Source organism: Pseudoliparis swirei, chromosome 1 (genome assembly GCF_029220125.1).
Source record: "Pseudoliparis swirei isolate HS2019 ecotype Mariana Trench chromosome 1, NWPU_hadal_v1, whole genome shotgun sequence".
Taxonomy (NCBI): Eukaryota; Metazoa; Chordata; class Actinopteri; order Perciformes; family Liparidae; genus Pseudoliparis; species Pseudoliparis swirei.
In genome coordinates, this window is record NC_079388.1 from 20,073,467 (window position 1) to 20,145,555 (window position 72,089).

General features: G+C 45.0%; 6 protein-coding genes across 7 annotated transcripts in view; 2 read left to right on the plus strand and 4 right to left on the minus strand.

Moving 5' to 3' along the window:
* Nucleotides 1–1,171: 1,171 nt before the first annotated feature.
* On the minus strand, nt 1,172–10,886 carry epn1b (epsin 1b). The gene is made up of 10 exons (XM_056421454.1): nt 10,159–10,886; nt 9,935–10,071; nt 9,771–9,844; nt 6,083–6,238; nt 5,084–5,212; nt 4,724–4,844; nt 4,449–4,624; nt 2,636–3,764; nt 2,391–2,525; nt 1,172–1,975 (listed from the first exon to the last, which is right to left on the minus strand). Exons 3-10 carry the CDS (start codon nt 9,837–9,839, stop codon nt 1,698–1,700), a joined length of 2,193 nt encoding a protein of 730 aa, XP_056277429.1. The 5' UTR covers nt 9,840–9,844; nt 9,935–10,071; nt 10,159–10,886; the 3' UTR covers nt 1,172–1,697.
* Nucleotides 10,887–11,007: 121 nt separating this feature from the next.
* On the plus strand, nt 11,008–17,204 carry necap1 (NECAP endocytosis associated 1). Of its 2 annotated transcripts, XR_008833512.1 has the most exons (9): nt 11,008–11,153; nt 13,079–13,179; nt 13,772–13,876; nt 13,951–14,032; nt 14,172–14,280; nt 14,619–14,766; nt 14,876–14,987; nt 15,422–15,819; nt 16,022–17,204. XR_008833512.1 is itself a non-coding variant. In XM_056429824.1 (8 exons), the coding sequence occupies exons 1-8, from the start codon at nt 11,014–11,016 to the stop codon at nt 15,465–15,467; spliced, it is 843 nt and encodes a 280-aa protein (XP_056285799.1). In that variant the 5' UTR covers nt 11,008–11,013; the 3' UTR covers nt 15,468–17,204. The 2 variants fall into 2 exon arrangements, 1 of the variants encoding a protein (XP_056285799.1); XM_056429824.1 differs by having other exon boundaries at nt 15,422–17,204.
* Nucleotides 17,205–21,581: 4,377 nt separating this feature from the next.
* On the minus strand, nt 21,582–28,714 carry LOC130198318 (serine/threonine-protein kinase SBK1-like). Its single transcript, XM_056421467.1, has 5 exons — nt 28,646–28,714; nt 28,195–28,339; nt 27,538–27,740; nt 23,596–23,757; nt 21,582–22,406 (listed from the first exon to the last, which is right to left on the minus strand). The coding sequence occupies exons 1-5, from the start codon at nt 28,712–28,714 to the stop codon at nt 21,783–21,785; spliced, it is 1,203 nt and encodes a 400-aa protein (XP_056277442.1). The 3' UTR covers nt 21,582–21,782.
* Nucleotides 28,715–31,025: 2,311 nt separating this feature from the next.
* LOC130203700 (uncharacterized) lies at nt 31,026–35,594 on the minus strand. Its single transcript, XM_056430104.1, has 4 exons — nt 34,600–35,594; nt 34,275–34,511; nt 31,504–31,685; nt 31,026–31,138 (listed from the first exon to the last, which is right to left on the minus strand). The coding sequence occupies exons 1-4, from the start codon at nt 34,766–34,768 to the stop codon at nt 31,049–31,051; spliced, it is 678 nt and encodes a 225-aa protein (XP_056286079.1). The 5' UTR covers nt 34,769–35,594; the 3' UTR covers nt 31,026–31,048.
* A 9,553-nt stretch (nt 35,595–45,147) lies between these two features.
* On the minus strand, nt 45,148–52,853 carry LOC130203138 (tyrosine-protein kinase STYK1-like). The gene is made up of 7 exons (XM_056429066.1): nt 52,637–52,853; nt 49,868–50,049; nt 49,424–49,504; nt 48,215–48,429; nt 47,555–47,595; nt 47,275–47,371; nt 45,148–46,153 (listed from the first exon to the last, which is right to left on the minus strand). Exons 1-7 carry the CDS (start codon nt 52,830–52,832, stop codon nt 45,958–45,960), a joined length of 1,008 nt encoding a protein of 335 aa, XP_056285041.1. The 5' UTR covers nt 52,833–52,853; the 3' UTR covers nt 45,148–45,957.
* A 13,351-nt stretch (nt 52,854–66,204) lies between these two features.
* The window catches only part of LOC130198333 (chloride channel protein 1-like), a 26,851-nt gene continuing 20,966 nt past the window's right edge, over nt 66,205–72,089 (plus strand). The window contains exon 1 of the mRNA XM_056421488.1: nt 66,205–66,255. Coding sequence (XP_056277463.1) covers nt 66,205–66,255 — 51 coding nt within the window. The remainder of the gene's footprint in view (nt 66,256–72,089) is intronic.

The following is a 72,089-nucleotide window of genomic DNA, read 5'->3' on the forward strand; positions in this document are numbered from 1 at the left end:
TACCAGTTTCACACACACACTAAACAGGTCGCTGTGTTCACACACACACAACAACACACTCCAGGAGACGTTCGACTACACAATGAATCCAGAACGACTACAAATATAAACAAGGAACATAAAATAAATAAATAAAAAGCCACCGTTGGTTACCGAGTCGATTGATGATAAATCCTGAAAAGAAAACCTGAACCGTCGTCTTTGTTGCTGCATCCAGAAACAATTAAGCAATAAAATCAATCAATAAATAGATCAATAGTCATGATTGTAACACTCCAATATATACTGTATAGTTCAAGGTTTATCTGTGATTACTTCCACTATTTACATCAGCACAATATACAGTGAACACACACACACACACACACACACAGCGTGCATGAAGGTCTCACACACACACACACACACACATTGTGTGTATGTTAATATATTACATTTTATTTGGGCGTGTGCATCTCAAGGGGAGGACGGTTTTAATTTAAGGGTCAGACGTGATTTTGCGTGTTTTAAACGTTGCTACTGTTCCAAAAGTCTTCCATATAAAGGACTGAACCATTTCATACCTCACAGTCTGCATGTAATGTTACACCACCCACGAGTACATGAGGGTGCAGAGGAGCAGGGACTCTCACCACTAAGGAAGTCTTATTAGTAGTCTTCTTTCGCGGTGCGTTCAAGGACATATTCTGACAGAATAATAGTCTAATATCTTTGGGCCACAGAAGTTTAGCGTGGGGTCATTCTCTAGGTTATATGTCGCCGTCAGAACAGGAATGGGTTGTTGTTGTTTTTGTTGTCAGGGAGCAACAGCGGGTCGAGGGGGACTCCCCCCACGGCCCGTGGAGTGGATCCTCCCAAAGGAGCCACGCCTGCAAAGAAACCGGACTGACCCATTCCCATGAGGAGGGGGTCCGTCAGAGGAATCCCCACCGGAGAGCCGGACTGACCCATTCCCCATCCTCCAAAGGAGGGGTTCATGCTCAGTCCCATTTGTGGACTCCCTCCCATAGGAACCAATCGCGCCATTCCAGTTCCTGAACTCGGGGGAGCCGCCTGAAGCTCGTTTAAGCCGAACCGAGAAGCCCCCGAAGGCGGAAATAATGGAGGTTCACTCCCAAAAGACGGAGGCGGAGCCCCGGCGGAGGGCGCGAGGGTGGAACCAAACGGAGGTCGACACGGGGCCGACGTTTCGGGAAGGGCTTGCCCCGAGACGGACGATCTGACCACGGGGCCAGATGTCATGCCCCGGGATTTGAAAGCGCCTGGGAAAATTTAGGAGGAGTAACAGGAGAGTGAAGGGGGGAGGGGGGAGGTTAAAGTATTCCAGCAAAGAGAAAATGCACCACAGCAGAGAGAGAGAGAGAGAGAGAGAGAGAGAGAGAGGGGTGAGAAGAGGTCAATATCTGCTGGTTAATATACACTAGCTTCTATACTAGCGACTATAATAGGTCCCTAATGCTCACACACACACACACACACACACATCTATACAGCGAGAACACCGGGGTGGGGTGAATAGGATAAACACAGGATCACAGTTAGCCTTTCCATACAAACCTATTGATAAATAAGTCTCCGCCCCCTCTCCCTCTGGACCAATCTTCAGTGAATTACAGATATTGTTTTAGTATCTCGGTGATTCTTCAATCTTTTGAAGATGATCATCCATCCCTCCATCCATCCCTCCATCCATCCATTCATCCATCCATTCGACTCGAGCGCACCACCACACACACAAAAATCCCCCCACGGAGCCTTTGGGAAAAGAAAAAAAACGCGTTCGTCACCCAGAGCGAAGAAGCGACTTCCTCTCCGTCCTTACCGATGGCTCGCGTCTGGGCGACGAGCGCGGCGGCGGGGGAGGGGCGGCGTTTGGGTTTGGAAGAAAACAGATCGTCCAAGTCAACGAGCGACGCCCCGGCCGAGCCCAGAAACGAAGCGGTCTTTGCGTACGCCTCCTGCGCGGTTTGCTTTCCTGCAATACAATAAAAGGTCCAGTTCTGCTCTAAAAGGTGTTTTCTTTAGGGAGCAGGTCAGGGAGGAAGAGAGAGAGAGGGAGCAAAGCGGAAGAGAAGTTTAATTGATTAGGATCGTTAGCCAGCTGCTGACCGATGGATGGGGGGGTGAAATGGAAAAGATGGAAGAGTAACGGAAACATGAGAAAGAGGAACCCGGCACACAAAGAGTTAAGTTGTTAGAGTTGCCATTCAATGTCTTCTATGGATTAAAAACAAGCATTTTTGCAAACTATCCAGAGGAAGAAATTAGTCGATATAATCAGAGTGGGTCATTTTATTGCCGAGTACCAAGCAAGACAATGATGTTTTTTTAAATGTGCCATGTGAAATGTGATGGATCACCGAGAACGAGCCTTTAGAAGTGCGACTTACCCGTCCCCTGGCTCGGCGCACCCCAAGGATCACTTTTTTTAGATGCTCCGTCTCCAAAGGGGTCACGAGATGGGGTGGAGTCTAACGGTGGAGCAGGGGAACCCCACGCATCATCTGTGCCAGCTGGAGCTGCAGCTTGACAGGGAAATAGAGCAGAAATGTTTTTTAAAAAAGAACAAATCTCTAACATACAGATATGATCGTGAACCTCAAGGTTAAGAAGCATCTATTCATTGGTTTCTGACCTGGAGCTCCCCACGCGTCATCGTCCAGTTTGGATGCATCTCCAAATGTCCCCCCGTCCCCCCAGAGGTCTCCGCCCTTGGTTTCCCCTTGAGCAGACGGCGCCCCCCAGAGGTCGGACGCGTCAGTGCGTGTAGAGCCAGCAGGGGCTCCCCACGCATCTGCACTGCCTTGAGGCGAGCTCACCGGAGGGGCATTGAAGGGGTCGGAGGCATCATCTTTTGGTGGACTGGACGGCGCCGTGAATGGATCCTCTTTAGGGGGTGTCGTTGGTGCAGCAAATGGGTCCTCTTTTGTGGGTTTGGATGGTGCCGAGAAAGGATCCTCCTTGGGTGGTGTTGATGCAGCAGGGAAGGGATCATCTTTAGGTGACACTAGTGCTGCGAATGAGTCTTCTTTTGGGGGTGTTGATGCTGGTGCAGTAAAGGGATCATCTTTTGGGCTACCGAATGGATCACCCTTTGGGGTATTGAAGGAATCATCCTTGGGGGCATTGAAGGGATCACCTTTCTGGGCGTTGAAGGGATCATCTTTGGGGGCATTGAAGGGATCATTCTTGGGGGCATTGAAGGGATCATCTTTGGGGGCATTGAAGGGATAATTCTTGGGGGCATTGAAGGGCTCATTCTTGGGGGCATTGAACGGATCATTCTTGGGGGCATTGAAGGGATCATTTGTCTGGGCGTTGAAGGGATCCCCTTTCTGGGCATTGAAGGAGTCATCCTTTGGGTCGTTGAAGGGATCTGGTTTAACTATTGGAGCAGCAAATGGATCTTCCTTGTCTTTGGGTGCATTGAAGGGGTCTGAACTGTCTTTCGGGGCGTTGAAGGGGTTGTCTTTTGCAGTAAATGGATCTTCTCCCTTCTTTGGTGCAGCAAATGAATCTTCGTCAGTAGTTGGAGCCCCCCAAGAATCACCACTGGCTGCTGCATCAGTTGCGTCAGGCTTTGTGGGTATGCCCCATGGATCTGGGGCTTCTTTAGGTTCTTGCGGGGCTCCCCATGCATGCGATTTCTCCTTCTCTTCCTTCTCCTCTTCCTCCTTTGCTTTCGCCCCTCCCCAAGCACCTCCTTTACCGTCATTGTCTTTGCCGGCATCCTCCCATTGCAGCTCGTCGTCACTCATCTTGGCCTAGGATATTACAATTAGAGAGATGAACTCTTAAAAGTGGCTTCAGGAGAGGCGTTACTCAACCGGTCCTGTTGACACATGAGATCTAACCGATTCGTTCAAGCCGAGTATTCGATTGCAATTGGTATTGGCTAAACGGTCGGTAATCTAATTTCAGAAGGATCCATTCTTTGACTGAAATGTGTCGTAGGAAAAATGTTAACAGATGTTTCTCCTATTTCTGAAATGCTTAGAAGATTAACCTGACTCTGTGGGGTCATGGGAAGAGGTCACGGACAATGACCTAGAGTCTTATTCCTGGACAGGTCAAACACAATCAATTACGCAGGGGTTTGGACTGGAAGTAGCCTTTGGAGGTCTCCGACTTCCCCCGGAGAGGAAACAGATGGATTTTGGGAATGCAGGTGTCTCTGAAATCGTATAAAGGATGGGGTCTTGCACTGAGTAGGCAGCAGTTATTTCTGACGGTCTTGAGAGAAGGCTCAGGGATTCTGACCATGGCATGGCAACCATGCTTAAACTACTTTTGATTTCTCACAAGGTAAAGGAACACTAATTTCCACCACAAAATGTATCCTTCACAACCCGTATTATAGACCGTTTGGTTTGGTGAGACTTTAGAAACCACGTTGATATAACTACTATGTTTTGAGGCCTGTCCACCTGTCCACCTGCTCCACACACCTCCTCCTCTCCGCCTTTCTTCTCAGCTTCAGCTCTGCTTCTTCCTCTTTGCGGCGAAGCGAATGCTGAGGCCAAGTCGGCCACCGACGGTATGTTGTCCAATGACGGAAGCCCTCCGGCCCCGACGACGTAGCAGGGCTTGTAGTTGGGATCCTTGATGGCGTCGGCGGATGAGACTTGTTGGAAGGAATGGAAATAGATTTTAAATGTGAGACACAGAAATTAAGTGAATTATACTCCAACTGGTGTTTAGCAGTGGTAGTTGAACGGCTCACCGGCAGAACCTTTCGAAGTCTTCTCTCGGGTCATGATGGCAAAGTCTCTCTCCTCCTTTAGTTTATCATCGTCCTCCATGAGAATGAGGACAACTTTGGCCTTCTCTCTCACATTTACACCCTGAAGACAGATAAGCTTAAATTAGACTTTGATTGATGATCTAAGCCTTAAAAACAAACCCCAAAAGTTACACGTTGTGTACGCCTGAAAGTGTCGAGCACTGTCTTCTGGATGACCTTGAATTAAAATATTTGACACTAAATATTTTATTCTTTAATAGTGAACTTGGCCTATAGGTTTTAAAGGAGTGTGATGGTATGGATAGCATTACACCTTTAAGTAGAGACTAAAGAGATCACCTGGTCTTTGCCCTCCTTCTCTACAAAGCGATACTCCGCGAGGGCTTTGACGATGTAGGTGTTGTCCTTCATCTTCAGGAGCACGCGGTCGTCACCGGTCTTCAACAGGTACTCCAGCAGCGTCAGGGACTGCCGGGGAAAAAAGCATGACAATAAACACGAGAAATAAAAACGCATACGACTGAAACCAAAATAGACTGTCAATCTGTACAGTTTCAAATTTGAAAATTTAAAAAAACACACACAAATTGTAAAATCACAGATTTTGTCAGAAAGTATAAACAACATTCAATCAATCAAACTTTTATTTCAGACTCAAGGTCCAGAGAGTACAACACATTAAAATAGAATAAAATACATACAAAATATTTTATAAATAGACAGCTGTACCAACGTCTCCGAACCCGGGACGACTGGGAGCGTGTAGAACTAAACTTGATGTGATGATTTCATTTTCTGAGTCAACAACCAGGCAGATACATTTGTACATAAGATTTCTTAAAATAAAAACATGCAATGCCTATAATGGCCACTAGTGCAACTGTCGATCACAAGATGGTCTGTCATGTTACAGAGTTGGTGATGGCAGTAACTTAAAAGCAGATCTATGGTGCAGTACACCATCATACACCTTTACTAAAGACTAGATTCATAAATCATGTCATGTGATGAAACCCAGAGGGTTTTAACTAGCATTTTAGAGAACAGTAAAAAATATATATATTTAAAACTGAAACTAAACTGAATTGACTGTCCGAGACCGTAGAAATGTTGATCATGTGACCTAATTTACCTCAATTAATTGTTGTCATCTCCTCCTCCTGAGCCACTGCACAGGGTTCTGCTGCTGCAGGTCCCAAGAGCCTTTTTCAAATAAGGACTGTATTCGTATTTTGATTATGTCCAATGTCTAGGATTAGACTGACGTCTTAAAACACCTCCAATAACGGCGGTTCAGAATAGAGTTACAAACCACACGGGTTCCATCGCCATCGTCACCTTGTAGATGTGCCTCCAGTTCTTGTCGTCGTTCAGGCGCCTCCAGAGCATCGTCATGATCTCGTTGCAGGCCACCACGTTGTAGGTCAGGTCGGAGAGGTCGGCCATCTGAGTGCTGGAGGGGCCCCACGGGTCGTTGGACGTCGCCTCCCTCACCTGCAAGAGAAGCCACGCCAGAAAATGTCAGGAAATATAAAAACAGGCAGAGTCAGAGACAAGAAAAGCTCACGGTCACCCAAATTATTGAATACAAAGACGAATGAAAAGTAATCTGTTCTGTTATGACGGATCGTGTTTCATCAGCTCAGCATAATGACAGAAAGGATGTCCCCTGACTCCTAAACCCTGAAGGTTAGGATAGAAGAGAATGACTCGCTGTGATTCAAGAGAACTCTCAGAGTTTTACTGCTGTGGAAGGTTTCAATGTATGACTTGTTTTATGGATCTCTCTCCTCTAACTTTGAACTGATCTCCCTCTTTGGCTGGCGCATCCTTTCAACCTCATGTTGTACAGTTAAGAGATTTAAATGGATTCAAGATTCAAGATTCAAGATGTTTTATTTGTCACATACACACACAGGGTGTGCAGTGAAATGAAAGTGGCAAAGCTCAGCAGGAATGTGCAAGGGCAACAAGTACACACTATTTACAATAAAAAAACCACAATATTTACAGTGTGTGTGTGTGTGTGTGTGTGTGTGTGTGTGTGTGCCTAAGAGGGGCAGTTGTGTGGGTCTATGTGGGGGTCCTGGTGAGGTCGGAGTTCACAATCCTGATGGCCTGAGGAAAGAAACTCCGTCTCAGTCTCTCTGTTCTTGCAGCGTGACTACGGAGGCGCCTGCCTGACCGCAGCAGCTGAAACAGTCTGTTGTTGGGGTGGTGAGGATCCTTCATGATCCTGCCGGCTCTGGTTCTGCACCTCCTGGTGTACAAGTCCTGCAGGGTGGGAAGTGTAGTTCAATAGTGCTCTGCAGAGCCTTCCTGTCCTGAGCGGAGCAGTTGCCAAACCAGGCTGTGATGCTACCCGTCAGGACGCCCTCTACAGCTCCAGAGTAGAAGGACTGAAGGATCCTCTGGGAAACTTTAAATTTCCTCAGCTGCCTGAGGTGGTAGAGGCGCTGCCTTGCCTTTCTCACCAGAGTGTCTGTGTTTGTTGACCATGTCAGATCCTCGGTGATGTGGACTCCCAGGTATTTATACCCGCTCACCCTCTCCACAGTAGTCCCGCTAATCCCCAGTGGTGAGTACGTCCTCTGTTGTTGTGCCCTCCTAAAGTCCACAATCAGCTCCTTGGTTTTGGTGACATTCATGATGAGGCTGTTGTCCTGGCACCAGAGTGACAGATCAGCAACTTCCTCCAGGTAGTCCTTCTCGCGTTGTCGGAGATCAGGCCCACCACCACTGTGTCATCCGCAAACTTGATGATGGTGTTGAGCTGAACCTGGCCACACAGTCATGTGTGTACAGGAGTACAGTAGGGGGCTGAGGACGCAACCCTGGGGATCCTGTGTTCAGGGTGAGGGGTTTGAGGTGTGTCTGCCCACCCTGACCACCTGTGGCCTGGCGGTCAGGAAGTCCAGGATCCAAGCACACAGGGGTGTTCAGTCCCAGCTCAATCAGCTTGCCAGCCAGTCTGGAGGACTATGGTGTTGAAAGCTGAACTATAATCAATGAACAGCAGTCTCACATAGCCCCCCCTCTGGCTGTCCAGATGAGAGAGTGTGGTGTGCAGTACCTGGGAGACAGCATCATCTGTAGATCTGTTTGGGCGATAAGCAAACTGCAGCGGGTCCATGGAGGAAGGGAGGAAGGCGCAGATGTAGTCCTTTATCAGCCTCTCAGCATTTCATGACCACCGAGGTGAGGGCCACGGTCGGTAGTCATTCATACATGCCGGAGAAGCATTCTTGGGCACAGGGACAATAGTGGATCTCTTGAAGCAGGCGGGGACCACGGACTCAGCCAGGAGAGGTTGAATATTGTGGTGAACACTGGAGCTAGCTGGTTAGCACAGGTCTTCAGTACTCGCCCAGATATGCCATCTGGACCTGCAGCTTTCCTGGTGTTCACCCTCAGCAGAGCCCTCCTCACACTGTGCTCGGTCACAGAGAGTGTTCATCCCCAGCGGTAGAACTCACCTCCGCTTAACGGTGTTGTTGTTAGCTAGCGCTGTTGTTGCTAGCCTCAAACCGCATAAAATGTGTTCAGGTCGTCCGCTAGGGATGCGCTGCACTCACCATTGGGTCTGCTCTGGTAGTTCGTGATAGTCCGTAGCCCCTGCCATAGGCGCCTGGTGTCGCGCTGCTCCATCTGTGTTTCCACTCTGTCTCGGTACCTCCTCTTGGCCTCCTTCACCGCCCTCCTCAGTCCATAGACCGCTGCCTTGTACTGCCCATGTTGCCGGATACAAGACCGGAGTTATAGGCAGCAGTACGGGCGCTCACAGCTTCACGGATGGATCTATCAACCCACGGCTTTTGATTAGAAAGACCCTAACTTTTACCGTGGGGACGATGGTGTCCGTTGCTATGAGGCTCATAGCCACTTCAGAATCTGACGCCACTGGAACTGGATTGGATCATGTCCCAGTCGAAAGAGCGCCCTGTAGCTCAGCCTCTGATTGGTCAGTCCACCGCTTCGCCCTCGTCACTACCGCTTCCGCGATCCTTTGTTTATACTCTGGAAGCAGAAAATGGCGGCATGGTCTGAGGAGAGAGACAGCCTTGTAGCCTCTCTTGAATGGCGATAGCAGTGGTCCAACGTTCTTTCCTCTGGTAGCACACGAATGTGCTGGTGAAAGTTCGCATGACTTTTTAGGTTTGCCCTATTAAAGTCCCCAGCCACCACCACAGGATACTTGTTCTGATGCCGACATAACACATCATGTAGCTCCGATAGTGCTACGCCGGTGTCCGCTTGTGGTGGAATGTAGACGGCTGTGGTGATGACCGAGCTGAACTCCCGGGAAGGTAGAATGGACGGCATGAGATCGCCAGATGTTCCAGGTTCGGCGCAGGAACGAGAAAGAGTCTTAATGTTCTTGGGGTCACACCACATGTTGTTTGTCATGAAGCAAACCCTCCACCCATAGATTTACTAGAATCATCCGATCTGTATGCACGGAAAAGAGAGAAGGACTCGGTTAGGCAGATGAGTCGATCCGCACCAGCGGGTCAGCCATGTTTCCGTAGACAAAAGATGTTACAATCATGTCCCGTTGGAATCTGATCCAAATCATCCATCTTATTTTCCAGAGACTGGACGTTAGCAAGAAGGATGCTGGGCAGAGGTGGACGGTGGGCTTGAACTCTCAGTCTGTTCCTCGATGTTTTCGCTGCCTCCCGTAGTAGCGGCTCCACTGTTGTTGTTGTGGTTCGCTCGTACGATCTCTGCCGGCCACGCTGGTTCGATGGAAAAAGTGGACAAAAACCCTTGTTCTTTCCCCTCTGGTAGCACACGTAATGTGCTACCAGCAACAGTGCGTCTCAATGTCATCTTGTAGGTGTGCGTGTGTCCTACAGACTTAAGGAGCATCTCATCCTCATCTCTCTTCCCATGGCTACTGCCCCAACTATCTCATTAAAGCAAAGATAATCCAAAATACATCTCGAACTTAAAAAAACACATTTTATTTCCTGCTCCATGTCGGGGGTCACTGAGGCCCTCTGAGTTCTCCAGTTTCTGTTACCTTGACCTCAGCCTCAGAGTAGTTCTGGACCAGGTTCTTCAGCTGGCGGCGGAGCATAGAGGACGTCATGGCGCCTAAAAGGGGGGGGGGGGGGGGTCACTTGTGAACAACGAGATGAAATTTCCTCACACACACACACACACACACATCATTACAAATCATACCTTTTTTGTAAAGCTTGTACTGTCAAATATATATATAGAGATGTTGCTTTAGTGCTGTGTCAGCGTGTGCATCCTGCTCTATCTTCCCCCTGGATGCACTGGCTTCTCTCGGGATGTTTGGAAACCAGATCCTACAGCTGCAGGGAGGAAGACAACATGTTTTAAAAAAAGAAAAAAAGAGCAGATGCATTGGGTTGGCAGTGAGTCACAATGGGCACGCTCACATTTATGAATGCATGGCTGCACAGCTGGCCTACAAGGACGAGCTACTCGTGTCAGTGTGTCACGATCACTGCGACAAACCACAGATCCTCAGATAGCTTAGCTTCGCTGGAGAAGCTACAACCCGGAGGCATCAGCCAGCATCCGAGTCGTAAACTACACTCGCAGGGCACCTGGATGATCAACCTGATCCCGGACAGGCTGGAAGTCGACGGTGCATCCGTGAGGGATGCGTTTCAGAACCTCGGAGAGCGACTGACGACGGCCAGCAGCCGTCAATATGGCGAACGCAGTGATCAATGCAGCTTAAATATCAGGCGTTAGCGATGGAGTTAAAGGGGTCGCGTCTCGAGAAACGGTCGCCGTTGTCGGATAAAAAGATAACACCCGTTAGTCGCGCGTCGTCTCGTGTTTTTAATGTGTATATTTGCTGTAAGAAATAAGAGACTAACCACTCTGTGTGTAAGATCTGCAGGATCCTTCGAGGAGAACGACGCGACGACCACTTCCGCTTCCGGTCGTTTTCAGCACCACCTGCAAGTCCACGCCCCCCTCCCCCTTCGCGATATCTTTTTATCTATTGTATATTTATTATTCTCAATTAAACATATATTTCTGTTGTTCACCAGTTTTACGTCTTTTGTAATGAAATATATATTTGTAAAAATTCAGCAGGAAATTATTTGTTGTCTTTCTAGTATCGAACCGTTATTTTGCGTTTTAGTTTAGCGGGTACGCTTTCACTGACCCTTAGGACGCAGACCACACACACACACACGCACGCACGCACACACACACACACACGCACACACACGCAGAGACCCCCCCCCCTCTCCCCCCAGGAAAGAAGCAAATAAATGAGTCACAACCACGACTCCCACATCAATAACAGTCGAATCAAGATGGCGGCCGAGGGCGAGTACGAGTCGATCCTGTGCGTGAAGCCCGATGTCAACGTCTACCGCATCCCGCCGCGCGCTTCAAACCGCGCGTACAGGTAAATGAAACACCTCGGAAGGGGTCGTCGACGGCGTATTGTGAAAATACTGCGTTTCGACCGACATTTTACTTTCACTGAGGGGCACGCTTACAAATCACGAAAGGGACAGGATGGAGAGGGGGGGGGCGTTATGTTTATTTTATGCAAGGAGTGGAGATAAAATTACGTGTTTCCAGTTGTAAATAAATATATTTAATCAACGATAACAAACCTGGGTTTTCTGTGTCGATAGTTATTATGGATTCAAACTTTATGTCTTTAATCTGTGATGCGCATGCGCAGACCGCCTTGACTGCACGGAGAGATAATAGAATCAACGCATGGCTCCATATGTTCACCAGAGGCGTTACATGAGAGAGGTAGAATTAAAAGAGAGGTACAGTGTAAGTATGAATGCTCAACCCCCTTTTTATATTCATATACCAATGCCTATATATTAATAAATCATGAGTTCTATATATAGACCTAGTTATTTATTAATGACAGTGGCGTGGGCCTGGGCCTTCAGTGAGGTCCTACACAGTCCCACCCGAATTAATCCACCTCTTATTACTCTCATTATGACGCCGTGGCTCTAGACACTATACAGTTAGACAGAGACGCAGGAGAACCAGGCGTTGCGTCACCTTGAAATTGACATTTTTATTCAGAGAATTGCAGGGGAAGAGTACAATACAGTTCAACTAATAGGCAAGAACACAGTCGAGTGCAACAGAGTTATAATAATATTCGTCTTATATGCATTTCTGGTCCACAAACTTTAAACTTTAAGTCCAACTTTTTTTTAGTGTGTTCACTAAAAAGCGCATTGTCACCAGAGCAGTTTCACCGTGATGATGAAGATGAAAGTTCCTGTTTACCCAAACACACATGACACAATTAATGAGTCTTTTCAATATGTCCCTCTTGTTCTTCACCTGTTCATTGTGCAGCTCCGTTGCCACTTGTTCGTTGATCTGTAGATCCGCTCCGTGTCCCCAAACATTTTCAAAGCACCGATGCTTGTAGGTGCCGAGCCGTACTCTAGTGTCTCGTTGCTGCCTCGGTTAGACAACTCAAGTTTGCAAAGCCAGTGTGGCTCCCAACACCAAATCGATCACTTGCAACAGGCATCCCCAGCAGTCTGGTGTGCAGAGCTTCTCGGAGCCTGTGAGCCATCGGTAGCGCTCGTAGTTGGAACTTTTAAAGTGGCGAGCGAGCCCCTGTCCCGCCTGTGACGGGCTTTGTAGCGTCGCGTCGGTCTTAAAGTTCGTTGAGAATGGCGTTATAATTATATCCTCGACCAAATCGATATCTTCTCCTCCTTCCGCCATTGTGGGTTGAACAAACAGCTTAGTAGTACGCAAATTAATTCGTTTATCAAATTCAGTTTCCTAGTTCTGAGGTTCTGCATCTACCTGCCCATAGACCCCGCCTCTCAATATTGGTAATCCAATCAAAAGACGTGCAGCACTCGGCCTGCTCGCTGCTCCTGTGCCGGTTCCGGGGCCTTCGAGAAGGCCTAGAGGAGCCAACTCTAAAGCTGATTGGTTGACACAAAATATTCATTTCCATTCACTTTAAGCTACTAGCGCCCGCAATGTTGATTCTGAAGGCCTAAGGGCAGATTTTAGCCCCCTGGCAACACACGATGGCTGAATATGATTGGATAAAAGATCTAACATAAAGATCAGCCCTCCAAATCTCAACCTGGCGCTGGCAGCAGCGCAACCAAGAGGAACGCTATGAAATTAAGAGAATAACTCTTACTCTGGGAAATAATTGAATACATATTTGTGGGAACATTTATTTAAAAAAAAAATTATATTCTGATGATGTTTAGGCCAGCAGAGAAGGCCTTGCTGGCCCTGACGGCCCGCCACTGATTAATGATAATATAATGTAGTGTTAAATTCTCCCTCAAACATGTTGTTGGTCCACAGGGCAGCAGACTGGAAGCTGGATTCTCCAGACTGGACCGGACGCATGAGGATCACCGCCAAGGGCCACGTGGCCTTCGTCAAGCTGGAGGACAAGGTCTCAGGTGGGACTGCAGTGTTCAGGCCACCAGGGGGAGACTCCTCTGGTTGTATAGAAGTCTATGCTTCATGTGTTACAGCTGCATTCTCTGTCCTGACCACCAGGGGGCGACTCCTCTGGTTGTATAGAAGTCTATGCTTCATGTGTTAAAGCTGCATTCTCTGTCCTGACCACCAGGGGGCGACTCCTCTGGTTGTATAGAAGTCTATGCTTCATGTGTTAAAGCTGCATTCTCTCTCCTGACCACCAGGGGGCGACTCCTCTGGTTGTATAGAAGTCTATGCTTCATGTGTTAAAGCTGCATTCTCTCTCCTGACCACCAGGGGACGACTCCTCTGGTTGTGTAGAAGTCTATGCTTCATGTGTTAAAGCTGCATTCTCTCTCCTGACCACCAGGGGGCGACTCCTCTGGTTGTATAGAAGTCTATATAGTGACTCTACTTCTCTTGATGTATTCCCTCAGTAAACATTGTAAACATGAGTTTTTGTCTCAGTCTCTAGTTTCAAGTCTTCTTTATTACAGTGTGATGCTTTAGGGGCGGGGCTACAAGTTGATTGACAGGTCTCTACCCCGCCCTCCCTCTTGTGACCACCAGGGGAGCTGTTCGCCCAGGCGCCCATCAATGAGTATCCTGGCGGCGACATGGAGACGGTCAGCGACTCCAGCCGCTACTTCGTGCTGCGGATACAGGATGACAACGGTGAGCGTGGTTTGTGAGGACTTCCTGTTGGACTTCACACGCCACTTTACTGGAACGCCATCTCTCGCCCGCAGGTCGGAGCGCCTTCATCGGAGTCGGCTTCGGGGACCGAGGGGACGCCTTCGATTTCAACGTGTCTCTGCAGGACCACTTCAAGTAAGAGGAAAACACGGCGAGCCGCGTCGTCGCCGTCTGGCTTTGGGGCGTCCTCGCCGATGGTTCTTGCGTCACCTGCCTCTCTCTCTCTGTCTCTCTGTCTCTCGCTCGCTCGCTCGCTCGCTCTCTCTCTCTGCAGGTGGGTGAAGCAGCAGCACGAGTTCAGTAAAAATGCCGAGCTCGGGGAAACGGGACCGAAGCTGGATTTGGGCTTTAAAGACGGACAGACCATCACGCTGAACATCGGGGTGAGGGACTCGACATGGATACGTGTAGAAAGACTTTGGAGCCTCGAAGAAGTCCAAATAAATCAGATTTTTTTTTTTTACTTGTAATTACTTCGTACTGCCGATAAACGAAAAACTGGAGCTCAGGTGTAACTTTGTGGACCGTCTGTAATTCACAAATTGGTCAAATCATAATTTCATATTACAAAAAAGAAACTATTTTTCACCTTTCTTCAAAGTTCAGGTGTATGTGTGTGTGTATATTATTTATTTTTATATAATTTATTTGTATATATATATATATACATGCGCTCATGAAACATCTGAGATGTGATTTTTATTATTTTCTCCACCTCTAGCAAGGTAAAAAGAGGGATAAACCCCGCCCACTCAGCTCAGGTGGGTTTGGACTCCTCCCACCACCGCCTGGAGGCAAGGTGGCCCCACCCCCTCTGTCGGGCTCATCCAATCACAACACGGTCCCCCAGACGGGGGACATGGCGACAGGTAGAGTTATGGGGGGTCGACTCGTATTCTCACCTTTCTGGAGGTGCAGAAACACGACGTTTAAACCAGGTGTTATTAATAAAGTTTGAATGTCTCCTGTATCGGTCAGGATGCCTGTTGGAGCTGGACAGCAGCAACTCCAACACGGTGGTTCAGTCCAACACGGGGGTTCAGTCCAACGCCGACTCAGATCTTTGGGGGGACTTCTCCGCTCCTGCGAGGTAAAGTCATGTGACGTTGTTGTTAAGTTTCTATGTGTGACCTGTTGGGTGATGAGACCTTCGTCTTAAAGCATTTGTTTGAGGTCTGGAGGTGTGCCTGTATATTTATTTTTATTTTATACATCTATTTTATTAATATATTAACTTTTTTATTTAAATACTTTAATATATTTTTTATATTTTGTTATCTTTATACACATTTATTTATTTATATATTTTTATTTATATAGATATTTTGTAATATATATATATGTCATATACTTTTAATTTAATTTATTGATTCATATGCAAATGACATGTTAGTTTTGTTTATGGCGCAGTATTATAATTTTCATGACATGCAAATCTGCTACTGTCCTTTTTAATAAGTAATTTTATTATTATTATTATATAGAATAACATGAATAAACTAACATGAGTTCCTGTGTCTGCAGCTCCGTTCCAGCGACGTCACAACTGCAGAACTGGATGCAGTTCTGAGTCTGTTGTGATCTCCACACACACACACACACACACACACAGATCCCGAGTGAAACTCCACAGAGCTTTAGCAACAACATTTTCATCCAGAAAGAATCACGTTTTTCTCTCGAATATCAAATATTGTTGAAAGGAACTGAGGCGTTAATCCGTTTTTAAGAAGCCATTATATGATGTAAACCACCCCCCCCCCCCCCCCCCCTGAAAACAGCAGATATTAAGGGCTATGCTGTCGTCCTGATGGCAGCGTTTCCTCCTCTGGCTGCAGCTCTGCTCAGAGCTTCATGTTGTCCACGGCGCCCCCTGCAGGAACTGCAGAGTACTGCAGCTCCAGAAGTGGAGGCGACTAACTGTAAGACGGTTTCCTTATCGCTCTCAAACTGGCACTTAATTCATGCATTTGTATTATTATTTATTTAATTAGATTATTTCTAATGAATCACAACTTTCCCTGAATAGTTTGTCTAACTTTATTTAAAATATAAAGATTTAAGAAGGAACTCTTGGATACATTTGTAAGAGATTTAACGTGAATAAAAACATTTAATTTTCAGACTCCAGAATCACTGTACATAAAATGAGCGATGATGCAAGCGGAGACAAAAGATGCAACTTCTAAATGTTTTTCGGTCAGTGGTGCATTATGGGATGCAAAACTGATTTCAGATGAACTTCGTTTTTTTTAATTTTATCACCGTTATTATGCCTTGTATTGATGTGTCGCCACGGCAACCATTGCACAGTATTGTTTTAATTCCTGTCTGCTGTATTATGTCTATAAATATCATGTTTACAATGTGAAATATTATTTTGGTTTACTACCGATTGGCTTTGCTTTGTTGTGATACCCACACATCCGTCATCACTGCCAATTATTTTTCATTTTTATGAACTTTTACTGCATTTTATTTTATTTTTTCTTTAAAATTAACCGAGTAAGCTAAGAATGAAACATTATGCTGAGTTTAGTGGTGGGTTTTGATTTAAACTACTTAAATACTTCCTCACAACACAATAAATGAGGTGAATGTAGGCGACGCATTAAATGAAATATGTAATGACGTCCACGTCTGAGAGCAGAGGAAGAGGAAGAGGAGGTGGAAGTGGAGCGCAGGATTATTAACTGCTTTGTTGTGTTTGTGCGATGACCGTGAAGCTATTATTGTTGTTGTTTTTTAATGGCGGAATTTTCTGGGTGAGCCTTTAGCACTGAATGTGGGTGAAAGGTTGGAAGTTAAAGGAGTTTTTATTTTGGGAAACGCTTGTAATTCTGGAAACTAGCTAGCTCGGCTGAAGAAGAAGAAGAGTCGTATTCATTGTTTTCTTCTCTTTAAATGTGGAACTATGCCTTTAAATATGTTTTAATACTGTATTTGCCGACGTGGACGGACCTGATGTGGCTTATTTGACTTAAATAAAAGATGAGGGCGGGACTAACAAGGTGGTGGTGATGATGATGAAGAATGTCTCCATGGCAGCGTGTGATATGTTAGGAGAGGCTCGTCTACACGACTCCTGTGAATTTATTTAGTTTGTGTACGTTTTTTATTATTTTCTGTGATGACATCACGGATCTGTGTGAGTCGCCATTGACGTGTGTGTTGTGTTTACATTGCTCGTCTCGCTGAAATGTATGAAGAAGAAGAAACGTCTCATTCCACTCTGGCTGTAAACTGACCAACACTTTTGATTTATGACCAATTTAATGAGAAAGAGGCAATAAATCCTTTCAAAGGACGCGTGATGTCGTCTTGTTGTTGTTGAGCTCTTAAGCATTACGACTCCACAGTTGAAAGGTTTATAAGAAATGGAATTTCCTTCAGGTAAAACCAGAATTATTTCTCTTCTGCTAAATTTTATTTGGCATTTGTACCAAATATTTATATTTATTAGATGTTTAAAAATATATATATGTTTATATACATAGTATATATAAATCTCTGGGATGTGAAACCTAACCGTGGAATATTAAAGGTTATTTAAAAAAACAGGAACAATGCTATTTAACAATTACATTAATTAATTTTTTATCTTAATTACTATTTAAATGTTTGTTGTATGAAGTTAATAATCCTTTCACACGGGTTTTACCTGTAGTGACAATATTTAAAGTCTGATTGTCTGTTGCTCACTAAACACAGAGACTTTAACGTTGGGTAAAGGTATTGAATGTCCAGAGAGATCTCCGTTCCTCTGGGAGAAGCTCTGAGCTCTGCTGATGGACAGAAGGAGACGGATAGCTGGAGGGACACGCCCACAAATCTATGGACACGCCCACAAAACTACGGACACGCCCACAAAGCCTCATCTTCATCTCGTCGCCTCGCTCCAACTCTTCAGGCCATTTTAATCGTTTTGGTATGCGTCCTCCATAACCCCACCCACACACACACACACCGCCCCCCCCACACACACCCCCACACACACATACTGCCCCCCCCACACACCACCCCTCCCACACACACACGCACCGCCCCCCACACACACACTGCCCCCCACACACACACACATACTGCCCCACACACCGCCCCCACACACACACCGCCCCCACACACACATACTGCCCCCACACATACTGCCCCCACACACACCACACACACACATACTGCCCCCACACACACACCGCCCCACCCACACACACATACTGCCCCCACACACACACACCGCCCCCCCCACACCCACACATACTGCCCCCACACACCCCCCCCCCACACACACACACACTGCCCCCACACACACACAACGCCCCACACACACACACCGCCCCCCCCCACACCCACACACACCTGTCATGTTGATGGATTGATTCTTCTCAGCCAAACGGACATTCAGGACTTTTTATACACTCGATATCCTCGTTTATCTTTCCAAAGATCTGATTCCAGCTGTCATCGTCATCATGACTCACAGGTTCAAACACACACACGCACAGACACACACACCCACACACACAGACACACACACCCACACACACACACAGACACACACGCCCACACACACGCACAGACACACACGCCCACACACACGCACAGACACACACACACACACACACACACACACAGACACACACGCACACACGCACACACACACGCCCACACACACGCACAGACACACACGCACACACACGCACACACACACACACACGCACACACACGCACAGACACACACACGCACAGACACACACGCACACACACACACGCACAGACACACACACACACACCCACACACACGCACACAGACACACACACGCACAGACACACACACACACACACACGCACACACACACACACACACACACACAGAACGTGGGTTTTAATTCAACGCCCTCCTGAAGACCTGAGCGTCACTTTCAAAGCACAAAAATATGGAGACGATGAAATGTTTCATTTGATCGAAGTCGAGACAAAGGAGAGTAAACACGTCATGAACACGCCATGAACACGCCATGAACACGTCATGAACACGCCATGAACATGTCATGAACACGCCATGAACACATCATGAACACGCCAAGAACATGCCATGAACATGTCATGAACACGCCATGAACACGCCATGAACATGTCATGAACACGCCATGAACACGTCATGAACACGTCATGAACACGCCATGAACATGTCATGAACACGCCATGAACACGCCATGAACACGCCACGAACACGTCACGAACACGCCATGAACATGTCATGAACACGCCATGAACATGTCATGAACACGCCATGAACACGCCATGAACATGTCATGAACACGCCATGAACACGTCATGAACATGTCATGAACACGCCACGAACATGTCATGAACACGTCACAAACACGTCATGAACACGCCATGAACACGTCACGAACACGCCATGAACACGCCATGAACACGCCATGAACATGTCATGAACACGCCATGAACACGCCATGAACATGTCATGAACACGTCATGAACACGCCATGAACATGTCATGAACACGCCATGAACATGTCATGAACACGTCACAAACACACCATGAACACGCCATGAACACGTCACGAACACGCCATGAACATGTCATGAACACGCCATGAACACGTCATGAACACGCTAAGAACACGCCATGAACATGTCATGAACACGTCACAAACACGCCATGAACACGTCACAAACACGCCATGAACATGCCATGAACACGTCATGAACACGCCATGAACACGCCATGAACACGCCATGAACACGTCATGAACACGTCATGAACACATCACAAACACGTCATGAACACGCCATGAACACGTCACGAACACGCCATGAACACGTCATGAACACGCCATGAACACGTCATGAACACGCCATGAACACGTCATGAACACGCCATGAACACGTCATGAACACGTCATGAAAACATCAGAAACTTCATAAAAACGCCACAAAGACGTAAAAAAACATATCATACAAATATCATAAAGATGTCATAAAAAACATTAAAATATAATAACACACACAGACACACACAGACACACACACACACACACACACACTGAGGACTGTCCATAGAGCCCAGATGTGTTCTATACATAGATCCCTCGCCCCCTCTGTCTCCATCTGAGGCCGTTGACCTTTGACCTTTAGTTGCTGTTGTGGAAAAAGAGTTGAAATGGGTGGCTCTGAGGCGTGGATGACCCGATCCCCCTGAACGCCCCGCTGACATCTCGCCGTCTCGCCGGCGTATCGAGTTGAAGCCGGAGCGACCTCCAGACCCGTCTTCAGTTTCTCGAGCGCCAGTGAAAGTTTGTTGTGAAACTCTTCGGCGTTGCGATGAAGAACCTCCCAGAACCCCTCCATGAACTCAACACGTTGTGTACCCGTCTGACACACACACACACACACACACTCGAGGTGTCTGGTTACAGCAAAAAGTGACTCTAACCTTTGACCTCTCAGGACGTGGTGGAGATGAAGGTCGTAGGTCAGTTACCTCGTCACGGGAATGAGCTCATTAAAGGCCGACGGCTCCATTGCCGTATCACGTTGGGGGGGGGGGGTATCACCCGATACTTTGCCTTCATGTGTTGGACCGTGTGTGTCTGTCTGTGTGTGTGTCTATGTTTCTGTGTGTTTCTGTGTGTATGTGTGTGTGTCTATGTCGGTGTGCGTGTGTGTGTGTGTTTCTGTGTGTTTCTGTGTTTCTGTGCGTGTGTGTGTTTATATGTGTGTGTCTGCGTCCGTGTGTGTGTTTATATGTGTGTGTCTGTGTGTGTGTGTTTATGTGTGTGTGTGTGTGTGTGTGTGTGTGTGTGTGTGTGTGTGTGTGTGTGTGTGTGTGTGTGTGTGTGTGTGTGTGTGTGTGTGTGTGTGTGTGAAAAAATGGGAAATAAATCTCCAACATATCCACGTTTCCTCTGAACTGGACTCTTTATTCTATGGTGTGAAATTCTCGAATGAAAACATTTATTAAATAATAAATGAATGAAACAACTTTAACTTTAACTTTAGGGTTAAATGAGGCAACAGCTGATTATTAGTGTTTATTAGAGCCGTAAAAATAATCATTAATGTCTGTAACGCTACCGCATGCTTGAAAGAGATATCGCCTGTCGTGCGTCTATATTTGGGATTTATCATCGAGAGTTATGAACTGCATATAGACCGTATAGCCTCGAGCGGCTGGGACCGAGGCGCTGCTCTCGGTTGTATAGCCTCGAGCGGCTGGGACCGAGGCGCTGCTCTCGGTTGTATAGCCTCAAGCGGCTGGGACCGAGGCGCTGCTCTCGGTTGTATAGCCTCGAGCGGCTGGGACCGAGGCGCTGCTCTCGGTTGTATAGCCTCGAGCGGCTGGGACCGAGGCGCTGCCCTCGGTTGTATAGCCTCGAGCGGCTGAGACCGAGGCGCTGCCCTCGGTTGTATAGCCTCGAGCGGGCTGGGACCGAGGCGCTGCCCTCGGTTGTATAGCCTCGAGCGGGCTGGGACCGAGGCGCTGCTCTCGGTTGTATAGCCTCGAGCGGGCTGGGACCGAGGCGCTGCTCTCGGTTGTATAGCCTCGAGCGGGCTGGGACCGAGGCGCTGCTCTCGGTTGTATAGCCTAGAGCGGGCTGAGAGCTGCAAGTTCTGAAAAAAAGTCTTTCTTACGGCGTAAATAAGAAATAACAAGAAGTAAATATTGATATATTGCGTATTTATTTCACTTTTAGCTCGTAGCCTCAGCTGCTGCACATGAACCTCGTCTTCTCTCACGTCGTTCGCTTCACTTTCACTTTGAAAACCAGAAGATCTGAAAGACCAAAAACAAACAATATGATTCAGGTTTTAAATCTAAAGACTTTATAAAAACATCTCTCATGTCAGAAGAGCCGCTTCACAGTCCTCCAGTGTTCTTGTTATCTTGGACCAGCCTCTTCCTCTCCTCCTCCAGCCTCTTCCTCTCCTCCTCCAGCCTCTTCCTCTCCTCCTCCATCACCCACTCCCCTCCCAGGTAGCGCAGCGCCCCCTCTGGCCGCCCGCGGCGCCGCGGCCTCGGGTCCAGCAACGTCCGGAAGAAGCGGCGGGCCGGCGCCGTGAAACACGCGAACTGGGGAGCAACGGCGGCAGGAGAAGGAGGAAGAGGAAGAGGCCCGTCCTCCTCCTCCTCCTCCGTCTCCTCTTCCTCGTCCTCCTCCTCCTCCTCCCCCGCTCCGTCGACCCACTCCCGATACTTCCGGTAGGCCCGGCAGTCGCCGGCGGTCTGGGCCCAGGGGTGAGTGCCGGTGAGCATGGCGTAGGTCAGGATGCCCAGGGCCCAGCTGTCCGTGGCGGTTTCCACGGAGACCCAAACCCTCGCCGCCTTCTTCTTCTTCCTCTTCCCCTCCTCCTTCTCCTCCTCTTCGTCCTCCTCCTCTTCCTCCTCGACGCAGTCCTGGTTCCCGCGAGCGACCTCGGACTCGGGGGCGCAGTACGGGGAGCTGTACCAGACCTCCGGCACCCGGGCGCCCACGGCCTTCACCTGGGGAGGAACACACCGGCTGAACACGCACCGCAGACAGAGGCCACGGGTCAAAGGTCAAAGGTCAAAGGAGTCAAATGTTCTCTCTGACTGTTGAGATTCAGTTATAAACTTCTCCTCTAATTAATTTACCAAGGAAGGAAAGGAAGGAAGGCAGAAGAATGGAAGGAGGGAATGAAGGAAGGAAGAAGAGAGGAAGGAAGGATGGAAGGAAAGAAGGAAGAAAGGAAACAAGGAAAGAAGGAAGGAAGGGAGGAAGGGAGGAAAGGAAGGAAGAAGAATGGAAGGAGGGAAGGAAGGAAGAAGAGAGGAAGGAAGGACGGAAAGATGGAAGGAAAGAAGGAAGAAAGGAAAGAAGGAAGGAAGGAAAAAAGAAGGAAAGGAAGGAAGAAAAGAAGGAAGAAGAATGAAAGATAAATGAAATGAGGGACTGAAGAAAGGAAGGAATGAAGGAAGGAAGAAAGGAAGGAAGGGAAGATGGGAGGTCGGAAGGAAGGTCAACAATGGATTTAATTTCATGAATCCATTGGTTAACTGGTAAATTGGTTGATTGGCTAATTGGTTACTTGGTTAATTGGTTACTTGGTTGCTTGGTTACTTAGTTGATTGGTTCATTGGTTACTTGGTTAATAGGTTACTTGGTTACTTGGCTAATTGGCTACTTGGTTGATTGGTTAATTGGTTACTTGGTTAATTAGTGAATTGGTGAATTGGTTAATTTGTTAATTGGTTACTTGGTTAATTAGTTAATTGGTTGATTGGTTAACTGTTTACGTTGTTAGTTGGGTAATTGGTTAATTGGTTACTTGGTTACTTGGTTACTTGGTTGATTGGTTAATTGGTTCCTTGATTAATTGGTGAATTGGTTACTTGGTTACTTGGTTGATTGGTTACTTGGTTAATTGGTTACTTGGTTAATTGGTTACTTGGTTACTTGGTTAATTGGTTATTTGGTTAATTGGTTGATTGGTTGATTGGTTAATTGGTTAATTCGTTAATTGGTTGCTTGGTTACTTGGTTGATTGGTTACTTGGTTACTTGGTTAATTGGTGACTTGGTTACTTGGTTACTTGGTTAATTGGTTACTTGGTTACTTGGTTGATTGGTTAATTGGTTACTTGGTTGATTGGTTACTTGGTTACTTGGTTAATTGGTTACTTGGTTGATTGGTTACTTGGTTCTCACTGACCATGCCGAAGTCTCCCAGCTTCACGTGGCGGCAGGCGGCGTCGCACAGGAACACGTTCTCCGGTTTAAGGTCCCGGTGCACGAAGCCTAGCGCGTGAAGGTGAGACAGAGCGCCGGCCAGCTGGGAGACCACCCGCTGGGCGGCGGCCTCCTCCATGCCCACCTGGGGGGGGGGGGGGTGAGAGGTCTGCTTATCACCATGTACCCCACACACACACACACACACACTCACCTCGGGCAGGATGCGGGCGTAGAGGTCGCCGTGGAGACCGGCCTGCTGGGCGAACACGTAGTGCGCCGGCGTGCTGTAGGCGATGCCCAGCGCCCGCGTCAGCGCCGGGTGGCGGCAGAACACCTGGTACTCCCTGAGGAAGGAGGCGAGGGGCGTGGCCTCCCGCGGGAAGAACTTCAGGGCCATGGGGGTGCCTGCAACACACACACACACGTACACAGACATACACACATATATACACACACAAACACACACACATATACACACGCAGACAGACATATACACACACACACACAATGACTGTTAGGTCTTTTTTATGGTATATAACACACACACACACACACACACACAGGATTGTCTCAGAAAATTAGAGTGATGAGTTTTATTTCTGTAATGCAATTCAAAAACAAAAATGTCATGTATTCTGATTATTACAAATCATCTGAAATATTGAAGCCTTTATTCTTTTAATATTGCTGATTATTTACAGCTTAAGAAAACTCAAATATCCTATCTCTAAATATTAGAATATCATGAAAAAGTATACTAGTAGGGTATTAAACAAATCACTTGAATTGTCTAATTAACTCGAAACACCTGCAAGGGTTTCTGAGCCTTGACAAACACTCAGCTGTTATAAATCTTTTTAACTTGGTCTGAGGAGATATTGAAATTTTATGAGATAGGATTTTAGAGTTTTCTTAAGCTGTAAGCCATAATCAGCAATATTAAAAGAATAAAAGGCTTGCAATATTTCAGTTGATTTGTAATGAATCCAGAATGCATGACATTTTTGTTTTTTAAATTGCATTACAGAAAATAAAGAACTTCATCACAATATTCTAATTTTCTGAGACAGTCCTGTATATACACACACACACACATATACACACACGTACACAGACATACACACATATATACACACACACACATATACACACACGTACACAGACATAAACACATATATACACACACACACATATACACACACGTACACAGACATACACACATATATACACACACACACATATACACACACGTACACAGACATAAACACATATATACACACACACACACATACACACACAGACACACACACACACACACACAGACACACACACACACAGACACACACAGACACAGACACACACACAGACACACACAGACACACACACACACACATAGACATACACATACAGACACACATACATACACATACATACACACACAGACATACACACACATAGATACACACACACAGACACATACACACACACACACACATACACACACACACACACACAGACACACACACACACACAGACACACACACACACACACAGACACACACACACAGACACACACACACACACACAGACAGACACAGACACACACACACACACACACAGACACACACACACACACACACACACACACACACAGACACACACACACACACACACACACACACACACACACACACACACACACACACACAGACACACACACGGACACACAAAAAAAAAAACAAATAAAACATAACACACAAAAACAAAAAAAAATTTTTAAACAAACAATAAAAAAAATAAAAAAAAAATTTTTTTAAAAAAAAAAGACAAAAAAAAAAAAAAAAACAAAAAAAAAAAACAAAAAAAAAATTTTTTTTATATTTTTAAAATAATAAAATTTTATATTTTAAAAAATTTTAAATAACAAAATAACAACCCCAAAAAAAACGGGAAAAAAAAAAAAGAAAACCCCAAAAAATAAAAACAAAAAAATAAAAGAAAAAAAAAAAAAAAAAACAAAAAAAACCCCCCAAAAAAATACAAAAACCATATAAAAAAAAAAACCCCCCCCAAAAAAAAAAAAAACAAAACAATAAATAACACAAAATACAAAATTTTAAAACAAAAAAACAAACACCCCTTTAAAAACAAAAACACAACAAACAAAACCCTAAACCCCAAAAACAAACAAAAAAAAAACAGCGCCCCTCTGCTGCCCGCGCTACCGCGCTCGGTCCAGCAACGCTCGGAAGAAGCGGCGGTCAAGCGCCGTGAAACACGCGAATTGGGAGCAACGGCAGAGAAGGAGGAAGAGGAAGAGGCCTGTCCTCCTCCGCCTCTCTTTCCTCGCCCTCCTCCCTCCCTCCTCCCCGCCTGCCGACCCACTCCCGATACTTCCGTAGGCTCCGCAGTCGCCTGCTGGTCTGGGCCTAGGTGAGTGCCGTGAAGCATGGCGAGGCTGACACCAGGGCTCAGTTGTCCCATGTTTCCCCACGAGACCCAAACCTCGCCACTTTCTTCTTCTTTCCTCTTCCCTCCTCCTTCTCCTCCTCTTCTTCGCCCTCCTCCTCTTCCTCCTCGACGCAGTCCTGGTTCCATGAACACCTCGACTCGGGGCTGAAAATGGGAGCTACCCGAGACCTGGCACCGGGCGCCCAATGGCCTTCATACCTGGGAGGAACACACTGAACACGCACCGCAGGACAGAGGCTACGGTCAAAGGTCACAGTCAAAGGAGTCAAATGTTCTTCTGACTGTTGAGATTCAGCTATAAACTTCTCCCAATTAATTTACTATGAATAGTGCGAAGAACAGTATGAACGAAGGAGGGAATGAAGGAAGGAAGAAGAGATAAGAAGGATAATGAAGAAGGAAGAAAGGAAACAAGGAAAGAAGGGAAGGAAGGAGAAGGAGGAAAGGAAGGAAGGAAGAAGAATGGAAGGAGAGGGAAGAAGTAGAGAGGAAGGAAGGATTTGAAAGATTTGGAAGAAAAGAAGGAAGAAATGAAAGACATGAAGGAAAAAAGAAGGAAAGGAAGGGAAGAAAAGAAGGAAGAAGAATGAAAGATAAAAATGGAAATGAGGGACTGAAGAAAGGAAGAATGAAGGAAGGAAGAAGGAAGGGCGATGGAGGTTTGAAGAAGGTCACAATGGATTTAATTTCATGAATCCATTAATAACTGGTAAATTGGTTGATTGGCTAATTGTTACTTAATAATTATTATTTGGCTGTTTGGTTACTTAGTTGATTGGTTCATTGGTTATCTCTGTTAATAGTACCCTGGTTACTATTAATCAATACTTGGTTGATTAATTACAATTGGTTGATTGTTACTTGGTTACTTACACTGGTTACTGGTTACTTGGTTACTTGGTTGATTGGTTAATTGGTTACTGTCTTTGATTAATTGGTAATTGGTTAATAATACTTGCTGATTGGTTAATTACATTGCTTTGGTTACTTGTTGACGGTTACTACACTGGTTACTTGGTTAATTGGTTACTTGGTCAATTTTGTTATTTGTTAATTGGTTGATTGGTTGATTACACTGGTTAATTCTGTTACTGGTTGCTTGGTTGATTGGTTACTTGGTTACTTGGTTAATTGCGACTTGGTTACTTCTGTTACTGGTTACTTACACTCATAATTGTTGTTAATTGTTACTTGGTTGATTGGTTACTTGGTTCTCACTGACCATGCTGGAAGTCTCCCAGCTTCCACGTGGCGGGTAGCAAGGCCAAGACAGGAACACGCCTCCTCCGGCTCTGATCCTGCACGGCCCAGCGCCATGGAAGGTGAGACAGAGCGCCGGCCAGCTGGGAGACCACCCGCTGGGCGGCGGCCTCCTCCATGCCCACCTGGGGGGGGGGGGGGGGGGTGAGAGGTCTGCTTATCACCATGTACCCCACACACACACACTCACCTCGGGCAGGATGCGGGCGTAGAGGTCGCCGTGGAGACCGGCCTGCTGGGCGAACACGTAGTGCGCCGGCGTGCTGTAGGCGATGCCCAGCGCCCGCGTCAGCGCCGGGTGGCGGCAGAATGACAGCGACACCTGGTACTCCCTGAGGAAGGAGGCGAGGGGCGTGGCCTCCCGCGGGAAGAACTTCAGGGCCATGGGGGTGCCTGCAACACACACACACACACGTACACAGACATACACACATATATACACACACAAACACACACACATATACACACGCAGACAGACATATACACACACACACACAGTGACTGTTAGGTCTTTTTTATGGTATATAACACACACACGTACACACACATACACACATATATACACACACACACATATACACACACGTACACAGACATACACACATATATACACACACACACATATACACACACGTACACATACATAAACACATATATATACACACACACCTTCCCTCCTTTCTCCGTTCCCCTCTTCCTTCCTTCCCTCCTTCCTTCCTTCCTCCCTACTCTACCTCTGCTCATGCTCTAAAGAGGAAGTCACACACACACACACACACACACACTCACTCCCCCCCCCCCCCCCCCACACACACACACACACTCACACACACACACTCACCCCCACCTCTCTCCCTGTGCACAGCCAGCATCACTTGTCCGTACGATCCTTCACCCAGAAGCTTCAGGACCTGGAAATGCTCCGAGGTCTTCATCACTGGGAGGGACTGAGAGGTGAGGAGACACAGCTCGTCTAGGAGGTGAGGGGCAGCCTGAGGACACACGCACACGCACACACACACGCACACACGCACACACGCACACACGCACACGCACACACACACGCACACACACACGCACACACGCACACGCGCACACACACACACCACACACGCACACACACACAACGCAACACACACACACGCACACACACAGCACACACAGACCACACACTGCATCATACACAGTCACACGCTACACGATTAAAAACATCAGCGTAACACAACACGTACATATGAACCATTATTACACGCCGAGCTTTGAATCGCAGTACCGTGCACACGGCGATCGCAACACACGATCACGCGGGTGTAAACACACGACACGTTATACTCCTGACATCCCTTTTTGCCTAGCACGCACGTCATCACACGGACAAGTTAAACAGCTAGAACACCACACATGAGCAACACACACACACACACACACACACAACACACGACACACACACACACACACACACACACACACACAACACACACATAACACACACACACACAACACACACTAACACAACACACACACCACACACACACAGCACAACAACACACACACAAACACACACACACAGACATACAACAACACACACAACAACACACAACACAGACACACACACACACACACACACAACACACACACACACAAACCACACTATCACAACACACACTACACAACACACTACACTACACACACACTACAACACAACAAACACACAACACACAACAACACACACGACAACAACACACACAACACACACACACACACACACACACACACAACACACACACACAGACACACAACACACACACATAGACACACACAACACACACAACACACACACACACACAGACACACACACACACACACACACACACAGACACACAGACACACACACACAGACACACACAGACACACACAGACACACACACACACACACAGACACACACACAGACACACACAGACACACACAGACACACACACACTGGATCCCCTAAATACTTGAAATACTGGACAGTATTCATTCCTTCTTTCCTTCCTTCCATTCTTCCTTTCTTCCTTCCTTACGTCCTTCCTTTGTTCTTTCCGCCTTTCCTTCCATCTTTCTTCCTTTCTTCCTTCCTTATCTCCTTCCTTCCTTATTTCCATATTACCTTCCATCCCTCTTCCTTCCTTTCCTTCCTTCCTTCCTTATTTCCTTCCTTCCTTTCTTCTTTCGTTCCTTCCTTCTGTCTTTCCTTCATTCCTTCCTTCTTTCATTCCCTTCCTTCTTTCCTTCCTTCCTTTTTTATTTCGTTCCTTCCTTCGCTTATTCCTTCCATCCTCCATTACATTCCCTTCTTCCTTCCCTCCCTCCTCCCTCCATCCCTCCTTTCCTTCTTCCTTCCTCCCTCCTTCCCTCCTCCCCTCCTTCACCTCTGCTCTCTATATATAAAAGAAAAAAATCATCAAATCAATCATCAAAAAAATTTTAATGTATAATTTAAACTTTGTTTAAATGTTTTTTAAGAATTAAATGTATATAATTAAGAGAGAATCTAAATGGACATAAAGTTCATGAAGTATTCACATTTCTTTTATTTCATCCTCACAAAAACTCAAAATAAGGACCTTTAGAAACATGTTGTTTGTTTTCCCGCTTTGTGAATTCTGTTTTTTTGGCGGGAAAAATAAGCGGGAAATCTATAAAATGTTGTTGATGCTGTGAATAAAAAAAGTAAAAACAAGGCACACATGATCCGGTTCAGACGGCGGAATGATCCCTCACAGGACCACCGCGCCAGCTTCACCGCGGAACACCACGTTACATAACACACACACACACACCAGATGACAGATCATCTTGGCAAACGGTGGGTCGCCTGCATACATGGGAGCATTATATATTTTATTAATGTCCCTATACATCACAAATATACACATTATCGCATGTACTTTACTGTGATATGAAAGGGTGTTTATATTTGTTCTTTGCAGGTAATTACAATCATATATAAATATGTATATATATGTATCTATTATATGTATGTATTTATGATTTGAAAACACTCACCCAACGTGACCATTTCATAGAGCAGGACACCAAAAGACCATCTGTCACAGAGTGAGAGGGAGTCAAGAAAAGAGACAGGATCTTGTACTTACTACTACTTATATATATTTATATATAAATAAATATATATATTTATATACAGAGAGAAATAAATACATATTTACAATTATGTTTTTATATATAAATAAATATATAGATCTCTATAACTAAATATATACGTATTTATACATATATATGTATAAATATATATTAATAAATATATTTATTTATATATATTGTTGATTAATCAACAGACATAGAGACAGACAATAGATACACACACAGACAGACTTATATACAGACAGACACATAGACACACTATACACACAGACATACATATTAGAGACACAGACATAGACAGAGATACATAGAGAGACAGACACACATACACACAGACACAGACACACACATAGACAGACACATACACACATACACAGACACACACATACACACTCACACAGAGACACACACACAGATAGACACACACGCAGAGACACAGACACACACACATACACACTCACACAGACACAGACAGACACACACACAGACAGACACACACAGAGACACACACTCACACAGACACACAGACAAACGCACACACACACACAGCTGTTTAACCCACCAGAGCTGAGGCCACTTGTTCGGCCATGGAGAAGATCCTCTTCTCTGTCATCTCACATGAACCCTCTGCACCCGAGTTACCCTTCAGGGGGGGGGGGGTAAACATATGATCAGTCTCCTGACATCCTTTAGAGTCAGAGCCCCGGGTCTCCTGTCTCCCTTCTCTCTCTCCATGTCTGCATTCATCATTCTGTGACATCCAGAGGTGAATGTACAGCACCTGCCACTGGAGACGCTCTGGATACCTGTGTCTCAGTGTTGGGATGTATTGCCCTCTACTGCCCCTCAGAGGCAGAGAGCAGTCATTACATCTGTTAAGTCACGGTCCTGTGACTGTGAGGAATACCAAACCGTCCACTTCTGCTCCATCGATATTTTTGGGGCAATAGATTCCATTTAGAAGTTTTTTTAGGGTTCTCAAAGTGTTTTTGATGATTTTAACCGTACCTGTCGACATCTCCACAGGTAGCCCAACAGGTCCCTGTGCTGCAGCTCCTCCACCACCATCATGGGGGGCGGCTGCACCGTCACCACCCCCAGCAGCTCAGGTAAGAAGGGGTGTGGCCCCAGGCCCGACAGGAAGGACGCGAAACCCACAAAGTGCTGCTTCTCGCTGCTGTTTGCTCGCTCTGAGAGATTAGAGACCAGAATCAGGTGTTCACCTGTTATCAGGTGTTCACATGTACACAGCAACTGTTCACATTAGTTTGATGTCATTAGGGTTTAAATAATACATTTTGTCACAAACAATGAGGTTTCTGCTGTAAGACCTCTGAGGCCAGCAGTAAGACCTCTTTAAGGCCTGCAGTAAGACCTCTTTAAGGCCTGCATTAAAACCTCTTTAAGGCCTGTAGTAAGACCTCTTTAAGGCCTGCATTAAAACCTCTTTAACGCCTGCAGTAAGACCTCTTTAAGGCCTGCAGTAAGACCTCTTTAAGGCCTGCAGTAAGACCTCTTTAAGGCCTGTAGTAAGACCTCTTTAACGCCTGCAGTAAGACCTCTTTAAGGCCTGCAGTAAGACCTCTTTGAGGCCTGCATTAAAACCTCTTTGAGGCCTGCAGTAAGACCTCTTTAAGGCCTGCAGTAAGACCTCTTTAAGGCCTGCAGTAAGACCTCTTTAAGGCCTGCAGTAAGACCTCTTGAGGCCTGCATTAAGACCTCTTAAGGCCTGTAGTAAGACCTCTTAAGGCCTGCATTAAGACCCTCTTGAGGCCTGCATTAAGACCTCTTTAAGGCCTGCATTAAAACCTCTTTAAGGCCTGTAGTAAGACCTCTTTAAGGCCTGCATTAAAACCTCTTTAAGGCCTGCAGTAAGACCTCTTTAAGGCCTGCAGTAAGACCTCTTTAAGGCCTGTAGTAAGACCTCTTTAAGGCCTGCAGTAAGACCTCTTTAAGGCCTGTAGTAAGACCTCTTTAAGGCCTGCATTAAAACCTCTTTATGGCCTGCTGTAAGACCTCTTTATGGCCTGCCAAGACCTCTTTAAGGCCTGTAGTAAGACCTCTTTAAGGCCTGTAGTAAGACCTCTTTAAGGCCTGCATTAAAACCTCTTTATGGCCTGCTGTAAGACCTCTTTAAGGCCTGCTGTAAGACCTCTTTAAGGCCTGTAGTAAGACCTCTTTAAGGCCTGTAGTAAGACCTCTTTAAGGCCTGCAGTAAGACCTCTTTAAGGCCTGCTGTAAGACCTCTTTAAGGCCTGTAGTAAGACCTCTTTAAGGCCTGCAGTAAGACCTCTTTAAGGCCTGCTAAGACCTCTTAAGGCCTGTAGTAAGACCTCTTAAGGCCTGCAGTAAGACCTCTTAAGGCCTGCTGTAAGACCTCTTTAAGGCCTGTAGTAAGACCTCTTAAGGCCTGCATTAAACCTCTTTATGGCCTGCTGTAAGACCTCTTTAAGGCCTGCCAAGACCTCTTAAGGCCTGCTGTAAGACCTCTTTAAGGCCTGTAGTAAGACCTCTTTAAGGCCTGCTGTAAGACCTCTTTAAGGCCTGTAGTAAGACCTCTTTAAGGCCTGCAGTAAGACCTCTTTAAGGCCTGCTGTAAGACCTCTTTAAGGCCTGCAGTAAGACCTCTTTAAGGCCTGCATTAAGACCTCTTTAAGGCCTGCATTAAGACCTCTTTAAAGCCTGTAGTAAGACCTCTGATACCTGCAGTAAGACCTCTTTAAGGCCTGCATTAAGACCTCTGATACCTGCAGTAAGACCTCTTTAAGGCCTGCATTAATACCTCTTTAAGGCCTGTAGTAAGACCTCTTTATGGCCTGCAGTAAGACCTCTTTAAGGCCTGCTGTAAGACCTCTTTAAGGGCTGCAGTAAGACCTCTTTAAGGCCTGCAGTAAGACCTCTTTAAGGCCTGCAGTGAGACCTCTTTAAGGCCTGCAGTAAGACCTCTTTAAGGCCTGCAGTAAGACCTCTTTAAGGCCTGCTGTAAGACCTCTTTAAGGCCTGCAGTAAGACCTCTTTAAGGCCTGCTGTAAGACCTCTTTAAGGCCTGTAGTGAGACCTCTTTAAGGCCTGCAGTGAGACCTCTTTAAGGCCTGCAGTGAGACCTCTTTAAGGCCTGCAGTGAGACCTCTTTAAGGCCTGCAGTGAGACCTCTTTAAGGCCTGCAGTGAGACCTCTTTAAGGCCTGCAGTAAGACCTCTTTAAGGCCTGCATTAAGACCTCTTAAGGCCTGCATTAAGACCTCTTTAAGGCCTGCAGTGAGACCTCTTTAAGGCCTGCTGTAAGACCTCTTAAGGCCTGCTGTAAGACCTCTTAAGGCCTGCATTAAGACCTCTTAAGGCCTGCTGTAAGACTCTTTAAGGCCTGCAGTAAGACCTCTTTAAGGCCTGCAGTAAGACCTCTTTAAGGCCTGCAGTAAGACCTCTTTAACGCCTGCAGTAAGACCTCTTTAAGGCCTGCAGTAAGACCTCTTTGAGGCCTGCATTAAGACCTATTTGAGGCCTGCAGTAAGACCTCTGAGACCTGCAGTAAGACCTCTTTGAGGCCTGCTGTAAGACCTCTTTAAGGCCTGCAGTAAGACCTCTTTGAGGCCTGCATTAAGACCTATTTGAGGCCTGCAGTAAGACCTCTGAGACCTGCAGTAAGACCTCTTTGAGGCCTGCAGTAAGACCTCTTTAAGGCCTGCATTAAGACCTCTTTAAGGCCTGCAGTAAGACCTCTTTAATGCCTGCAGTAAGACCTCTGAGACCTGCAGTAAGTCCTCTCTGAGGACTCTGTACCTCTCAGCACCCTCAGGACCACGTCCCTGTTGTCCATGCGTGCTCTGTAGAGGCTCGTGGAGTCGTCTGGGTTAATGGAGAAGGTCTGCGGCAGGGCGGTGACCTGACTGAAGGCTCCACGCTGCCGCTCGGTGGACTCCCGTGGTACTGCGTCCAGAGTCGGCACCACAGTCTGCTGCACTTCCTGAACCGACATGGGCAGCACTTCGTGCTCCAGGGGGTTTATCCCCGGGGGCGCTAGAGAGAGAGACGCAGATTAATACATGCGAGTGTCGTCCTTTTGAAAAGGGAAGACTCTAATCCTGTGAAGACTCGGTGGACTCACCATCAACTCCCTGCAGCTGACGTCGGGGGCTGGTCCTCGGCCTGTGGGTGGAGCGGTGGTAGCCCGGAGTCCTCTTCCTCTGAGGGCAGTACCTCATGATGCACACGGCCACCAGCGTCACCACGGACACCAGGAGCAGCAGCGTGGGCACGATGATCACCGCCTGCATGTGCTCCACGATGACTAGAGAGGGGGGGGGCAGGGGGCAGGACGATTGTACCTGCACTGATAAGGGAGACCTTCCCACCGGGGGAATGTCCTCACCCCTCTGAGGACATCACACGAGCCACAAGTCCTCCACGCCTTGTGGATCGTGTGCAAGAAGAAGAAAAATCAACCTCAACGTCTCCGTCAAGACCAGATCTCTGTTGGTTCTGATTTGGTTCCTTCAAAGGTAGAAGATCAAGAAAGAGGATCGTATCATCAGTTTACATAAGTGGAGATCTTAAAGCTGCGTGATGCGAATATCCTCAACGCTTTACTCACGTGACTATTTGTGGCTTTTCGCGCCATTCGTGAGGGGGCGGGGCTTAGCAGGGGGCGGGGCTTATCTATGTGTCTACTCCGCGGAAACAGTTCTCACTTCCTTCCTCCACCATGAAGAACTCACCACGAGTTCTGCTTCGTCCTCGTTGACGTCACACACACGTGTGAACACGTGACGCCTCGTGTTTGAGTTCATAACATTAATATCATGTTTATATATTTATACACGACATCGCCCGTCGGCTCACGCAGCTCGGTGACCTTCACCTCGAGTCGCGGGGAAAATTCCGGTGGACCTGTTGTCCCGCCGCATCGCTCACATACCTGCAAACTTGTCACCTTTCGGTGAAATTCACCGTTTTTAACTCAAAATAGGTCATCCACGTGAATCGTGGAGATCCGAAGAGTTTTTGTTTTTGGGGGGGGGGGGTCACCTGGCCCGCTGCCGTTGAGATTGCAGTGAGACGCGGAGAAAAGTGTGAAGTGGTGCTCTTCGCAATAAAACATCTTTGATGGGACGTGTCGTCTCGCCAATCAGCGTTCAGATGTCGACATCGTTTGGGGTTTAGGTTAGCTTGAATGTTAGCCGCCACATCTACTCCTGTCATGCTGCACGGTGTAGCGATGCTAACAAAGCACCAGACGTTAAACACGATGTGATTTAGCATATTTTAGTATCGATACTTCATTAAGAGAGCGATCAGGCGCACGCGCTGCTCCGTGTCGAGCTGTCTGCGACACCGCTGCGCAGCTCACAGCGAGAGAAGAGGAGCAGCTTTAGAGACTTCGCTTAAAAAATAAAAAAGATGCCAGAAGTGAAATGTTTCAGTCTGTAAAGTTGTGTAACTCTCCAGCTGCTCATCCTGATGAACTGTGGATCATCTGGTCAGAGACTAACGGCCTCATAGTGTATAATCAATGCTATGATGGAACCATGTAGTTTCATTCATATCTGGCTGTATTAATACTAATATTACTGTCATTTGTTAAGTGTTAAAAAGTTGGTAAAAAGTGAACCATACAGATGTTTTATTTATTACTATTATAGATAAATATACCAGTCTCGAATTTATGGTACCATATTGTTTGTATGGTGTATTGAATTCTGGTATCGGGTATCATGATATTTATGGCAGGTATGTAATATGTATAGAAGTTATAATATGAGTATCGTGACAAACAGGTAGAGACAGAACAGATTCAGGAGAAGTCCATGAGGAATGTTCAGGCAAAAAGGAAGTTGGTTCATGAATGACTTTAACCATATTATATATAATGACAATGTATATTTGTTATTACTATCATTATAGGGCTGAGTCAGAGGAGGACCTTTTGTTCTTAAACTGTCTTTACCCCAAAACACTCACGACGGTGAGACGTCATCGCGGCCGACAGGAAACAAGAACAGCTGCAACATTATCTCCCAAATAAATAAACAGGAGGAGAGAATAAACAGAGAGAAGACGTCACGCATTGAACCCACTTATGACAAAGACGGCCTTTAAGAGGGGTTTGTGGGGACCAATGAGATGCGTCCTGCCTCCAAAGGTCCTTTTAGAGGCCCGCAGGTGGTTTGTGGGGACCAATGAGATGCGTCCGGCCTCTAAAGGTCCTTTTAGAGGCCCTCAGGTGGTTTGTGGGGACCAATGAGATGCGTCCGGCCTCTAAAGGTCCTTTTAGAGGCCCTCAGGTGGTTTGTGGGGACCAATGAGATGCGTCCTGCCTCTAAAGGTCATTTTAGAGGACCTCAGGTGGTTTGTGGGGACCAATGAGATGCGTCCTGCCTCCAAAGGTCCTTTTAGAGGACCTCAGGTGGTTTGTGGGGACCAATGAGATGCGCCCGGCCTCTAAAGGTCCTTTTAGAAGACCTCAGGTGGTTTGTGGGGACCAATGAGATGCGCCCGGCCTCTAAAGGTCCTTTTAGAGGACCTCAGGTGGTTTGTGGGGACCAATGAGATGTGCCCGGCCTCTAAAGGTCCTTTTAGAGGACCTCAGGTGGCTTGTGGGGACCAATGAGATGCGCCCGGCCTCTAAAGGTCCTTTTAGAGGACCTCAGGTGGTTTGTGGGGACCAATGAGATGCGCCCGGCCTCTAAAGGTCCTTTTAGAGGACCTCAGGTGGCTTGTGGGGACCAATGAGATGCGCCCGGCCTCTAAAGGTCCTTTTAGAGGACCTCAGGTGGTTTGTGGGGACCAATGAGATGCGCCTGGCCTCTAAAGGTCCTTTTAGAGGACCTCAGGTGGTTTGTGGGGACCAATGAGATGCGCGCTGCCTCTAAAGGTCCTTTTAGAGGACCTCAGGTGGATTGTGGGGACCAATGAGATGCGCCCGGCCTCTAAAGGTCCTTTTAGAGGCCCTCAGGTGGTTTGTGGGGACCAATGAGATGCGCCCGGCCTCTAAAGGTCCTTTTAGAGGACCTCAGGTGGCTTGTGGGGACCAATGAGATGCGCCTGGCCTCTAAAGGTCCTTTTAGAGGACCTCAGGTGGCTTGTGGGGACCAATGAGATGCGTTCTGCCTCCAAAGGTCCTTTTAGAGGACCTCAGGTGGTTTGTGGGGACCAATGAGATGCGCCCGGCCTCTAAAGGTCCTTTTAGAAGACCTCAGGTGGTTTGTGGAGACCAATGAGATGCGCCCGGCCTCTAAAGGTCCTCTGCCTCTAAAGGTCCTTTTAGAGGACCTCAGGTGGATTGTGGGGACCAATGAGATGCGCCCGGCCTCTAAAGGTCCTTTTAGAGGACCTCAGGTGGCTTGTGGGGACCAATGAGATGCGCCCGGCCTCTAAAGGTCCTTTTAGAGGCCCTCAGGTGGTTTGTGGGGACCAATGAGATGCGCCCGGCCTCTAAAGGTCCTTTTAGAGGCCCTCAGGTGGTTTGTGGGGACCAATGAGATGCGCCCGGCCTCTAAAGGTTCTTTTAGAGGACCTCAGGTGGCTTGTGGGGACCAATGAGATGCGCCTGGCCTCTAAAGGTCCTTTTAGAGGACCTCAGGTGGTTTGTGGGGACCAATGAGATGCGCCCGGCCTCTAAAGGTCCTTTTAGAGGACCTCAGGTGGTTTGTGGGGACCTTTCTCCACCAATGAGATGTGTCCGGCCACTAAAGTGACGTTTCTAACACATTTCATATCAGTCCTTGCAGAATTTCGCTGGAATCTGGAATAACGTCACAAGGCTATTGACACGTTTCAAGAGAACCCCCCCCCCCCCTCCCCGTATAGAGTCATGCACTTGGCAGAGTCCGTCGTTGTATTTTTTTTACGGGTCATTGCGTCAGCACACACACACACACACACACTTCCCCTTCTCTCTCTCAACAGCGAGCGCTTCTTTTCCTTTTTGAACCTCTGGTGAACTTCCGGATGCGAGCACGTCGTCGTCTGGCAGGAAGTGAAAACTTCACCCAAAAAAACAACCGAGAGAAACTTTTTTTCACTTTCAAGGAACTGGCAACCCACGAGGGTCATGATCGACTTCATGGAGTTCATCTTTTTTAAATTTCGGGGAGGATTCTACACTTAGATAGAACCCCTAAAATGCTGCACTGTGGCCTTTTAATACTTTTGGTATAATAAAGTTCATAATCTAGTAAAAAGTCCTTTTCACTCCATCTGTCTCAACTAATTATTGATTTTCTGACAACATATCGTGTTAATCCGGAACTTTGATGAAAACTTTGCACCAAAAAAAGGATAAAACCCCCAAAACTATGTGTGTCGTAATAATATAAAGAAAATACTAAAACAGCTCCGTTAAAAATGAAAAAATGAAAAGTCATTAATAATAAAATAAGTTCTGCACCATCTGCTTCATAAGCTCTAACTTTCCAAACTGTGTGTGTGTGTGTGTCTCATTTCGTCAAGGCAGTATGACGTCAACCAGGAAGTGGGGAATTTTGTACTTTCCCCCTCCCCCAGGCCGCAGTACCACCGTTGACCACGGGGGGCAAAGTGTCATCAGCACACTGACCCTTCCACCTTGAAGCGTCCCTAACCCGTCCTCACGCAGCGAGCACATCAAATTACAGAGAGGGATGACATCATCGTCTGCCTCCCTGTGTATCACCTCTCTCAGACACACACACACACAAACAGACACACACCGACACACACAGACACACACACACACTCACAGTGTTTCATGACTCTTCTTGTTGTTACGAGTCAGCAGGTTTTAGTGATTTCGTTGGTAACCGCATTAAGTAAGAAAGTGTGATGTCATCCAGAAGTCGCCTGTGACTTTCACTCACAACTTCTCATTCATAAAAGCACCAGAGACACAACTATAACTATAACTATCACTATCACTAATACTATAACTATCACTATAACTATAACTATACATATAACTATAACTATCAATATAACTCACTATAACTATCACTATAACTATCACTAATACTATAACTATCACTATAACTATCACTAATACTATAACTATCACTATAACTATAACTATACATATAACTACAACTATCAATATAACTATCACTATAACTATCACTATAACTATCACTAATACTATAACTATCACTATAACTATCACTAATACTATCACTATAACTACAACTATCACTATAACTACAACGATAACTATAACTAATACTATCACTATCACTAATACTATCACTATCACTAATACTATAACTATCACTATAACTATAACTATCAATATAACTATAACTATAACTATCACTCTAACTATCACTATCACTAATACTATAACTATCACTATAACTATCACTATCACTATCACTATAACTATCACTATCACTAATACTATAACTATCACTATAACTATAACTATACATATAACTATAACTATCAATATAACTATCACTATAACTATCACTAATACTATAACTATCACTATAACTATCACTAATACTATCACTATAACTACAACTATCACTATAACTACAACGATAACTATAACTAATACTATCACTATCACTAATACTATCACTATCACTAATACTATAACGATCACTATAACTATAACTATCAATATAACTATAACTATAACTATCACTATAACTATCACTATCACTAATACTATAACTATCACTATAACTATCACTATCACTATAACTATCACTATCACTAATACTATAACTATCACTATAACTATCACTATAACTATAACTATCACTATAACTATCACTATCACTATAACTATCACTATCACTAATACTATAACTATCACTATAACTATCACTAGAACTATAATTATAACTATAAATATAACTATAACTCTCAATATAACTATCACTATAACTATCACTATAACTATCACTATAACAATAACTATCACTATAACTATCACTATAACTATAACTATAAATATAACTATAACTATCACTAATACTATAATTATCACTATAACTATCACTAATACTATAACTATCACTAATACTATCACTATCACTAATACTATAACTATCACTATAACTATAACTATCAATATAACTATAACTATAACTATCACTCTAACTATCACTATCACTAATACTATAACTATCACTATAACTATCACTATCACTATCACTATAACTATCACTATCACTAATACTATAACTATCACTATAACTATAACTATACATATAACTATAACTATCAATATAACTATCACTATAACTATCACTAATACTATAACTATCACTATAACTATCACTAATACTATCACTATAACTACAACTATCACTATAACTACAACGATAACTATAACTAATACTATCACTATCACTAATACTATCACTATCACTAATACTATAACTATCACTATAACTATAACTATCAATATAACTATAACTATAACTATCACTATAACTATCACTATCACTATAACTATCACTATCACTATCACTATAACTATCACTATCACTAATACTATAACTATAACTATCACTATAACTATCACTATCACTATAACTATCACTATCACTAATACTATAACTATCACTATAACTATCACTATAACTATAATTATAACTATAAATATAACTATAACTCTCAATATAACTATCACTATAACTATCACTATAACTATCACTATAACAATAACTATCACTATAACTATCACTATAACTATAAATATAACTATAACTATCACTAATACTATAATTATCACTATAACTATCACTAATACTATAACTATCACTATAACTATCACTAATACTATAACTATCACTATAACTATCACTAATACTATCACTATCACTATAACTATAACTAGTGGTTGATTCAGAGTGTGTATAACACACATTAAGTGTGTATTTTGTAGACGTGTGTAGTTCTGCATCTATTACAACTGGATGTCTGGTGAAGGAATAGTTCTTCTGGTTCTCTCCTGTGTGTTTAGAGAGAACACATGCAAACAACAACACATGTATGTTGGGGGCGTGGCCACATCAGTTCATGATGCATCATGTACATTTTTTATTGATAAACATAAAGTTATTATTTTCACTTTTACATAAAATACATCTTTACGCTTCCTGTTGGAGTCTGAAGGCTAACGGAAGTCTGCTGGACACGAGTGTAATGTTGACAAGTTCAAACCACTCAGGGAAACCCCCCAAGAACACACACACACACGTATACACAATCACACAATCATTGCCCAACCCTTTAAAAAGTAAACCTTCTGTTTGAGCCACAAAGTAAAAAAATTCATTCATTCAGCTACACACACACACACACACACACACACACACACACACACACACACACACAAACTCACAAACTCACAAACTTCTACACTCACACACACACATGATCATGTTTAAAAACTGAACCTTCTGTTTCACACATTCATTCATTCAAACTGACCCTAAAAGTAAGACTAAAGACTGCACACACACACACTCACACACACACACACACACACACACACACACTCACACACACACACACACACTCACACACACACATCTCAATTCACTCTCTGAAGGAATCATAAACATAACTTACATTTCATCTTGCTGCCGCTGTAGTAAACAAACCTCCGGCTCCGGTCCTGTGTGTGTGTGTGTGTGTGTGTGAGTGTGTGTGTTATTGTGTGTGTGGACTAAATGTAAAAGTTCCCCTTTATAGCGAAGCAGCATGACACATCACCTGAGTCATCAGCCATCGCTGCATCAGGCATCAACGCCACACCCCCCTCCTCTACCCCCCCCCTCTAGCCCCTCCTACCCCCTCCTCTAGACCCCCATCATCTAGCCCCTCCTCTAGACCCCCATCCTCTAGCCCCACATCCTCTAGCACCCCTCCTCTAGCACCCCTCCTCTAGCCCCTCCTCTACCCCTCCTCTAGACCCCCATCATCTAGCCCCCTCCTCTAGCACCCCCATCCTATAGAACCCCCTCTAGCACCCCCTCCTCTAATCCCATCTCCTCTACCCTCCTCCTATAGCCCCCATCCTCTAACTCCTCCTCCTCTGACCCCCCATCTAACCCCCATCCTCTGACCCCCTCTAACCCCCATCTTCTGACCCCCGATCATTACCCTCCCCTATTTTCTAACCCCCATCTTCTGACCCCTCCCTCCTCTAACCCCCCTCCCTCATCTGATTAAATAAATATAAAAAGCTCTAAATGTGTTTGTCAATCAGAAATTAAATGAAACAGCAGAAAACACCAAATTGAGCAATCCCCCCCCCCCCCTGTGATGTCATCGCCTCACTTTCTTCTTCCTTCTCTTGTTCCACATAAAATCACACCAGATGCCGGACATTTTTATTAAAATAAAAACTTTACGAGGCAGAAAGTGATGAGAAGAAGAAAAGAAAAAAGATAAAAGTAGGTCACACACTTGTGAGGCGAGACCGTCGTCAGAGGGTTGTTGCATCACCTCCTCATGGAGGTCAGCTCAACTGTTTCCATCACGTTGAAGTCTGATTGTGATTTTAACTTGATTTAAACACATGAAGCATAGACTTCTATACAACCAGAGGATTCGCCCCCTGGTGGTCAGGAGAGAGAATGCAGCTTCAACACATGAAGCATAGACTTCTATACAACCAGAGGAGTCGCCCCCTGGTGGTCAGGAGAGATAATGCAGCTTCAACACATGAAGCAAATACTTCTATACAACCAGAGGAGTCGCCCCCTGGTGGTCAGGAGAGAGAATGCAGCTTTAACACATGAAGCATAGACTTCTATACAACCAGAGGAGTCGCCCCCTGGTGGTCAGGAGAGAGAATGCAGCTTCAACACATGAAGCAAAGACTTCTATACAACCAGAGGAGTCGCCCCCTGGTGGTCAGGAGAGAGAATGCAGCTTTAACACATGAAGCATAGACTTCTATACAACCAGAGGAGTCGCCCCCTGGTGGTCAGGAGAGAGAATGCAGCTTCAACACATGAAGCAAATACTTCTATACAACCAGAGGAGTCGCCCCCTGGTGGTCAGTAGAGAGAATTTCTGACGCATGGATGTTTTGTGACACAGAAACATCTCACGGAAACTTTTTGGAAAAAGAAAGCGACTTTCAAACAGATACTCCGTGGCAGGTGATTGGATGAACCATCTGTCAATCAAACTCTCAAGAGATGGGCAAAAAAAGTTGCGTCCAGAACTTCTCTTCTCAATTCTGATCGATGCTAACGCAGCATCTACGCTAACGTCGTCAGCATCCGCCATGGTGTCGTCATGTGACATGTTCCCGTCGTAAAAAGTTGTTGTTTTAAGCGGTTTTGTTGGTTTGAAATGAGAAATGTGTCGACGTCTGACATTGTGCAGCGAGGTTCCTTTTCACACCGGTACTTTTGACACCAGTTGCATGAATGGAAATTTTTTGGAACAGGTTGAATGAAAAAAGTCACAAGTTGCTCACTCTGAAGTCACGGAGGAGAAAATCGTCACGACGGTTTTCAGCTCCACGTCGTCAGCAGGCTGGAAACCGTTTCCCAGAACCTTCTGATGAGCGTCAGGTACGCCTCCACCCACCACTTGACCTACCTGAGAGCTGCATTCCTGAACCCCCCACACACACACCTTTGTAATTGTTACCTCAGACCACAGCTTTGGGGGGTTTGGCTTCATACGCTGAACTGCTGAACTTTGAGCCAGAAGACGAGACGGAAACACACGTCATAGGGGTCTGACGCGCCCGCCCTCCTCATCAGAGACAACGCCATAGGCTCTGTGTGCGTGTGTGTGTGTGTGTGTGAGTGTGTGTGTGAGTGTGTGTGTGTGTTTTAGAGAGGGTCATTGTCCTCAATAGTGGTTTTCACAAGCACGCTAATCATTTCCCCAAACGCCCACGTTCCGGATATCTTCTACTTTCTCTCTCTCTCTCTCCCTCTCTCTATCTCTTTTTCTGACAGGAATGCCACCGTGAATGGGCGAGTAGAAGGGGGGGGGGGCAAATGAATGACAGACGAAGGTTTTAAAAGTTGGCTAAAAATAGCTTCAAAGTCTTTTCTTGTGTCTTAATTACTGGCAACGATTAAAGGCCGAATGATCCGAGCCCACATGAAAAGACACGATGGAGGTTTATTGTTCAGCCCGTTTCATCCCGCCGGGCCGACCGACGGCCGCCAGCAGCTGAAGCGTGTCGGTGCTTCCGGATGAAGTTCTTGAGAATGTGTGTTTGTCCGTGTGAGACGTCACAGTCTCATTCCAGAGGATGAGGTCATCGTGGAGAGACGATGAACACGTGAACTCATAACTCGTCTGGTTAATGGTCTCTTTCCTCGGCTGGCCTCACACACACACACACACACACACACACACACACACACACACACACACACACACACACACACACACACACACACACACACACACACACACACACACACACACACAGCTGGGGGGTCACACACATATGGACCAATTACAGGACTTATAAACCAAACTTCCATGACCAACATCTCAGTGTATAGCCTACACAAGTATACATCGCAAATGATTTGATTAAAAGAATACATATTTATATGTATACATAAATACACTCACATATATACACACACATACATATATATACACACACACACATGAATATACACGTATATGTTAAAGATAAACAATGGAAATGAGTGAGACAATACATAATCACAACAAATAAGAGACAGATGGTTTATTCTTACCTGTGCCACATTCATTACTTTTTTATATTACATTACATGTCATTTCATCAACACCGCGCCACCATCACTGTTACTGTCATACTATTCATTGCATTATCCCCGTTAACAAAATCAGGGTCAATTAGAGGTAAGTTGTCTAAAGATAGCTCACGAAAGAGATTTTAACCGTATTTTATTTTGAAATCCTACATCAGAATGTCTTAATTGTGACACCTTGAGGTTTACTGTTAATCTGAAGTGGAATTTGTTTGTAACTATTGACTATTTCCTTTCTAATCTAATCTAAAATTAGACATAAATTAAACGTATTGATTTAATGAATGTGACGTGTCCTCACGTTCACCGGAAGTGTGCTCTTATTTTGAAGTTCTAACGAGACCTGTCACGGTAAGAGTGCTGTCACTCTGTCGTAAAGTGCACCTCTTGCCCTCGTCTATATTGCTTCTGTAAAGATATGTACATACGACGCATTGCGCTTCCTTTACAGTTTAAAAAGTGCAGCTAACCTTCATTGTTTTCGTTAATTGTATGATTCTTTTTAGATAACCATAGTTATAGTTTACAGAAAAATACATATCTACAACCCATATATTAATGTCCTCACATACAGCATAAAGTTAAAGTGTTCCAACAGTACAAACACGTATAACACTCAAACGTGTGTTCCATAAACAATGTGCATATGTTCGGCTTAAGTTCTGCTTCATTTATAATCCTTCTTTCTTTTTGGTTTTCCGTAGTCCTCCACGGCGGTATAGTTGTGACCGACAGACGGTCTCAGCCAATCAGAGCACGGCATAGTTGTTCGCCCCTGCATATCCCGCCTCCCGCAGGTATTTCTCGATGTTCATTGGCTCAGACGCTGTGAGAGCTGTCCTCCCATTGGCTGATTTCTCCGCCTCGTGCAGCGTTCTAATGAGCTCGGAGGTGGAGCGACGATCCTCGGGGCGCCAATGGCAGCAGGCCCTGATGACGGAGTACCTGCGGAACAAGGTACAATTAAAATACTGACGTTTAGAAATTAAACCCAGCGAGAAACGATAATTTATACCCCCTTAAGGCACGAGTAGCAGGTCAATTTAACATTTTACTTCACGAGCGATGTGCTGCTGTCGTCCCTTGGGGATTAATAAAGTATATATCTATCTATCTATCTATCTATCTACCGAGCAACCGGTAACTGTTAACATTAGCTCACCTAGCTAACGCGTGCTAACGTTAATTAGGTTAGCGACCGGGTAGCCTGCTTCATTTATATGCTAATTTGGAGTATTGTAACTTAAATTAACGTTACGTTTTTAAGCGCGATTTCTCTGAAAATGGAGTTAGATTTTAATTTGAGTCTCCCATTCTGGTCAGAAATTCAACATGAAGTTAAGCCCAACACAAACATGTATTTCTAGCTTACTAGTGCTAAATTAATGAAAATATATTTGTATATGTATTTATTTGTGTATATATATTTATTTGTATTTATATATATATATATTTATAGTATATGTATTTGTATATATATATATTATTATTTGTGTATGTATATTTATATACATGTATTTGTATATATATATTATTTGTGTATGTATATTTATATACATGTATTTGTATATATATTTATGTGGTTATTTTTATTTGTGTGTATATATATATACATATTTTTATTAATATATATTTATTTATGTGTATATATATATATTCATTCATATTATTAATATATATATTTTTACACTTAGTATTTTATTTAGGTATATTTACAGTTTGACAATAAATACATAATTTGAAAGTAAGGAAGGATCAAAGAAACTAAGCATGCATCCATCTGGCCATAAGAAAAGATTAAATAAAAAGTAGATATTTAAGTACAAATAATAAGAACATAATATAATTATATTTATATGTATTTCTTTATTCGTTTATATAGCAGCCTAGGTGGGGTGAGATATTTTCTCCCATCTCCACTACTTAAGACCTCATAAATTCATCTTATATTTAAGATTTATTTTTTATAAGTGAAGCGTTTTTGCTGCTCGGCTAGATTCTATGATTTGTGATGATAACGACTCCTTGCAGCCAGTTCTCTTTGTGAACACAGTTGTTTGTCTTACAGTGAGTTGGAGCAGCCAGAGGGCCGTTTGAGATGCTTTCCTCTCTGGAGATGCTGTAGAAGTTCAGTCTCATTGATCTTGGCAAACGGTGGGTCGCCTGCATACATGGGAGCATTATATATTTTATTAATGTCCCTATACATCACAAATATACACATTATCGCATGTACTTTACTGTGATATGAAAGGGTGTTTATATTTGTTCTTTGCAGGTAATTACAATCATGTATATATATATGTATCTATTATATGTATGTATTTATGATTTGAAAACACTCACCCAACGTGACCATTTCATAGAGCAGGACACCAAAAGACCATCTGTCACAGAGTGAGAGGGAGTCAAGAAAAGAGACAGGATCTTGTACTTACTACTACTTATATATATTTATATATATATATAAATAAATATATATATTTATATACAGAGAGAAATAAATACATATTTACAATTATGTTTTTATATATAAATAAATATATAGATCTCTATAACTAAATATATACGTATTTATACATATATATGTATAAATATATATTAATAAATATATTTATTTATATATATTGTTGATTAATCATAATTTATAGCAGAGCTGTGAAGTGGCTAATTAAAACTTATAAAAATGGTATGTATATATGAAAAATATAGTCATATATATTTATAAATATATATTCATATTTATAAATATATATTTATATATTAATAAATATATATATTTATATAGTTGATTAATCTTGAAGTGGCTAATTAAAACACTTTTTTTTTTTACATCAATAATTATACTGTTCAGGACTATAATTGTGTGCTCTTTTAATATTACACACTGTGGTTAAACCTGCCATTCAATAAACATAACATTAACAACAACCTGATGCTAAATGGTTAATAATAAACCAGCTCCTGCTCTCATGACTTGGGGACTTGATGTAATGTTCTGCTCACACGTCGCTCCTCTGACCGGCTCCTCTCCCGCTCAACACTTCAGGCGCCTGCCACTTCCTCATCTCCCCGTCCTCCCCTTCCCCCGGGGCGGCCGGCTGCGCTGTCCTCCGATAGGCCGAGCCCAGCCCCCACAGCTTCGCCGTCAGATCTCCACCGACCAGCACGCTGCGGGCGCCCACGTTGCCATGGACGCAGCCCTGACTGTGCAGGTACTCCTAGATGTTCAGGTAAAGACGGGAGAGGGATGATGAACACGGAGAGGACCGGGAGAACTTTGAGGAGGAAACGTATGAACTGCAACCACAATGTAATGCTGGCGTCATAGTTTTACAGAATGTACACACAGACACACACACAGACACACACAGAGACACACACAGAGAGACAGACAGACAGACATACACAGACAGACACCACACACGACACACACACACAGACACACACACACAGACACAGACAGACACACACACACACACAGACACACAGACACACACAGACACACACAGACACACACACACACACACACACACACACACACACACACACAGAGAGACACAGACACACAGACACACACACACACACACACACACACACACACAGACACACACAGAGACACACACAGAGACACACACAGACACACACAGACACACACAGAGACACACACAGAGACACACACACAGAGACACAGACACACACACACACACACACACACACACACACACACACAGAGAGACACACAGACACACACACAGACACACACACACAGACACACACAGACACACACAGAGAGACAGACACACACAGACAGACACAGACACACACACACAGAGACACACACAGAGAGACAGACAGACAAACAGACAGACACACTCACAGACACACTCATACACACACACAGACAGACACACACATACACACTCACACAGACACACACAGAGACACACAGAGAGACAGACACACACATACACACTCACACAGACACACACACACAGACAGACACACACAGACACACACATACACAGACACACACACACATACACACTCACACAGAGACACACACACAGATAGACACACACGCAGAGACACAGACACACACACATACACACTCACACAGACACAGACAGACACACACACAGACAGACACACACAGAGACACACACTCACACAGACACACAGACAAACGCACACACACACAGCTGTTTAACCCACCAGAGCTGAGGCCACTTGTTCGGCCATGGAGAAGATCCTCTTCTCTGTCATCTCACATGAACCCTCTGCACCCGAGTTACCCTTCAGGGGGGGGGGGGTAAACATATGATCAGTCTCCTGACATCCTTTAGAGTCAGAGCCCCGGGTCTCCTGTCTCCCTTCTCTCTCTCCATGTCTGCATTCATAATTCTGTGACATCCAGAGGTGAATGTACAGCACCTGCCACTGGAGACGCTCTGGATACCTGTGTCTCAGTGTTGGGATGTATTGCCCTCTACTGCCCCTCAGAGGCAGAGAGCAGTCATTACATCTGTTAAGTCACGGTCCTGTGACTGAGGAATACCAAACCGTCCACTTCTGCTCCATCGATATTTTTGGGGCAATAGATTCCATTTAGAAGTTTTTTTAGGGTTCTCAAAGTGTTTTTGATGATTTTAACCGTACCTGTCGACATCTCCACAGGTAGCCCAACAGGTCCCTGTGCTGCAGCTCCTCCACCACCATCATGGGGGGCGGCTGCACCGTCACCACCCCCAGCAGCTCAGGTAAGAAGGGGTGTGGCCCCAGGCCCGACAGGAAGGACGCGAAACCCACAAAGTGCTGCTTCTCGCTGCTGTTTGCTCGCTCTGAGAGATTAGAGACCAGAATCAGGTGTTCACCTGTTATCAGGTGTTCACATGTACACAGCAACTGTTCACGTTAGTTTGATGTCATTAGGGTTTAAATAATACACTTTGTCACAAACAATGAGGCTTCTGCTGTAAGACCTCTGAGGCCAGCAGTAAGACCTCTTTAAGGCCTGCAGTAAGACCTCTTTAAGGCCTGCATTAAAACCTCTTTATGGCCTGCAGTAAGACCTCTTTATGGCCTGCATTAAAACCTCTTTAAGGCCTGCAGTAAGACCTCTTTAAGGCCAGCAGTAAGACCTCTTTAAGGCCTGCAGTAAGACCTCTTTAAGGCCTGCATTAAGACCTCTTTAAGGCCTGTAGTGAGACCTCTTTAAGGCCTGTAGTAAGACCTCTTTAAGGCCTGCATTAAGACCTCTTTAAGGCCTGCAGTAAGACCTCTTTAAGGCCTGCAGTAAGACCTCTTTAAGGCCTGCATTAAGACCTCTTTAAGGCCTGCAGTAAGACCTCTTTGAGGCCTGCATTAAGACCTCTTTAAGGCCTGTAGTAAGACCTCTTTAAGGCCTGCATTAAGACCTCTTTGAGGCCTGCATTAAGACCTCTTTGAGGCCTGCATTAAGACCTCTTTGAGGCCTGCAGTAAGACCTCTTTAAGGCCTGCATTAAAACCTCTTTATGGCCTGCAGTAAGACCTCTTTAAGGCCTGCTGTAAGACCTCTTTAAGGCCAGTAGTAAGACCTCTTTAAGGCCTGCAGTAAGACCTCTTTAAGGCCTGTAGTAAGACCTCTTTAAGGCCTGCATTAAAACCTCTTTATGGCCTGCTGTAAGACCTCTTTATGGCCTGCTGTAAGACCTCTTTAAGGCCTGTAGTAAGACCTCTTTAAGGCCTGTAGTAAGACCTCTTTAAGGCCTGCATTAAAACCTCTTTATGGCCTGCTGTAAGACCTCTTTAAGGCCTGCTGTAAGACCTCTTTAAGGCCTGTAGTAAGACCTCTTTAAGGCCTGTAGTAAGACCTCTTTAAGGCCTGCAGTAAGACCTCTTTAAGGCCTGCTGTAAGACCTCTTTAAGGCCTGTAGTAAGACCTCTTTAAGGCCTGCAGTAAGACCTCTTTAAGGCCTGCTGTAAGACCTCTTTAAGGCCTGTAGTAAGACCTCTTTAAGGCCTGCAGTAAGACCTCTTTAAGGCCTGCTGTAAGACCTCTTTAAGGCCTGTAGTAAGACCTCTTTAAGGCCTGCATTAAAACCTCTTTATGGCCTGCTGTAAGACCTCTTTAAGGCCTGCTGTAAGACCTCTTTAAGGCCTGCTGTAAGACCTCTTTAAGGCCTGTAGTAAGACCTCTTTAAGGCCTGCTGTAAGACCTCTTTAAGGCCTGTAGTAAGACCTCTTTAAGGCCTGCAGTAAGACCTCTTTAAGGCCTGCTGTAAGACCTCTTTAAGGCCTGCAGTAAGACCTCTTTAAGGCCTGCATTAAGACCTCTTTAAGGCCTGCATTAAGACCTCTTTAAAGCCTGTAGTAAGACCTCTGATACCTGCAGTAAGACCTCTTTAAGGCCTGCATTAAGACCTCTGATACCTGCAGTAAGACCTCTTTAAGGCCTGCATTAATACCTCTTTAAGGCCTGTAGTAAGACCTCTTTATGGCCTGCAGTAAGACCTCTTTAAGGCCTGCTGTAAGACCTCTTTAAGGGCTGCAGTAAGACCTCTTTAAGGCCTGCAGTAAGACCTCTTTAAGGCCTGCAGTGAGACCTCTTTAAGGCCTGCAGTAAGACCTCTTTAAGGCCTGCAGTAAGACCTCTTTAAGGCCTGCTGTAAGACCTCTTTAAGGCCTGCAGTAAGACCTCTTTAAGGCCTGCTGTAAGACCTCTTAAGGCCTGTAGTGAGACCTCTTAAGGCCTGCAGTGAGACCTCTTAAGGCCTGTAGTGAGACCTCTTTAAGGCCTGCAGTGAGACCTCTTTAAGGCCTGCAGTGAGACCTCTTTAAGGCCTGCAGTGAGACCTCTTTAAGGCCTGCAGTAAGACCTCTTTAAGGCCTGCATTAAGACCTCTTTAAGGCCTGCATTAAGACCTCTTTAAGGCCTGCAGTGAGACCTCTTTAAGGCCTGCTGTAAGACCTCTTTAAGGCCTGCTGTAAGACCTCTTTAAGGCCTGCATTAAGACCTCTTTAAGGCCTGCTGTAAGATCTCTTTAAGGCCTGCATTAAGACCTCTTTAAGGCCTGCTGTAAGACCTCTTTAAGGCCTGCATTAAGACCTCTTTAAGGCCTGCAGTGAGACCTCTTTAAGGCCTGCAGTAAGACCTCTTTAAGGCCTGCATTAAGACCTCTTTGAGGCCTGCTGTAAGACCTCTTTGAGGCCTGCTGTAAGACCTCTTTGAGGCCTGCAGTAAGACCTCTTTAAGGCCTGCATTAAGACCTCTTTGAGGCCTGCATTAAGACCTCTTTGAGGCCTGCAGTAAGACCTCTTTAAGGCCTGCAGTAAGACCTCTTTAAGGCCTCCAGTAAGACCTCTTTGAGGCCTGCAGTAAGACCTCTTTAAGGCCTGCAGTGAGACCTTTGAGACCTGCAGTAAGTCCTCTCTGAGGACTCTGTACCTCTCAGCACCCTCAGGACCACGTCCCTGTTGTCCATGCGTGCTCTGTAGAGGCTCGTGGAGTCGTCTGGGTTAATGGAGAAGGTCTGCGGCAGGGCGGTGACCTGACTGAAGGCTCCACGCTGCCGCTCGGTGGACTCCCGTGGTACTGCGTCCAGAGTCGCCACCACAGTCTGCTGCACTTCCTGAACCGACATGGGCAGCACTTCGTGCTCCAGGGGTTTATCCTCGGGGCGCTAGAGAGAGAGACGCAGATTAATACATGCGAGTGTCGTCCTTTTGAAAAGGGATGACTCTAATCCTGTGAAGACTCGGTGCACTCACCATCAACTCCCTGCAGCTGACGTCGGGGGCTGGTCCTCGGCCTGTGGGTGGAGCGGTGGTAGCCTGGAGTCCTCTTCCTCTGAGGGCAGTACCTCATGATGCACACGGCCACCAGCGCCCCCACGGACACCAGGAGCAGCAGCGTGGGCACGATGATCACCGCCTGCATGTGCTCCACGATGACTAGAGAGGGGGGGGGCAGGGGCAGGACGATTGTACCTGCACTGATAAGGGAGACCTTCCCACCGGGGAATGTCCTCACCCTCTGAGGACATCACACGAGCCACAAGTCCTCCACGCCTTGTGGATCGTGTGCAAGAAGAAGAAAAATCAACCTCAACGTCTCCGTCAAGACCAGATCTCTGTTGGTTCTGATTTGGTTCCTTCAAAGGTAGAAGATCAAGAAAGAGGATCGTATCATCAGTTTACATAAGTGGAGATCTTAAAGCTGCGTGATGCGAATATCCTCAACGCTTTACTCACGTGACTATTTGTGGCTTTTCGCCATTCGTGAGGCGGGCTTAGCAGGGGCGGGGCTTATATGTGTCTACTCATGGAAACAGTTCTCACTTCCTTCCTCCACCATGAAGAACTCACCACGAGTTCTGCTTCGTCCTCGTTGACGTCACACACACGTGTGAACACGTGACGCCTCGTGTTTGAGTTCATAACATTAATATCATGTTTATATATTTATACACGACATCGCCTGTCGGCTCACGCAGCTCGGTGACCTTCACCTCGAGTCGCTGGGAAATTCGTGGACCTGTTGTCCCGCCGCATCGCTCACATACCTGCAAACTTGTCACCTTTCGTGAAATTCACCGCTTTTAACTCAAAATAGGTCATCCACGTGAATCGTGGAGATCCAAGAGTTTTGTTTTGGGGTCACCTGGCCGCTGCCGCTGAGATTGCAGTGAGACGCGGAGAAAAGTGTGAAGTGGTGCTCTTCGTAATAAAACATCTTTGATGGGACGTGTCGCTCTCGCCAATCAGCGCTCAGATGTCGACATCGTTTGGGGTTTAGGTTAGCTTGAATGTTAGCCGCCACATCTACTCCTGTCCCGCTGCACGGTGTAGCGATGCTAACAAAGTACCCGTACGTTAAACACGATGTGATTTACCATATTTTTAGTATCGATACTTCATTAAGAGAGCGATCAGAGCGCACGCGCTGCTCCGTGGCGAGCTGTCTGCGCACACTGCGCTGCGCAGCTCACAGCGAGAGAAGAGGAGCAGCTTTAGAGACTTCGGCTTAAAAAATAAAAAGATGCCAGAAGTGAAATGTTTCAGTCTGTAAAGTTCAGTAACTCTACAGCTGCTCATCCTGATGAACTGTGGATCATCTGGTCAGAGACTAACGGCCTCATAGTGTATCATCAATGCTATGATGGAACCATGTAGTTTCATTCATATCTGGCTGTATTTATACTCATATTACTGTCATTTGTTAAGTGTTGAAAAAGTTGGTAAAAAGTGAACCATACAGATGTTTTATTTATTACTATTATAGATAAATATACCAGTCTCGTATTAATGGTACCATATTGTTTGTATGGTGTATTGAATTCTGGTATCGGGTATCATGATATTTATGGCAGGTATGTAATATGTATAGAAGTTATAATATGAGTATCGTGACAAACAGGTAGAGACAGAACAGATTCAGGGAGAAGTCCATGAGGAATGTTCAGGCAAAAAAAGGAAGTTGGTTCATGAATGACTTTAACCATATTATATATAATGAATGTATATTTGTTATTACTATCATTATAGGGCTGAGTCAGAGCGGAGGACCTTTTGTTCTTAAACTGTTTATTATCATTATTTAGATTTGTGGTCAGAACAATAAAATGACTATAGTTGTGGTTCTAAAAGCTTTGAGGCTTCAAACAACGTGGATGTGGTGTGGTGACAAAAAAAAAGAAAGTCACCTGCACCCCCCCCCCCGTTGTCACCTTTTTCACCCCTCATGAGTTTGCAGGTATGCACATAACTCAATCAGGCGGTAATTAGACGGTGGCTCCGGCTCCGGTGAGGCGTTCACTGACAGTCAGAGAGTCGGAGATCACTGAGCATACAGGTTAGTGAAGGCTGGACTAATTACTGCTTTACAATGATGCCTCTCCTCCTTAAGCACCCTTCACTGACACCCCGTACATACCACGCACACGGGGCCTGATTTGGAGCGTGACCTCCGAGCGGCTCGTTTCTCAGGTGTGCTCGGCTGTTTGTCGGAAGCCTTAAATCACGTCTTTGTTTGAGCGTTAAATCAACAGCTCGACAAAGACGGAACACGAGTCGGGAAAGACGGAGAGCCGTGAGTTACATCGTCAGGAGGAACACGGACAGACTGTTGAGGGGCGGCTTCACACTCTGAGGCACTTTCTGAAACTCGTAAAATAACACTTAATTGTTCAAAAATAATAAATATACTTATTTAGGCTCACAGGATATGAGCAATTGTCATAAAAATGACAATAATAAGACTATTAGGCAATAATAAGACTTAGATTTTTTTAACAAAACACAAACAATTATATTCCATGTTATTATTATTTCTTTGTGGTTATTTATTGTTAATAAAAATTTTTAAACAACTATTAACAATTCTAACTTATTTCTTTGTTTTTTATAATTAAAAATTATATTTATTGTTTTGTGTACCTACCTAATACAGGAAGTACAGGTAAGACACACACAACAAAGAAGTACACGCTGTTAAATATTTATAATTATTCGAGGGCGTTATGGGGCCCTTGTTGCTCGTGGGTCAGGGCAGCGTCGCGTGTCTGAGGGGCGCTTTGCTGTGTTTACAACGCTGCGTCTTTAAGACTATTGATACACTGGAAAGGCTCCATAGACGTCTCCTAGGTCACGGGGTCATGTGACACGATGAAGGCCCAGATAACTCGTTATTAACTTCACGCCGCATATTGCTCCTGAATGCGTAATCGCGTGTGGGTGGCGTGTTTCATTGTGTTCTTACATACATAAGTAATGGCGTGACGGTCGGTCGGCAGCATCTCGATGGAGCCGCTAACGACGACGCCGCCGTTCATGCTAACGGAAAATACTGAACACCTGATCACAAAGATACATGTGGAGAGAGAGAGAGATAGAGGTGGAGGAAGTGTAGGGAGAGGAGGGAGGGAATCTGAAGAGAAGGGAAGAAGACGAAGGGAGGAAGTGTAGGGAGAGGGAGGTAGAGAGACACAGAGAGGGAGTGATAGAGGGATATAGAGAGTGGGGAGAGGGAGAGGAAGGGAGGGAGACAGAAACAAAAAGACACAGAAGGGGGTGAGAGGGATGGAGAGAGTGGGGAGAGGGAGAGAGAGATGGAGAGACACAGAGAGAGAGAGAAGCAGAGGCATGGAGAGAGACATAAAAGGGAGTGTTAGAGGGAGAGAGATGGAGTGAAAGAGGGATTGAGACACAGAGGGAGAGAGAGATGCAGAGATGGAGAGACGCAGAAAGAGAGAGGCATGAAGACATTCGTGGTGTTCTTACTACACAGGTTGTCGTCCGCCGCACACGGGACATCGTCCGTGGAGTTGGACGACATGCTGCAGAGGAAGAGAAGGAGCGCGGTCAACGGGGTGAAGCTGGTCTTAACTACGCTCAGTGAACGCACCACATGGCCAGAAGGATTAAAACATATTTACAGTCGCCGTAAATCTATACTTGCGTGACACAAATATGAACTGTGACCTTTACAAAAATAAAATCTGGTTCTTATCCATAGTCAGATTATCACCGATAACGGATGTAGGTCATAAACACATTTATTTATATATATATAAATAAATAAATATTTTTTTGTAGATAAATCAATATTTATTTATATATACATATACAAATGTATTTTATTTATATGTATATAAATAAATACTGATATATATATATACATACAAATATTTATATATGTATATTTATTTTAACTATATATATATTTAAATATTTATTTTATGTCTATGTATATACATAAATATTTATATATAATATTTATATAAATACATATTTATTTATATAAATACATATTTATTTATATATATATATATAATAATATAAATAAATTTTATTTTATATTTATATATGTATATCGGTGGATAAACTGTTTTCCAGTTTGTGTAAGCTAATTCACTATTGTGAATAGTGGCTAAAAGGATATTGATTTTTTATATTTAGTGTTGGCTATATTTTAAATGTTTTTCTGTCTTCAGCTCTCCGTGAGACGGGGAGTCCGAAGCCTTCCTCTGAGCTCCTCTGACTGATGTTCCCTCCAGAGCTCGGGAGTTTCTACTGTCAGTTAATTCGTGATTTCGTGTTATTACGCAACTTTGGTGTTTTTCAGGTTTCAACCCAGTTCAACCCGTCTGACGGCAAAGAGCTTCAAATATTCAAACTACAGTTTCCACCTATAGGGATTAATTTTAAGGTTGTCGAGAACCTGTTCTGCTCCCTTTGTTCCGGCGCTGGTCGTCCAGCCCGAGGCCGAGCCCAGCGGCGCCTCCCAGAGCAATACTCAGATTAAGTGTACGCACCTCGTTCAACCGACGAACACACATCATCCCTGAGCAGCGTGACCGGGTGAGGGGGGAGGCGTCCGTCTGCCTGCCCGTATGCAAATGTCCCCTGAGCACACTTTATTCCCGTGTATATATTTAAAACTAAAACATCTTTGTTTACAACTGTATTTAACGCAAATGGTTAATATTCAAATCACGAGTTTTAGAAGTAAGAAAACCCCCCTTTTTTAAAAATGTTTTTTTAAAGATGGACATCCTCTTCCAGGATTCCTATAAAATAACCACCGTGTCCGAGTAGAGGCACGTGGACTGTACGTCTGATTTGTTTAACAAATGCAGGCGAGAGGGAGCTCTGTTCACCACGGGCCGCCTGGATCGGGCGTCACCGCCACCAAAGAGCAGCGAGTTCTAAATGTTATCGAGCTGGGCAAATATTTAGAAAAAGGTGTTTGACATTAAGGAAAGAAGGTAAACACTGTTCGACCACAGCGGAGCAACACGTCACGGAGCTTCTAGAATTATTAATAACTTTTATAATGAGTTAATAACTTTTATAATGAGTTAATAACTTTAGTGAGACGGATTGGAGTCATTCTGAGCCTTTGATCTCCATACATATGGATTTCTTGTGAGCTCGGTGTCATCTGAACAACTCTCACACACACACAGTAGAGGGAGTAAAGTGCACGTAGCGTGCACGGCGGGTGTGTTGAAGTCTGGTTTCACAACAACACACACGTTGGTGACAACGCATCCACACCTCGAAGAGCACAGACACATGTTATAGGGAACACACACACACAAACACACTCACATACGCACACACACACGCAGACACAGTCACACGCACATACACTCAGACACACACACACACACAAAGTCACACACACACAAACATAAAGTCACACTCACTAAAACGCACCCACACACACACTGGTCTGCTGCCTTCTCTGCTCTCTCACCCTCACGGAGTCAGAAGCCTCTCCGCTCCTCTTCCTCTTCCTCCTCTTTCTCCTCTTCATGTCACCCAACCCGTTTGTCTGCATCGTTCTCTTCACACGCGGAGCACCGACACACACACCCAGCAACAAAAGACCGGCCATCGCACAACACGCACAACACACACACACCCCACGCGCCGCCAGTGTGTGAGCAATAAATAATAAATCATGGGTCAAAAGACGCGGCAAGACACCGAAAACCTCCAAGGTGATCAGAGTCGTGCTGCAGTGTGTGTGTGGGTCATGATGATGATGTGATGATGTGAAGGACAAGATGGGAGTGTTGAAAGGTCAAGAAAGTGGTGGAAATCCAGAAGTTTCAGTCACAAAACGACATATTTCTTCTTCTTTGCCCTTCTCCTCTCACCTGGCTGGCGTTCCGGGCAGGTGTGTAACTCCTCCCGCTCCTCTTATCCCAGAGCGTGCAGCCGGGCGCCCGGCGGGCCGGACGGGAGGCGAGGGTCTGGAGCTGTCATGGCGTCTCTATTCAGCCTCCGGGACACGGGGACATCCACAGGGAAGACACCGGCTTCTAATGAGCCGTCACCAGCCCTCTCTCTCTCTCTCTCGGCTAAGCCCCTCCCACCACTCACGTATCACCTGCACACACCTTGCTCTCAGGCTGCTGTGTTTCGCTGGTCAGGTTGTGTGGCAGTCGGCTTCATTTCTTTAGAGGCGTCGTTTTGTGTTTTTAATGCTGCAGACGAACGTTTCAAAGTAATTTACATGCAAAGAACTTTCTCTGGTTCTTTTGGTGCCACAATAAAACATTAGAGTGACACATGTTTAGTTCTCATTTAGAGATAATCAATACAGATCTGACTGAGCTCTGGGATCCGCTTCATGATTTCTATCGGCCGATCTCTGATGTCACTTTGTAAACAATGAATGTTTATGTAGCTCTGACATCTATTCACCTGGTCACATGACATCTATTGATCATCTGGTCACATGACATCTATTGATCATCTGGTCACATGACATCTATTGTTCATCTGGTCACATGACATCTATTGTTCATCTGGTCACATGACATCTATTGTTCATCTGGTCACATGACATCTATTGTTCATCTGGTCACATGACATCTATTGATCATCTGGTCACATGACATCTATTGATCATCTGGTCACATGACATCTATTGTTCATCTGGTCACATGACATCTATTGTTCATCTGGTCACATGACATCTATTGTTCATCTGGTCACATGACATCTATTGTTCATCTGGTCACATGACATCTATTGTTCACCTGGTCACATGACATCTATTGTTCATCTGGTCACATGACATCTATTCATCTGGTCACGTGACATCTATTGTTCATCTGGTCACATGACATCTATTGTTCATCTGGTCACATGACATCTATTGTTCATCTGGTCACATGACATCTATTGTTCATCTGGTCACATGACATATATTGTTCATCTAGTCACATGACATCTATTGTTCATCTGGTCATGTGACATCTATTGTTCATCTGGTCACATGACATCTATTGTTCATCTGGTCACATGACATATATTGTTCATCTAGTCACATGACATCTATTGTTCATCTGGTCATGTGACATCTATTGTTCATCTGGTCACATGACATCTATTGTTCATCTGGTCACATGACATCTATTGTTCATCTGGTCACATGACATCTATTGTTCATCTGATCACATGACATCTATTGTTCATCTGGTCTCATGACATCTAGTGTTCATCTGGTCACATGACATCTATTGTTCATCTGGTCTCATGACATCTAGTGTTCATCTGGTCACATGACATCTATTGTTCATCTAGTCACATGACATCTATTGTTCATCTGGTCACATGACATCTATTGTTCATCTGGTCACATGACATCTATTGATCATCTGGTCACATGACATCTATTGTTCATCTGGTCACATGACATCTATTGTTCATCTGGTCACATGACATCTATTGTTCATCTGGTCACATGACATCTATTGATCATCTGGTCACATGACATCTATTGTTCATCTGGTCACATGACATCTATTGTTCATCTGGTCACATGACATCTATTGTTCATCTGGTCACATGACATCTATTGTTCATCTGGTCACATGACATCTATTGTTCATCTAGTCACATGACATCTATTGTTCATCTGGTCACATGACATCTATTGTTCATCTGGTCACATGACATCTATTGTTCATCTGGTCACATGACATCTATTGATCATCTGGTCATGTGACATCTATTGTTCATCTGGTCACATGACATCTATTGTTCATCTGGTCATGTGACATCTATTGATCATCTGGTCACATGACATCTATTGTTCATCTGGTCACATGACATCTATTGTTCATCTAGTCACATGACATATATTGTTCATCTAGTCACATGACATCTATTGTCTATCTGGTCACATGACATTTATTGTTCACCTGGTCACATGACATCTATTGTTCATCTGGTCACATGACATCTATTGTTCATCTGGTCACATGACATCTATTGTTCATCTGGTCACATGACATCTATTGTTCATCTAGTCACATGACATCTATTGTCTATCTGGTCACATGACATTTATTGTTCACCTGGTCACATAACATCTATTGTTCATCTGGTCACATGACATCTATTGATCATCTGGTCACATGACATCTATTGTTCACCTGGTCACATGACATCTATTGATCACCTGGTCACATGACATCTATTGATCATCTGGTCACATGACATCTATTGATCACCTGGTCACATGACATCTATTGTTCACCTGGTCACGTGACATCTATTGATCATCTGGTCACATGACATCTATTGTTCATCTGGTCACATGACATTTATTGTTCACCTGGTCACATGACATCTATTGTTCATCTGGTCACATGACATCTATTGTTCATCTGGTCACATGACATTTATTGTTCACCTGGTCACATGACATCTATTGATCATCTGGTCACATGACATCTATTGATCATCTGGTCACATGACATCTATTGTTCACCTGGTCACATGACATCTATTGTTCATCTGGTCTCATGACATCTATTGTTCACCTGGTCACATGACATCTATTGTTCACCTGGTCACATGACATCTATTGTTCATCTGGTCTCATGACATCTATTGTTCACCTGGTCACATGACATCTATTGTTCATCTGGTCACATGACATCTATTGTTCATCTGGTCACATGACATCTATTGTTCACCTGGTCACATGATATCTATTGTTCATCTGGTCTCATGACATCTATTGTTCACCTGGTCACATGACATCTATTGTTCATCTGGTCACATGACATCTATTGTTCATCTGGTCACATGACATCTATTGTTCATCTGGTCACATGATATCTATTGTTCATCTGGTCTCATGACATCTATTGTTCACCTGGTCACATGACATCTATTGATCATCTGGTCACATGACATCTATTGTTCATCTGGTCACATGACATCTATTGTTCATCTGGTCACATGACATCTATTGTGCACTTGAACCTCACACATGATGTGCTGGTGAGCAGGTGAATCATTAACGTGTCTTTTTTCATAAACAAATAAAGGTGCAGATCATGTTTGGTAGTCTGTTGGGTCAGGAGGAGAGAGAGAGAGGAGGGAGAGAGAGAGGAGGGAGAGAGAGAGAGGAGGGAGAGAGAGGAGAGAGAGAGAGAGAGGAGGGAGGGAGAGAGGAGGGAGAGAGAGGAGGGAGAGAGAGAGGAGGGAGAGAGAGAGGAGGGAGAGAGAGAGGAGGGAGAGAGGAGAGAGAGAGAGAGAGGAGAGAGAGGAGAGGGAGAGAGAGGAGAGAGAGAGAGAGGACTGAGAGGAGGGAGAGAGAGGAGGTGAGAGAGAGAGGGAGGGTCCACAGGGCCGTCGGTGTGGTGGTGGTCGTGGACGGTTCAGAGTTTAGGTCAGGCCTATTCAACTAGCGGCCCGTTTGAGTTTAACTATGGACGGCAAGACTGCCTGCAAATCAGTATAGCTTGGTCAGAAAAAATACAACTGACGGACACGCCTCTTTTATACATTGAGACATCTAACCCAGAGCCATTGAGTTTCACTGTTGCCTCAACCAAACCTGTATGGTTACATCTTTATGTTACGCACCGTGTTGGTTGCCGGTGTTACACCCCTACTGGTTTTCAGACCTACTGGTTTCCCTGCGCGTGCGTGCGGTGTGTTCTCTTAACATCTGCAGCGGGGCTCTGTCTCGCTCACCAGATTCGTCACACATTCACAAACATATTGCTGGAGATCTTCAAGCCACCGTTCATATCCATGTCGGCGATTACGATTGTATAAGTGAGCAGTGCATCACAGCCACGGAGGAAGAAATACATTTTAGAAAAAATAAAAATATAAAGATCGCCGCACCTGGTTTCGATCCCTTTCACGCAAAAGGAGTCTGCACTCAAAGACATGCAGTCTGTGCGCTGCGCCACCAGATATTAGTTTCAGCCCAAGTAATTTATATATTGATCCATGAAGTCACATTTCTTATGTTTCCATGGGAACAGTTTGGTTGAAGGGACCTGAAACAACTGGTTACCTTGAGCGGATATATTTACACTTTGAAACATGTTTATAGTGATGCTTGTTCGCAACACTTTTGCCACTCAATACCGACGCATTTTCGTGTGTGACTGTTTACCTGTGGAAATATACATTACTGTTTTTAATTTTTAGCCATTATTTGATCAATATTCTGTGCGGCCCTCACACCCCCCGTGATTTTCTTATTCGGCCCACTTGCTACTGAAGTTGAATAGCCCTGGTTTAGAGTTCACTGCTTCCCTAGATGACAGTCACATGGCCTCGTGGTGCCTTCATGAACACAGGATCAATGAGCGTCGGGTTGTGTTCGCCTCAGAAAGTGTTTTGATCCTCGTGATAAAAACTACAGATTATAAAGATGAACGAGTTTTAAACTCTTATTGTTCTGCAGCTCTTATCTGTTCACGACGAATGAAAAACAAGACTTCACTTCTCACTGATATTGGAGCTGAGAGGCGTGACTGGTGTGTGTGTGTGTGTGTGTGTGTGTGTGTGTGTGTGTGTGTGTGTGTGTGTGTGTGTGTGTGTGTGTGTGTGTGTGTCTGTGGGCACGGTGTGTGTGTGTGTGTGTGTTGGCACGGTGTGTGTGTGTCTGTGTGTGTGCACGGTGTGTGTGTGTGCAAAGTGTGTGGTGTCTGTGTGTGTGTGCACGGTGTGTGTGTGTGCAAAGTGTGTGTGCACGGTGTGTGTGTCTGTGTCAGTGTGTGTTTGTGAGTGTGTGTGTGTGTGTGTGTGTGTGTGTGTGTCAGCAAAGTGTCAGCACAGCAGGCAAAAAGTCACACACACACCCCACTCACACCACACACACACACACCCCACACACACACACCACACATACACACACTCACACACACACACACCCCAATTCACACCACACACACATAATAACAATAATTACACACACACACACACACACACAACCCCAATCACACACACACACACACCCACACACACACACACAATAACACATACACACACACACACTCCTACACATACATCACACACACGACACGCACACACACACACACACCACACACACATACACACACATACACACACACACAACACACACACACACCCCACTCACACCACACACACACACACACACCACACCACACACACACACACACACCACACACACACACACACACACACACACACACACCACACACACACACACACACACACACACACACACACACACCCCACTCACACCACACACACACACACACCCCACTCACACACACACACACACACACCACACACACACACACACCACACACACACCACACACACACCACACACACACACACACACACACACACCACACACACACACACACACACACACACACACCACACACACACCACACACACACACCACCACACACACACACACACCCCACACACACACACACACACCCACACACACACACACACCACACCACACACACACACCCCACTCACACACACACACTCACACCACACACACTCAAACACCACACACCACACACACCACTCACACCACACACACACACACACACACCCCACTCACACACACACACACCACACACACACACACACCCACCACACACACACACCACACACACACACACACACACCCCACTCACACCACACACACACACACCCCACTCACACCACACACACACACACACACACACCCCACTCACACACAAACTGATATTCATGCAACTACAACTCAAACGTTTCCTCTAAATTAACGGACTTGGAGATTTTGACTCTTCCTCTTAGATTTTCAGATTTGGTCTGAAACATCTTTGAGATAAATTAATTCTAAAGCTTCAGCTCGACCTCTGACCTCCTCCGGTCTGAGTCACTGTCGTTTAAACTTTAAACACTCTTTATATTTGTGTTTATTTGGAGGGGCTCGTGCAGAATGAGCACCACAATACAGCCGTCTTGGTTTCATCCTGATGTTTGGTAGAACCCAGTCCAGCGACGGTACCATGGCGACACTAAAGAGGTCAAAGGGAGTTCCCAACATCGGGAACGCCGTGCCATCTTCTCCCCACGGCACGAGATTCCACCGGCTACCGGAGCCGCCGCCGCACGTCACGGCAGCAGGTCTCCCTGGGGGGGGGGGGGGCTCTTATGACATTCATTCACCACGGTCCCTACGGACATGGAACACCTGGAAAAGTCCTGGAATTTTAAAATTGTTATTTCCAGGCCTGGAAAAGAGCTTGAAAAATAAAGTCAATCCCAAATACCACTGTGAGCTGACGTAGACGTGTCCTCCAGAGGGCGCCACCACCACCGTGAGCTGACGTAGACGTGTCCTCCAGAGGGCGCCACCACCGTGAGCTGACGTAGACGTGTCCTCCAGAGGGCGCCACCACCACCGTGAGCTGACGTAGACGTGTCCTCCAGAGGGCGCCACCACCGTGAGCTGACGTAGACGTGTCCTCCAGAGGGCGCCACCACCACCGTGAGCTGACGTAGACGTGTCCTCCAGAGGGCCCCACCACCACCGTGAGCTGACGTAGACGTGTCCTCCAGAGGGCGCCACCACCACCGTGAGCTGACGTAGACGTGTCCTCCAGAGGGCGCCACCACCGTGAGCTGACGTAGACGTGTCCTCCAGAGGGCGCCACCACCACCGTGAGCTGACGTAGACGTGTCCTCCAGAGGGCGCCACCACCGTGAGCTGACGTAGCAAAAAATAAAAACGTCTTGACTGGAGAAAGTCGGCTAATTACCCAGAACCCCCCGGGGCCGGCGTTGCTGGTAAATTGTCTAGCTCGCCGTTTTTTGCAAATTTCTTCATCAGCCAATGTAACGAAGCAACCTCTACCCCTCCTCTTCCTCCTCCCCCCTCCTCCTCCTCCTCTTCCTCCTCCTCCTCTCCCCACCTCCTCCTCCTCTCCCCCCGACTACCTCCTTTTACACCCATTTCCTAGATGTTGCGCAATACATATTTTCTTTGCACCACTTTGAATTTTCTCACAATTAATTTTCCTGCTCGCTGCAGTTAGTCTGGGCAACGGGGGGGGGGCGGGGGGGTAACCCCAGCTCGAGCTGCTTTACAGTGTGTGTGTGTGTGTGTGTGTGTGTGTGTGTGTGTGTTGGTAATGCTGAGACGGACGGTGAGCCGGTGGGTTTATTTTTGGTCAGTGACTGTGTGTCAATGGCCGCAGATGCGTCGCAAAGGAAGGCTCTGAGATACAAGCAAACCCTGGTCAGTGTCGCTCGCCTTCCTCTTGCTCGCTCTCTCTCTCTCTGTTATTCTCTCCGTCACGCCGTTGACTCGTGTGTCGCTCCACGTTTTTCTCTTTCCCACGAATCACCCGCCGGTGGAGCGTGACGCACCTGCAGCGCCCACTGCATGATGGAGCCCGTCGGACCTGTGTGTGTGTGTGTGTGTGTGTGTGTGTGTGAGAGCCTGTGAATGGACCTCATCCAGGTGTGTGAGTTGTAGATATTGTGAAGACTAATGAGCTTCATGAATAACAACATGGTGACACGCCAGTTGCTTTAACACCGTGCACCACCTTCACCCCTGATCTTGGTAATCACACACACACGTGCACAAACACACGTGCACAAACACACGTGCACAAACACACACTTTGTGTCCGGCCACCTGCTGTTTCTTAAGCCCCGTTCGGTCTGAACACAGAATGACTCGTCGTGGTACGTGTGGCGCACGGCGCACGGCTTTTGAATGGTGTGTGTGTGTGTGTGTGTGTGTGTATATATGTGTGTGTGTGTTGGATGCTGGTTCCCTTAACAGTGAAACCCGATCCCTCATTAGCACGGCGTTGATCCTCCCTGTTCACGTGGATACGTGTGTGTTCCTGGAGGATGTTCTGTGGCAGAACCCTGAAGGTTCTCCAGAGTTCTCCAGAACGTATAAATACCTGTCGGTTGTCGTCCAGGAGGGATTCCCTGTTGTGAGTCCACAGCGGACATCAAGCAGGCTCTCTGCAGCCGTCTACACACTGTCTTTGTATATTTACTTGCATTAGATTCCTCTCTAGTTTAATCTAAGATACTAATGTGTGTGTGTGTGTGTGTGTTTTAAATATGGTTAAAGATACAATAATAGAGCTCAGAGATGAAAGACACGGTCCTCCTTAATACCATATTAGAATACAATTAGTTTTCATTGTTCATCTTTGACTGAAACCCCCAGAAAACGACCTACAGCCTCATTAAGAAGATCATAACAACTCATTTAGGGGGAAAAGAGAAAAAAGTCTGAAACACTCAATTTGTTGTGAAGGAAGAAAAATGTCATGGTTATCGAAACTGCATTTGTGTGTGTGTGTGTGTGTGTGTCTGTGTGTGTGTGTGTGTGTGTGTGTTGAAGGCCATGCGGGTCTCGTATGTTTACACTGTCACTCGTGAGCAGAGCTGCAAACAGGAGGGAGGAGTCAAATGTTTATTTATTAAATTGTGATTTTTAATGCAATTTAGAGCGCTATATTTTACAAAAGGATGGAATGTTCTTTTAGAACTGTAATATATATATATGTATATATATACATTTATATTCATATTTAACAAACATTTGAATTATCCCCACATGATATTTTTTTTCTTCTGATGACAAATTATGCTTTGATTGTAAAACAAATGACTCAAAAAGACAGAATTTGGGAAAAAGATAACGCTTAATCTGTAAACTACATTATAAGGCCCTTTAAGGGTAATTTGTGTTGGACATCTGCTCTTAAAGGTGTTTTATGAATGTATGATTACGTGCACATCAAAAGGATGTCAAATGGAGTTAATGTGATTATGGTCTGGTCTGAAAAATCATCTTTACCATCTCACCATCGTTACATCATCAACAAATACCTCTGAAGATAAGATACAAGACTGTTGACATTTAATCAATATAATAATACAGTTGCCAGGCCTATATATATATTTATAGATATAGATATATTATTTTTAATGTATGTATTTATTTAAATATACATATATTTATACATATTTTTATTCAGATATATATTTATATATATTATTTTTAATTGATGTATTTATTTTAATATACATATATTTATACATATTTATATTCATATATATATATATATAATTTTATATTTATATATACATATATATATTATTTTTAATTCATGTATTTATTCAAATATTTATATATACATATTTATATTCATATATATTATTTTATATTTATATATACATATATATATATATAAAATGAAAGTGTTGTTTATTTATTCTCAGTTCCACCTCTTGTATTTAAGCAACTCTTTTGTTGGACTGCTTTAAGTTTTGAAGCTTTAATAAACTTAATGGTATTGAACTGGCACACGGCACTAGTTTCTCAAAACGTCAACCGATACCCAGCTCGGGTTCACACCGCCTGAGTGTTTATGAGCCAGGCATTGATTCCTTCCTTTTGGGCCTGACCCTCCCCATACTGTATGTTAGCATGGCGGCACTGTGTGGCATTCACGTCAGGAAACTAAGCAAATGGCCAGAATGCTGGGGAAGCCTCGTTTGGTGGAGTGTTTTCAGTTTACACTTCCTTCTCCTCGAGTCCTCAAGGGACTAAAACGACAGCTGGAAGGGCGTAGAGTGAGAAACTCAGGAATACGCCGAGGCATTGAAAGGTACACTGAGGGAGAGAGGTGTGGGAAGTGTAACGAGGAATATTGGATCGCACACGCTACTAAATTTAGCCCCGAGTAGTGTTTCACCGGGGGCCGACGGAGAAGAGCCGAGTGATTAGTGCAGAGTAGAGTTTCACTGTTTAAGAGGGAAAACGGGAAGGAAAGGTGGAACGAGGTAAAGGAGGACGAGCGGCCCACGGATGGGTTTCTGACAACATAACAACATACTCAGTGGCGGCCATGCTGGAGGTCTTCATAGCCGTGAACAGCTGATTGCACTCCACTACATCAAATAGAGACGCTCACTGGGTTCCTTCACAATGCCTCGTCAATAGTAATAATAACACTTTGAATCTATGCAACGCTTTTCTAGACCCTCAAAGACGCTTTACATAGGAAATAGACCAACAGGCTTGAAGGAGAAGTAGAGTTGGGTGTCGTCAGCGTAGACGTGAGAGTGAGGTGATAGACTTGAAGAAGTAGAGTTGGGCGTCGTCAGTGTAGACGTGAAAGTGGAGAGAGAGTGAGATGAGGGTCTTGAAGAAGTAGAGTTGGGTGTCAGCGTAGACGAGTGAGAGAGTGAGATAAGGGTCTTGAAGAAGTAGAGTTGGGTGTCAGCGTAGACGAGTGAGAGAGTGAGATAAGGGTCTTGAAGAAGAAGAGTTGGATGTCAGCGTAGACGTGAGAGTGGAGAGAGAGAGTGAGATAAGGGTCTTGAAGTAGAGTTGGGTATCAGTGTAGACGTGAGAGTGGAGAGAGAGAGTGAGATAAGGGTCTTGAAGTAGAGTTGGGTGTCAGTGTAGACGTGAGAGAGAGAGTGAGATGAGGGTCTTGAAGAAGTAGAGTTGGGTGTCAGCGTAGACGAGTGAGAGAGTGAGATAAGGGTCTTGAAGAAGTAGAGTTGGATGTCAGCGTAGACGTGAGAGTGGAGAGAGAGAGTGAGATAAGGGTCTTGAAGAAGTAGAGTTGGGTGTCAGCGTAGACGTGAGAGAGAGAGTGAGATGAGGGTCTTGAAGAAGTAGAGTTGGATGTCAGTGTAGACGTGAGAGAGTGAGATAAGGGTCTTGAAGAAGTAGAGTTGGGTGTCAGTGTAGACGTGAGAGAGAGAGTGAGATAAGGGTCTTGAAGAAGTAGAGTTGGGTGTCGTCAGCGTAGCGGTGGAAGTCGAGACCATGCTGACGGAGGATGAGTCCAAGGGGAAGGATGTAAATGATGAAGAGGAGGGGACCCAGCACAGAACCTTGCGGGACACCGTGGGGGATCGGTGGTCCGAATCGTGAGTTTCCTTCTAACTAGTTGCTTTGCGATTGTAGCCCGTCGGCTCGTTAGCGAGTTAACGAAGCCCGACAATAATTACTGAAACTGCATGTAGATAATTTATTACTAATGTATTTTCTTTGACTGAACGAACGCGCTCGCCCCAATCAAAACACACACGCCGGCCTCTATTGTTTGAGGTGCGCGTCGGCATCCTGGTTACTGCACCTTGTGTATTATGCCACTCAAGTTTCACTGTGCGGTGACTGGCATGTCTGCTCACACTGTGTGTGTGAGTGTGTGTGTGTGTGTGTGAGTGTGTGTGTGTGTGTGTTCATCAATCTGTCTGTCCATGAATCAGAAGCTGTTGAAAGGTGACGTACGTCAACGTATCGGCACCTGATGCAACTAATCAGCTTGTCAGTTGTATTCCTGGGGCTCTATTGTCTGCTGCTGATGTACCACAAATATATATACAGGACTGTCTCAGAAAATTAGAATATTGTGATAAAGTTCTTTATTTTCTGTAATGCAATTAAAAAAACAAAAATGTCATGCATTCTGGATTCATTACAAATCAACTGAAATATTGCAAGCCTTTTATTCTTTTAATATTGCTGATTATGGCTTACAGCTTAAGAAAACTCAAATATCCTATCTCTAAATATTAGAATATCATGAAAAAGTATACTAGTAGGGTATTAAACAAATCACTTGAATCGTCTAATTAACTCGAAACACCTGGAAACACATTTTCAAATGTTTGATTTTGTTTTGCTGTTATAAATCTTTTTTTTTAACTTGGTCTGAGGAAATATTCAAATTTTATGAGATAGGATTTTAGAGTTTTCTTAAGCTGTAAGCCATAATCAGCAATATTAAAAGAATAAAAGGCTTGCAATATTTCAGTTGATTTGTAATGAATCCAGAATGCATGACATTTTTGTTTTTTTGCATTACAGAAAATCAAGAACTTTATCACAATATTCTAATTTTCTGAGACAGTCCTGTATATATATAATACATATTTATATATATATATATAATACATATATATATATATAATACATATTTATATATATAATACATATTTATGTATATATGTGTGTGTACATTTATATATATTGTAATATATATATATAATACATATTTATGTATATATGTGTGTGTACATTTATATATATATTTATAAATATTTTTTTTATATATATATATAATACGCCCTGGACTAACATTTAGGGGACTATACTGCAATATTAGCCCCTGCTATGTGTAACTGTTTAATTGTGAGAATGCATAACGTGATTTTAGGTTCTGCGCTGACACAAAGTTATAATCTAATTCAAGTTCATCAAATTTATCAACTTTTAAATGAACAGTCTCTTTAACTTTAGACGATGTGTGTTTTCTGACCTCCGGTGACCCCACAGAGCTTCATGTTACCCACTGCACTGCCCTGAGCCTACAACACGCCCTGCACAGCCGCTGCCAGTGGAAGGTTGTAGGTGTGAATGCTGCCTGTCACGTGCACACTACGGTCACGTGCACACAGCGGTCACGTGCACACAGCGGTCACGTGCACTCTCATACCCACTGATTATAAAAGTGAAACTACAGAAAGGGGTTATTGTGAAACGTGACAGTGATGACAGGAATGCAAGAAGGCATCTCCCGCTGGAAGAGGGGGGGGGGTGTGTGTGTGTGTGTGTGTGTGTGTGTGCGTGTGTGTGTGTGTGTGTGTGTGCGTGTGCGTGCATTGATCTCCATGTCATCACAGGTGATAAATCTTGAGCCCATGTTCCCATTAGAGCCGTTAGGTCAACATGTGGTCCTGTCTATTTATAGAAAGACTCTTTCTGCCACGATGCGACTACCCCACTCTACTCCTACCCCACTCTACTCCTACCCCACTCTACTACTACCCCACTCCTCTACTGCCCACTCTACTCCTGCCCCACTCTACTACTACCCCACTCTACTCCTACCCCACTCTACTACTACCCCACTCTACTACTACCCCACTCTACTACTACCCCACTCTACTACTACCCCACTCTACTACTACCCCACTCTACTACTACCTCACTCTACTACTACCCCACTCTACTACTACCCCACTCTACTACTACCCCACTCTACTACTACCCCACTCTACTATTACCCCACTCTA

Excerpts from the sequence above, each read along its gene's own strand:
- necap1 (XM_056429824.1), top strand. The coding sequence starts at position 11,014 with ATGAGTCACAACCACGACTCCCACATCAATAACAGTCGAATCAAGATG. Across the intron at positions 14,033-14,171 it reads TCTCTGCAGGACCACTTCAA|GTGGGTGAAGCAGCAGCACG; the intron begins GTAAGAGGAAAA and ends CTCTCTCTGCAG. Across the intron at positions 14,988-15,421 it reads GACTTCTCCGCTCCTGCGAG|CTCCGTTCCAGCGACGTCAC; the intron begins GTAAAGTCATGT and ends CTGTGTCTGCAG.
- LOC130203138 (XM_056429066.1), bottom strand. The coding sequence starts at position 52,832 with ATGTCGGTTCAGGAAGTGCAGCAGACTGTGGTGGCGACTCTGGACGCA. Across the intron at positions 48,430-49,423 it reads AACAAGTGGCCTCAGCTCTG|GAGTACCTGCACAGTCAGGG; the intron begins GTGGGTTAAACA and ends CTGAACATCTAG. Across the intron at positions 47,596-48,214 it reads GCCGGTCAGAGGAGCGACGT|ATGGTCTTTTGGTGTCCTGC; the intron begins GTGAGCAGAACA and ends ACTCTGTGACAG.
- LOC130198318 (XM_056421467.1), bottom strand. The coding sequence starts at position 28,714 with ATGACGTGCGTGCTAGGCAAAAAGGGATGTCAGGAGTATAACGTGTCG. Across the intron at positions 28,340-28,645 it reads GTGTTTACACCCGCGTGATC|GCTGCCCCTCACCTCCTAGA; the intron begins GTGTGTTGCGAT and ends GTGTGTCCTCAG. Across the intron at positions 22,407-23,595 it reads AGCTGGGAGACTTCGGCATG|GTGAAGGCCGTGGGCGCCCG; the intron begins GTCAGTGAGAAC and ends GTTCCTCCCCAG.
- epn1b (XM_056421454.1), bottom strand. The coding sequence starts at position 9,839 with ATGACGTCCTCTATGCTCCGCCGCCAGCTGAAGAACCTGGTCCAGAAC. Across the intron at positions 5,213-6,082 it reads ACTGGAGGCACATCTACAAG|TCCCTGACGCTGCTGGAGTA; the intron begins GTGACGATGGCG and ends TTTCCCCGGCAG. Across the intron at positions 2,526-2,635 it reads TGACGCGTGGGGAGCTCCAG|CTGCAGCTCCAGCTGGCACA; the intron begins GTCAGAAACCAA and ends TTCCCTGTCAAG.
- LOC130203700 (XM_056430104.1), bottom strand. The coding sequence starts at position 34,768 with ATGCAGGCGGTGATCATCGTGCCCACGCTGCTGCTCCTGGTGTCCGTG. Across the intron at positions 34,512-34,599 it reads TCAGCTGCAGGGAGTTGATG|CGCCCCCGGGGATAAACCCC; the intron begins GTGAGTCCACCG and ends CTCTCTCTCTAG. Across the intron at positions 31,139-31,503 it reads ACCTGTGGAGATGTCGACAG|GGTAACTCGGGTGCAGAGGG; the intron begins GTACGGTTAAAA and ends CCCCCCCTGAAG.